Source organism: Eptesicus fuscus, chromosome 20 (genome assembly GCF_027574615.1).
Source record: "Eptesicus fuscus isolate TK198812 chromosome 20, DD_ASM_mEF_20220401, whole genome shotgun sequence".
Lineage (NCBI taxonomy): Eukaryota > Metazoa > Chordata > Mammalia > Chiroptera > Vespertilionidae > Eptesicus > Eptesicus fuscus.
The window spans coordinates 6,416,261-6,488,061 of record NC_072492.1 but is presented as its reverse complement, the minus strand read 5'-3'; the positions used below and the strand labels follow the sequence as shown (position 1 = coordinate 6,488,061).

At 44.7% G+C, this 71,801-nt stretch overlaps 1 protein-coding gene and 2 long non-coding RNA genes across 3 annotated transcripts; all 3 read left to right on the top strand.

The window, feature by feature from the left end:
• The first annotated feature begins 23,825 nt into the window (after positions 1–23,825).
• On the top strand, positions 23,826–27,967 carry LOC129147328 (uncharacterized). The gene is made up of 3 exons (XR_008554697.1): positions 23,826–23,958; positions 25,705–25,947; positions 27,334–27,967. It is a non-coding gene; the product is annotated as an uncharacterized LOC129147328 (long non-coding RNA).
• A 12,236-nt stretch (positions 27,968–40,203) lies between these two features.
• Positions 40,204–50,401, top strand: LOC129147390 (leucine-rich repeat-containing protein 37B-like). The gene is made up of 6 exons (XM_054709340.1): positions 40,204–40,462; positions 44,005–44,076; positions 44,683–44,757; positions 47,982–48,097; positions 50,111–50,274; positions 50,390–50,401. The coding sequence occupies exons 1-6, from the start codon at positions 40,314–40,316 to the stop codon at positions 50,399–50,401; spliced, it is 588 nt and encodes a 195-aa protein (XP_054565315.1). The 5' UTR covers positions 40,204–40,313.
• A 104-nt stretch (positions 50,402–50,505) lies between these two features.
• On the top strand, positions 50,506–57,090 carry LOC129147326 (uncharacterized). The gene is made up of 6 exons (XR_008554695.1): positions 50,506–50,627; positions 51,057–51,162; positions 55,280–55,317; positions 56,615–56,669; positions 56,746–56,833; positions 56,959–57,090. It is a non-coding gene; the product is annotated as an uncharacterized LOC129147326 (long non-coding RNA).
• The last annotated feature ends 14,711 nt before the right edge of the window (positions 57,091–71,801 follow it).

Sequence of the window (71,801 nt, the reverse complement as noted above, 5' to 3'; positions counted from 1 at the left end):
CACAGAGCCCAGGCATGGTAGGATGTGGGGAGGGGGTGTAAAAGAAGGTGGGGAGCTGGGGCGTATTGAAGAGCTTTCCAAGAAAGCCACAGGGCCTGGCATCTCAGGAAATTCAGAAGAGCTAGTCCAGTCTGGCAATCTGAGCTCCTATTCAAAGCTGAAATTTGAGAGTCTTCCTCCCAATGACCATAAGAGTAGCTGACCTACAAAATAAACCAGTTAGAGTGGTGTGGTATGGGACACACTTTACAGTTCAAAAATGTTGCCATTTCCTTGAAATTCTCAATTTTTTTTTAATTCTCACCCAAAGATATGTTTATTGATTTTAAAGAGAGACAGGGGGTAGGGCTTAACACTCATGATATCATCTAACCCTAAGTATTTGACAAAAGAAATAATACTATTGCATTGTGGTTGGGTTTCAACATATGAGTTTAGGTGGGGGGGACATAAATATTGGACAGTAACATTTAAATTTTGGACTTCTATACACCCAAACTGTAAGAGAATACATTTATGCTGTTTAATCTAAGTTTGTGGTTCTTTGTTACAGTAGACTGATGAAACTAACACAGACTCCAACTACCCTTCAGGAATGGTTTTGAACTTCAGTGATTAGTGGTTTAAGACATCTTCTCAGGTCTCTTCATTAATATAAAGCTAACTGAAAATGGCATATACCTATATAACTTTCCTTAGTCTTCAGAGAATGAAAGAATTATTACCTTTTTTAAAGTATATTTTTATTGGCTTCAGAGAGGAAAGAAGAGGGAGAGAGAGAAACATCCATGATGAGTGAGAAGCATTGATTGACTGCCTCTTGCATGCAACCTACTGGGTTTGAGCCCACAACCTAGGCATGTGCCCTTGACTGGAATAGAACCTGGGACCCTTCACTCCTCAGGCCATCACTCTATCCACTAAGCCAAAACGCTAGGGCTAACTTGTTTATTGATTGGCATTTTTTAATGAATGGGAATACTTACACTAGCATGAAATAATTAGCTTACAGTGTATTTCACAGTAGGAGTAATGAATGACCTAATCTATTGAGCAGTTAGTTATCTCATTTGTCTTCCTCCAAACTGTTTGTAAGGCTTAGAACACAAATGGCAGAGGTACCCAAGAAATCAATACAATAGTGGTTGTCCCTTGAAAGGTTCAGTAATTCAAAGGGCTATTTTTAATGTCATGTGAGGCTCTTTATAATCACTTCCTTTAAGCCAAAAAGAATCCATTTGCTATAGAGCACCATTAATTAGCTTAATAAGGATTAATGACATACAAGGCTCTAGGTGCCATGGACAAAGGATCATAACTGAATTTTTATAGAAATTAACATCTCCTTATATCTCAATAAATAGAATTATTAGGCAAGCATTTCATCTTTGACAGGGAGGATGAAGAGATTTTTATTTTGTAACTAGTACACGAAATTCGTGCACAGAGGGGGGTGGGTTCCCTCCACCCAGCCTGCAGCCTCTCCAATGAGGTACCCCTTGGGGATTTCTGATTGTCGGTTTAGGCCCAGTCCCTGTGGAATCGGGCCTAAACCAGCAGTCAGACACCCCTCTTGCAATCTTGGACCACTGGCTCCTAACGGCTCACCTGCCTGTCTGCCTGATTGCCCCTATCTCTGCCTGCCTGCCTAATCGCCCCTAACTGCCCTCCCCTGCCCACCTGATCTCATCCCCAACTGCCCTACCCTGCCGGCCTGGTTGCCCTCAACTGCCCTCCCTGGCTGGCCTGATCTCTCCCCTAACTGCCCTCCCCTGCTGCCTGGTTGCCCTCAACTTCCCTCCCCTGCCAGCCTGATCTTGTCCACAACTGCAGTCTCCTGCAGGCCTGATCTTGCCCCCAACTGCCCTACTCTGCTGGCCAATTTGGTTCTGATTGGTCAGTTTCTATGCCAGTCAGCATCAAAAGCTCCGCCTCCTAGGCAGCCATTGATTCCTCAAACTTCACCCAGAATTGGTTCTGATTGGTCAGTTTCTATGCCAGTCAGCATCTCTGGGCCTGATCAGAAAGGTGGGGCTGATCAGCAGCCCCAGTGGAGTCCTGAAGAGAAATGGAGGCGCAGCTTCTGGCCACACTGGGAGAGAAAGAGAGAGGCAAGTGCTGGTCAAAAGCTGCCACAGAGGCAACGTCCCTGATTCTCTCTTCAGGCCTCTCCTCTCTCTGGCCCTGATTCACAGCCCCCTCAGCAGGTAGTGCTGGAGCACCATGCTTGTAGCCGAAGCAGTCAGTGCTGGGTTCACTGACTTCCTGTCTGGTCAAGCTTCGAGCTTTGGTGGTAACGGTCATTACACCCTGCTTCTTTATTATAGACTAGAGGCCCGGTGCACAAAATTCATGCACAGGGGTCCCTCAGCCCAACTTGCACCCTCTACAATCCAGGAGCTCTCAGGGGATGTCCTACTGATGGCTTAGGCCCACTCCACATGGTTCTCCGTTCTCTGCAGGGCCTGGAGGTTTCCCTGCAGCCATGGAGATGAAGCACCCATGCCCTGCTGTCCACTCTCTGCCTGCTGCTGCCATGCGCCATGCAAAGGAAGCCCCAATGCCCTGCAGTGTGCTCTGTCTGCCAGGCCTGGGGGCTTCGCCGACAGGGACACACTAAGGAAGCCCCCATGCTCTGTTGTCTGGGCTTTATCTGCGGGGTCTGGGGGTGTTCCCGCCGCCACCTTGCTAAGGAATCCCCCAAGCCCTGCTGTCTGGGCTCTGTCTGCCATGTCTGGGGACTTCCCTGCCACTGCCACACTAAGGAAGTCCCCAAGCCCTGCTGTCTGGGCTCTGACTGCCATGTCTGGGGACTTCCCTGCCACTGCCCCACTAAGGAAGCCCCCAAGCCCTGCTGTCTGGGCTCTGACTGCTGGGCCTGGGGGTGTTCCCAATGCCTCTGCTCTAAGGAAGCCGCCATGCCCTTCTGTCCGGGCTCTGTTTTCAGGGCCTGGGGATTCTCTGCTACCATACAAGCCTCCAAGCCCTGCTGTCTGGGCTCTGTTTGCCGGGCCTGGGGATTCCCCGCTACCATAGAAGCCTCCAAGCCCTGCTGTCCGGGCTCTGTCTGAAGGGCCTGGGGCTTCCCCGCTGCCACAGTGCTAAGGAAGCCACCATGCCCTGTTCTCTGGGCTCTGTCTGCAGGGCCTGGGGCTTCCCCACTGCCATGCTAAAGAAGTTGCCATGCCCTGCTCTCCGAGCTCTGTTTGTTGGTCGAACAGGCCAGAAACTCCAGCAGTGGGGCTGAGGGGACTGGGCGCCGCCATCTTGTGGCTATGGGGGCTGCCATTTTTGTTGTGGAGTGATGGTTAATTTGCATATTACTCTATTATTAGATAGGATATTAGTAAAGTTAGGGGCATTTTTGATATATTTACTTATGTAGACATTTCTAACTATACCCCTTAGCCATCATTTTTTTCATTGTTTTAGTGATTTCAGAGAGAGAAAGGGAGAGGGAGAGGGAGATAGAAACATAATGAGAGAGAATCGCCCCCAGGATTGAGCCTGAAACCTGGGCAAGTGCCCTGACCAGGAAGCAAATCATGACCCCTGGTTCATGGGTCAATGCTCAACCACTAAGCCATATTGACTGGGCTTAACCATCATTTTATTTTTTTTTTTAACTATGTTTTTAAATTGATTTCAGAGAGGAAGGGAAAGGGAGAGAGAGATAGAAACATCAATGATGAGAGAGAATCATTGATTGGCTGACTCCTGCATGCCCCCTACTGGGGATCAAACCTGTAACCTGGGCTTGTGCCCTTGACCGAAATCAAAACTGGGACCCTTCAATCCACAGACCAATGATCTATCCACTGAGCCTAACCAGCTAGGGCTTAACCTTTTTAAACATTTATTTTTAATATTGGTATAACAATTCCTACATTGAAATCCTTAACACAAGTCGGCTCTCTTGGTAACTTAATATGTTCTTAATAATTCTCTTTATATAACTCATCTGATTAAACATTTAATGTATATATGTTCACCTAATTTAGATTACTGGTATATTATAAAAAAAAATTCTGAGTTAACAGCATTTAAATTAATGCAAGTGTTCTATATTTCCTGTCCTATAGAAGACAATATGAGGTTAAGTTTAATTCCTCTCTTCTTTTACAGCCCTTCAAAAGTGTAAAAATCATTATGGGTTGTAAAAACACACACCATAGGCCCAAGTTGATCCATGGGCCCTAAATATAAATATAAGCAGCTGGTGTATGAACACATATAACACCAGGCTCCTATGGATGTGTATAATAATTCAGACCTCATTACCACTTTTCCGCTATAACTAAAACGTTTTTCCTATCTATATTTTGTCTATCCTATATAATAAAGAGGTAATATACAAATAGACCATCATGCCCTCACACAAGATGGCCGCCCCATGTGGTCACAAATGGGTGCCCCCATGTTGTCAGAAGATGGCCCCCTCATGTCTTCGCAAGATGGCTGCCCCCATATCGTCACAAGATGTCCACCACAAGATGGCTGGCAGGGCAGGGCAGTTGTGGGAGATCAGGCCATCAGGGGAGGGCAGTTGGGGGCAACCAGGTCCGCAAGGGAGGGCAGTTGGGGGCGAGCGGGTCAGCAGGAGAGGGCATTTGGGGGCAATCAGGCTGGCAGGGGAGCAGTTAGGCATCAATCAGGCTGGCCGTGGAGTGGTTAGGGGGTGGTCAGGCTGGCAGGCAGAAACAGTTAAGGGCAATCAGGCAGTCAGGTGAGCGGTTGGGAATCAGCAGTCCCAATTGTGATATGCATGTCCAACTGATTGGGCCTAAATCAGCAGTCGGACATCCCCTGAGAGGTCCCAGATTAAAGAGGGTGCAGGCTGGGCTGAGGGACACCACCAACCCCCAGTGCATGGATTTCTGTGCACCGGGCCTCGAGTATGATTATAAAATTAAAAATGCATCGCAGATATTAAATGCTAGAGATGGGCTGGAACACTACACAATTTACAGAATTGTACAATTTTATTGCTGGGAGAAATTGTAGAGATTATTTGATTTGAACCCCTTCTTTATTTTATATATAATTATAAACTCATAAATAAATATAATTTATAATTAACTTACAAATACTTGAGGAATAGCAGGCCTTCAAATGAGTCCTTGTGTAATTCTTTCAAATGTTTTTCGCTGAAAATTCTGAAAAATATGTTATTTCTGTTTTTAAATATATTTGTATTGATCTCAGAAAGGAGGGGAGAAAGAGAGAGAGATAGCAACATCAATGATGAGAGAGAATCATTGATTAGCGACCTCCTGCATGCCCCACACTGGGGATCTAGCCCACAACCCGGGCATGTGCTCTGACCAGAAATCGAACTGGTGATCTCCTGGTTCACAGGTCAACGCTTAACCACTGAGCCACGCCGGCTGGGTTGTAAAGGTTATTTCTGAAACAAAATCCAAAATAACTACAACTATTTACTGCACAGAAATATATATATGGGAAACCTGGGTAAATGTGCCATGAAAATACCCTAATTTTTATTTAAGGATGGTGATCTCTGCTCTTCTTTCATTCAAACCTTTCTTCTCCTGTCCTCCTTTGTATCCATCTGTCTCCATCACTCACACATCCAAACACACACACACACACACACACACACACACACACACACACACACCTGTCCACTGTTCCCACCATATCATATATTTAATGTCTACTCTCTAGATCACAAAGTCTGTTAGAACCCAACTCTGAGTGGTACTAACATTGGCATACCTGCCATTTCCTCCTCTCCATGCATTTCTCTGATAATACAACCACATATTTAATACAAAGCAACAATTGTGTGGTTAAAAAAAATATGCATCTCAGCATCAGGTTAGAGAAGCTTCCTGATGAGAAAACTGGAGAGTCACCACATATAAATTCAATACAGATCCAGGAAAAACTTTTATCCTTTGAAATGGGATAAAAAGAAAAAGTCATTTTCTACTAAATCCCCCTATACTTTTGCTGTGTGACTTAGAACTTGGTCCACAAGTTCATCTTCAGTAATTACATCTGCATGATCGATTGTACATCTCCTGTAACAGGTGACATGAAACTGTTTCTCAGGCAAAGCAAAGGAATCAAATTAGCAAGGCACTTATACCTGTGATTTCTTACTTCAATTCTGGATTTTACCAAAATGACTGAATCTGATGAATTATCACATTTGTTTTTGCTTGGAATTCTGCTTCATTTTTTTTTTCTGCTTTGCTTTTTAATCAGCCATTCACCAGCAACTGTAAGAGGAGCTCACTAGCACTTAAGAATGAAAACAAAACCAAATAAATCCCCTAATAACTGTGGGCAAAACGGGGCCACCTGCTAAACCTGACAAGTTCAGGGGAGGCCTGTATAGCAGCCTTACAATCTCAGAGACTAAAAACCACAAAGCATGGTCTGAAATTAAAACTTTTTAAAAATATACTTTTATTGATTTCAGAGAGGAAGGGAGAGGGAGAGAGAGAGAAAACTTCAATGATGAGAGACAATCATTGATCAGTTGCCCAAACCTGGGCATGTGCCCTGACCGGGAATCAAACCCGGACCCTTCAGTCCACAGGCCGGCCCTCTATCCACCGAGCCAAACTGGCGAGGCTGAAATTAAAACCTCTTAACCAAAAGCAGTATCATATCCTAGGCTAGAATCTTACCTGACAAAGGTCAGTTTTCACCTTTTTCTAAGCCTGTGTGTTGTCTTTTTGCATCTGTCATAGCATTCCTTTGGAATGTCAAAGTAATTTCCTTTTTCTAGACCCTCAAAGCACAGGTACCACAGCAGAGGGGAGACCACAAATCCCCTCATTGTTATTGGATTAATTGCTGACTGTTAACTGTCCTGTACCCACCTATGTAAAAGAAATATGTGTCCATCACTTTACTTTTTATTCAGTCCCAGGGGTTTCCAGCTTTGCTGGCTGTATCCCACCTCGCTAATCTACCATCAATGGATTTAATCCATGTAAGTCTTATTTTGATTGTAATGTATAAAATACGGTGAAAAACTGCCATTCTCTGGAGCATTTTCTCAATCCTTTGAGATTTTGTTTTCCAGCAATTGTCAGTTTGGCTTAAATAATATTACAAAAATTCTCTACAGGTTCTTAGGTTAACATAACGCAAACTGATCCATTTCCTCAACATAATTTTAAAACCACACAGATAGGGGTGCAAACAGGAGAGAGAGAGAGAGAGAGAGAGAGAGAGAGAGAGAGAGAGAGAGAGAGAGAGAGAGGAGGGAGGGAGACAACCTGTCTAAATCCTCAAGTCCCTTTTAAAGAACAGACACACAATAAAAATCTAAAAGAAACTACATTAGAAATACAGAGAGGTCTGCAAAACAAGAGGCTTCATTCCAAAAAAAAAAAAAAAAAAAAAAAAAAAGAAAGGAAGGAAGGAAAAAGGAAAGAAAAGAAAAACAATCCAACACCAGGGGAGAAAAAATGAATGCATCGGATCCACGTGCCAAAGTTTTGATCCTGCCTCAGGAGACACTGCACTGGGCAAATTTTGAAGAGGAAAAAGGGAGGGTTGGGGGCAGAGAAAGTGCGAGCCAGTATGTGGCCTGCAAACTGCAGCAAAGCAATCTCCATTGAGCATGCGCCTCTTTCCGCTGGTAAATCTAGGTGTGCTGTTTTGTTGTGTGTGTGTGTGTGTGACTTGATGTGCCCTGGCATTTGCCCTCTGTTGGGGGGAAGTGGAGGTTAGGGTTCCGGTTGGGTAAGGTGACCAGATTTTAACATTGGTAAAGCGGGACACCATTGACCTGGGCGGGGGGGGGGGGGGGGTGGGGGGTTCTTGATTAAAAATTGGGTCTGTATGGAGCAACAAAAATTTTCATAGAACGCAAAAATAGTATTGTAATATATTTTTTAAAATTTCAATGTAAGTACAATTTACAAATATAATAAATAAAAAATTATGTATGGTATTATTTTATTCTTTGGCATATTTCTCATTTGAGTGAATTTTCTTTAGTAGATTGCTGTCGTTATTTAAAAGGTCATGAATTTGCAGTAACGTAAGTCATAAGTGTCACTTTCAAGGCCGGCGCTAGACTTTTTGCCACCACTATAAAATATAAATAATACGAGTACTGTCGGCTAAATTCAAGAAAATTTATGTATTTATGAAATAAATAAATTACTTACCTAAATTATCTGAATAGCTGATTTGTAATGACATCACTTGTTGAACTAGCTTACTAGCACGCAGTACGATGTGTATCGTCTGAGAGACAGTTACAAAATGTTTTCGTCGTTGCCAAGCCCAAAAAATGCCATTGTTCATTAAGTCCAAACAATGGTGGTCGAATTCTAACAACTGATCAACAATGCGAATTTTGATAAGCAGTTCTTGATAATCAGTTCTCAACAATTATTTGTTATTATTAAAGTTTAACATTATAAAATTAACAAAAATAATATAAAACTCATATCCTGGCTAAATAGCCACATGGCTGCCAAAAACCGTATATTCCCTTCCCGTTCTCCCGCTGTTCCCTAGCTTGTCGTGCATTCTTTCCAAAAATCGGGACTTTTTTAAAACGCCGCGGGACGCAGGACAAATTGTTAAAAATCGGGACTGTCCCGCCAAATGCGGGACATCTGGTCACCTTAGGTTAGGGAGACCGCAGGGGCGAGGGCAGAGGAGGTGGGGAGGGAGCCCGCAGCCAGGGGCTGGGTGGGCACCTGGAGAGCTGCTGTAGGTGCTGAGCCTCCTGAGGCTGCTTTCCCTGCAGTCACTGGCCGGGTCCTCCTCTTCCCTCTCCTCCAGATAATGGCAGTCCTCCTCGTCCTCTCCCCCTCCTCTTCCTCAGTGTCCTCAGAATCCAGGGTCTCCTCTGCGTCGCTGTCCTCCTCATCCTCCTCCCCCACTTCTCCTTCAGGGTCAATGTACACCACACACCACGTGGGTCTGAGCCAGGTACCCCTTATGGCCCCAGGCGCTGGGGGTCAGGTGAGGGTGAGGGTGGGAAGGAGCTGGCAGCTGCTACCTCGGTTACTGCTGCCCCCGCCACTGCTGCATCTAGGTCTCCATCAGGCTTATATATTACTTGAGTGATAATAAAATGAACCCTAGAAAACTCCTTGAACCCCCATACAGTTTTATATATTTACATTTCATACTCTGCTAAAATTTGCAGAAATGATTTTTTAAAAATACATTTCTTTATTGATTTCAAAGAGGAAGGGAGAAGGAGAGAGAGATAGAAACATCAATGATGAGCCAAAACCGGTTTGGCTCAGTGGATAGAGCGTCGGCCTGCGGACTGAAAGGTCCCAGGTTTGATTCCGGTCAAGGGCATGTACCTTGGTTGCGGGCACATCCTCGGTAGGGGGTCTGCAGGAAGCCAATGTTTCTCTCTCATCGATGTTTCTAGCTTTCTATTCCTCTCCCTTCCTCTCTGTAAAAAATCAATAAAATATATTTTTTAAAAAAAGAAACATCAATGATGAGAGAGAATCATTGATCAGCTGCTTCCTGCACACCCCCCACTGGGTTTCGAGCCCAAAACCCAGGAATGTGCACTTGTCTGGAATGGAACCTGGGACCCTTCAGTCTGCACGCCGATGCTCTATCCACTGAGCCAAGCCGCAGGGCTTGCAGAAATGACTTTGCAATATAGCAACTAAAGAATCTGTGTCAGATACTTTTGTTTCTCAAGTCTCTTGGCCATTTTCTCAGAACGGGCTCCAGCTTTGTAGCAAATACCTTTTGTTACAGTCAGGGCACATACCCAGGTTGCAGGCTCAATCCCCAGTAGGAGGTGTGCAGGAGGCAGCCGATCAGGACTTTTTCTCATTGATGTTTTCTCTCTCTCTCTCTCTCTCTCTCTCTCTCTCTCTCTCTCTCTCTCTCTCTCTCTCCCCCTTCATTCCTCTCTGAAATCAATAAAAATATTTTTTAAAGGTTAAGATGGTAAATTTTATGGTATGTGCCTTTTACCACAATTTTTAAAACAGGAATCTATAATAATAAAAGCATAATATGCTAATTACACTGGACAGCCAAACAAGCTACAGGATGAAGCCAGGGCTGCGAGGGCCCAGGCAAGCTGCTGCAGCTGCAGAGGCCTAGGCAAGCCACAGTGGCTGCAAAGACCAAGCCCCTCGCACGAATTTCGTGCATTGGGCTTCATAGTAAAAACATAAAAAGTACACAAATCACTCCTCCACTTCTGTCTTAACAGCCATCCAATTCCTTCACCCAAAACACCCAACATCAATAGTCTCTGTGTATCTTTCCAGAATCTATGCATATACAATCAAATCCATGCATACATGTGGACAGGTTCATATGGGGAGGAACTGAGGCCTAATACACCGTGATACAGGGGTTCAGTGAGACAGACTTCAGACCTTGTGAACTCGTATATAAACGAATGATGACCTTGTAATGGTTGTGGTCTTCACTCCAGGCTCCAAGTCTTCCTCTGTATAATATTAGCAACACTAACTACCTATAGATTTTTGTGGGCACAAAATTCCTTCAACCCAGCATGTAAAGAGGACGCCTAATGTGTCAATATAGTGTTTTGTTGTTTTGGGGAAATTCCAATCAGAATAACAACAGAGCCCTGTCTGGTGTAGCTCTGTGACTTGTGTATCTTCCCATGCACCAAAAGGTTGTTGGTTTGATTCCTGGTCAGGGCACATGCCTGGGTTGCAGGCTTGATCCCCAGTAGGGGGCATGCGATCCATGTTTTGCTCTCATATCTATGTTTCTCTCTCTCCCTCTCCTTTCCCCTCTCTCAAATTAAAAAAAAAAAAAAAGTAAAAGAACAATAACAGAGTTTACTCAATCCCCAGGCTTCCATAGAAGGGGATTAGGCAAGACTTAGTTGGACCATGGGTCCCTTGGCGAGAGCTCCTGTAGGGAGGGAGCCTGCATGGAATGCATCACACTTATAGGGATGGTGAGGCAGGGATCACCTATACCACCAGCGTGGAAGCTGCTTGATGAACGAAATGATCTCATCAGAAAAGGGGACTCTATTTTTCCATTACTCGTTGGTACCTGCTGAGCTAGCTGTCTGCTGAGCTACTGAAAGGGGACAGGAAATGAGTCTCCAGGACTATCCCATTTGTTTCTCCTCACGCCTGGATTCCCCTCACCTCACTGATCCCCATTCCCAGACTGTGCCTTAAACACACTATATATTTGCTGGCTCACTGGTCAACACAGAGAAAAACACTTGTTTTCATTCTCAGTAAGGAACTTTGGGAGGCAACTTGGGCAGGCACTAAGAGAAGAGCATCAGCAAGCTAGTTAACCACATAGGAACTGAGGCCCTTCACTCTGCCTAGAACCCTACCTAACCATTTTAGATAAGAATCCAAATTGTCCCCATTTACCCTTCATTCGTATTGAAAATCTCATCCTCATCAGCCAATCCTTGTCATGTAGCTTCTGTGCCATGTTTTGCTTGTATATGGCATTGAGAGGTCTAAACGTATCCCTTAGCCAAAGGCTGCTTTCTCCAGCAAAAGCCCTCCTAGAAAACAGATATGAATTCTGTATTTCCCCTGCTGTCTCCTGCCACAAAACGTGCTGGGCTGCTTCCCAGTCCCACTGCTCCACTGGGGGACGCTGTGCTATTGTCCTGTGTGCGGTTGGCACCATTCTGCATCTCATATTGCTAAGCCACCAGCATTTATCTGTGGTGATTTAGGTCAATTATTAAATCTTGATCACTCAGAATTTCTTTTACTCACTCAGGCATTTAAGTCTCACTGATTTAATGTGATTTAGTAGTGAGTCTTTTTACAGGAGTGGAGGAACCAGTACATTCACTTGGAATCATGCGTCGAAGGATCTGTGTTGGACACAGAAGGAAGTAGGTAGGTTTGGTGCTGGGCTGAGCTGGAGGGAGCCGAGGAGCACACACGTGACCCTCAGTGGGGGCCACAGAGCCTGAGGCAGGACAAGTGAATGGAGAAGTGGCCCCACCAGTACGTTTCCTGAAATAAAGTCCTGAGGAGGGAAGTCTTGGGCAGTTACTGCTCACACATTCTTCTTTACTCCATCTCTCCAGCAACTCCTTGATAGCTATCCAACAGTTGGGAGGGGTTTTTTGTTGTTTTTTATAAAGATGCTTGATTCTTTATTATTTTATTGATTTCAGAGAGAGGATGGAAAGGGAGAGAGAGAGAAAGAGAGAGAGGGAGAAAGAGAGAGAGAGGCTGCCTACCACCTGCCCTCCTACTGGGATCGAATTCCAAACCAGCCATTTGCTCTCCTCACCTCCTGGTGCATGGGACAAAGTTTAAACAACTGAGCCATGCTGACCTGAAGTAACCACGAAGGATGGTCTGAAATTAAAACTTAACTAAAAGCAGTTTATGGCAGATAGTCATGTCCTAGGCTAGACTCTTTCCTGCCAAAAGTCAATCAATCTTTACCATAACTGAGCCTGCCTGTTGTCTTTTGCATCCACCATAACATATCCTGAGAAAGTCAGAATAACTTCCCTTGACAGTACAGCAGGATTCAAATCCACCTCTCATATTTCCTTATGTGCTTTTGGAATTCTTAAACCACCCCAAGAAAGTTTTTACTTCCAAAGCATATGCACATATACACATTTACCTGATGGTGGCTGGGGTGGGGGTGGGGGTGGCGGGCTTTCTCTGGCTACCACCCGCCTTGGGCACGCTCAGCCCCATACTCAGCACCACCTCAGCCTGGGCAATAGCCCACTTGCCACGGCTGTTGCCTAGGTGCCTGGAGCAAAGCATCCCTATCCGTGGGTCCAGCACCTGGGCACCTACCATGTGGGCACAGAGCTGGAGCTGGGAGCTGCTTGAAGGGTCTGCCCCTGCTGGCCCCTCAGATGGGAGTGCAGGCAAGGGAGAAGGGAGAGCTGAGTGGGGAGGTGCTGGGGCAGGCTGGAGGTGCAGGCCTGTGGAAATGGGTGCAGGGAGAAGGTCCATCGGAATTGCTGAGGCCCACTCTGGATCGCCTTCAGCCTTTTCTTCCCTCTGGCTGTGTGACCAGAACCAGCAATGGGTGGCGCATGGTCACAGTCACGGGAGCTGTGTCTCCAAGGAGCCTAGAAGAGAGTGAGCCCATGAAGGGGCTGCTGTGGGGAGCACAGTGGGGTTGGGATAGGATGGGGTGTGGAGGGGGCGGTCCTGTAGGTAGCCCAGGCACCTCTGTACTGTGGCATCCATCTCATCAGGGCCTCCCTCCATGTCTCCCTTTCCAGCTTGGAGAGGAAGGCAGGGGAGCCCCCAAAGGTGCCCCCCTCTGCCCCTTTGATGCCAAAAGATCCAGAGGGTATTGCGGGGGAGGGGAGAGGACAACTTGTGCAACCCAAGCAGGCCAGGACAACTTGTGCAACCCAACCAGGCCAGAAGATGAGTTTTATCCACTCCATCCACAAACAGCACTGCCTCTGACTTAAAAGCCTAAGCCAAAGTGCTATAGATTTTAGGACAAAACTCAGTACTAATCGGAATATCCTATTTACATTTGACTTCTCTTTAAGCCCTTTTATAAGAGGCAAAGAACTGAATATTTACATGAGAGTTTATTTAAATCTTTGGAAGATAATTTTTACTGAAGGCTACAGGAGATCAGTATCTGAAGCAAAATCTTAACCAAAATTTTCCTTTTCCTAAGCATCCTAGCAAGAAGTCATCTCTAAAATTTTAAAGTTAAAGGTTCTGTCAGGTATTGCCTAAAATTAAAAAACAAAAGCAAAAGACCTGTATTGTAAGGCAGAAAATTCTGCTCAGAGAATTAGTAGTTTAACAAAGGGAGGGCTTGATGATGTATCTGAGAAGATGAGTTTTAAAACGAAAGAAAAAGAGAGAGGTCCCCACTACCCCCTAACACACCCCGGAAACAGACCTTCCTCCAGCTTTTCCAAAGGCTCCTCAGCCTTCGGACTCCAAGACTCCTGCACTCAGGATGCCGCCACCACCTCTAAAGCACAGAACTTCCGGCTTTGCTTCTGAAGTGGTGCAACCACAGTATCTTCATTTTCCCTTTCTTCAAGGTCAGAAGGATCCTAAGCTGTAAGGATTTTGAAGTAAAGGTCCTTCCTAGAGTCTCAATATACACTTCAAAATGTTTTGCTTTGGAAATAAAAACTAAATCCCAGCAATCCCAGCTGTCAGTTGAAGTATCCTGTAGCTTCAAAAATCAAAACTTGCAGATGAATTACTAGATATAAACTACTATTTTTATATTGTATCATACAAATACTGGAGAAAATTATGGACACCATCACCCAAGTCTATGAAATTATTACTAATTCTAGGTGGCTGGCCAATACTCAGATACTTCCACTTACAGGTCTCTCACATCTCCCCAAACCCAGATCTATTCCTGTCTCTAAAGTTAAGAATTTCAATGTTGAAAGGAGTCTAGTTAGTCAAAGAAAATCCACGAAGTTTACCTTGATGATTCTTTCTGACCAATCATTGCAAACAAAGTAGTAAATTGCCAGTTCTTAGCATTGGGAGCTGTTTAGGGCAAGAGCCTCATGTTGAACTGCCCTATGTCTGATGCCAAGATGAACCAAAAGACAAAAGAGATAGACCTAAGAATATCACACATCTGACACAGAGACTTATTTTTAATACACCTGAAATTTATCAATATCAATTACATAGGATGTTTGTGAATATTACATTGGATACAACATTTTAAGCAATAAGTTCATAGTAAACTGTAAGTAAGTATTATTTTCCAAGCCACAGTACTTTTCTGCATCATTTCCAGGAGCCCAGACTAATTGAAAAGTTTCATTGAACTCTGGTGGTGAAAGTGATGATGGAAATGACTTAGAAAGCCCTGCATATGCCAATTATAGGGTTATGGGTACCCACAGGAAGTAAATTGTTTTAGTCATCCCATCCTGTAGCTCCTGTTTGAGATGATAACCTGAAGAACAGAAAAAATGGACCTGCCACCAAGGTAGGATCTTACTTTGCAGGGCTCCCCTCTCCAAGTTAATAACCCCTGTTAGAAGATACCTCTGCATAAATTTTATAAGCAACTAAAACAAAATTTGTCTTCATCTAAGGTTCAAAGCTGCTTCAGAATGCAAATCTTCAGTGTTAACTCGCTAAATAACTTACACATTAATGTGGATTTCTCATATCACTAGCCCTTTCTTAAAGGTGTATTATAATTTTTAATGATGTAGTACCACAGGTCCTCAAATTCAACATCATTTTGTTATGTAATAATGTCCACAGGAACTTAACTCTTGTCTTATTAATTAACCTATATGGTACAATTGGTTTTGATTTACATCATTTCCCTTAAAATTTGCAGAACATACCAGCACGGTTATGTGAGCACTTAGTGTATATGAAAATATTTATAAAATTCCAATAATACAAATAAAGTCAAAGCATTATTCTTTATTGAGTTACTAGTGACCTGGTGCATGAAATTCATGCACTTTAAAAGGGGATCAGAGGAAATAAGTTAATATTGCTATTTGCCCTTTCTCTATAATAGAAGTGTCAGAGATGAAAGAAAATTAGTAAAATGTATATGAAAACTTCCTCCTGTCAGAGTCTGGGGCTCACCACGAGACCCAGAGTCAAGTGCCCTCCCACCCACATGCAACTCAAAATCGCGTGAGACCCAGACCTGGTCACCCCTACCCCCATTTGGCTAGATCTAGACCTGGACAGTCCCACCCTTGTCAAGCCCTGCTGGCAGGGGGCGTAGCCTCAGGTCCCCTGGCCTGGCGCCAGGATGGGGGGCATGGCCTGAGGTCCTCCAGCCCAAACCAGGACAGGGGGCATGCCTTGAGGTCCTCCGTCAAGCCCCGCCAGGTGGGCATCACGGCCTGAGATCCCTCGGCCTAGTGCTGAAGCAGCGGGAGCAGCCTGAGGTCACCTAGCCAAGCACCAGGATGGGAAGCACACTGTGAGGTCCCCTGTCAAGCCCTGCTGGGTGGGAGACATAGCCTGTGGGTCCCCTGTTAAGCCCCAGCTGGTGGGGGGCCTGGTCTGAGGTCTCCCGACCTGGTGCTGAGGCGGGGGGAGCAGCCTGAGGTCCCCTAGCCCAGCACCAGGACAGGAAGCACACCTTGAGGTCCCCTATCAAGCCCCATGGGGGCGGGGGAGGGCTTAGCCTCAGGTCCCTGCTGATTGCTCAATAAGGCCTTATGGGAACTTGGCCTCAGCTATGGGTGCAGCCATCTTTGTGATGGAGTGATGGGCAATTAGCATATTCCCTCTTTATTAGATAGGATTGGTGCATCTTCCTCTATCACTACTTTATAAGCTCTTCAAGTGCTAGAAGGAACCATATCTTATCTTATCATCCCCAGAACCAAACACAGTTCTTGGCATATGATAGGAAGTTGATGGTCTGTTGATTGCGTGAATGAATGAAATGAGCAAATATGAAAATAAAATTACTTTTTCCAACGGAAGCTGCCTGCTAACAGGGAGCACTGAAGACAAATTTTTACACACTGACTGCTGCAGGGAAGGCTAGCCTGTACAGAGAATCCGTGAGGCAGTTCTGGACAACAAGGAAGATTCAGAAGCTCTCTAGCCCTGGGGAGTAGAGACAGTTGTCACCTTGGATAACCTGGCCACATTTCTTGCTGGCAAACATTTTCCTTCATGCTACTGAAAAAAAAACAAAAAAAACACAAACAAACAAACAAAAACACACAGTCTCTCTGATGCCTTAGGCCTTTCCTTGATTTTAAGACATTATTTTCTGAATTTATAAAAGACATTCATCATGTGTACTTGCCAAAATATAAAGGTACACATAATCACTAACAATTAAGGCCCTGAATTAAATAAATCTAATACAAATGCCTTCTTTTCTCTACTATATATTAACTTGTGGGACATTTCCTTCATTACTCTGTCAATGATGGGCTTCATGCTGTGAAAATCTCAAAACCTAAAGCTTATGAAATGGTCTTAATGTCCAATTGAGAGGGGAAAAAACATATTACTCACAACGGGTACCAAGTAATTGTTTCCTAATCTTTCCAGTACCTATAATATCTGAGAGGCTGTGGGAAATGGTTACAGGCTAGAATGAGGTAGATCAGAGTCTGCAAATTAATGTCTACCAATCATCTTTTCAATGACAGGATTGAAGAAGCTGTTGAACAGGGTACACAAATGAAGGTGGTCTACCTGAGTCACATCTGAGGAGAATTCTCAGGAATATGGGTAAGAATAGCTATCTATTCTTACCCATATTCCTTTAAGTCAATGAGGAAAGGAATATGGGTAAGAATAGGTAGCAAGGTCAGTAAAAAGACAGATCATGAAGTCAATCAGAGAGGCTTATGAAGACATAATTATAAAGTGAAAAGTTTGGGAAATCTAAACCTCACTCATTCAGAGGCATTAAAATGGTCCATGAGAGGTTGGGTGAGTGGGAAGAGATCAACCAAAGAACTGGCATGCATATATGCATAACCCATGGACAGAGACAATAGCGAGATGAAGGCCTGGGGTGGGGGGTGGGGGAGGGGTAGAAGGGGTCAATGGAGGGGAAAAGGAGGATATATATAATACTTTCAACAATAAATATTTTAAAAAATAGTCATTGCTAAAAATCCTATATAATAAAGAGGTAATATGCAAATTGACCATCACTCTAATACACAACATGGCCACCCCCATGTGGACACGAGATAGCCAGCAGGGGAGGGCAGTTGTGGGCAATCAGACCAGCAGGGGATGACAGTTGGGAGGGACCAAGCCTGCAGAGGAGGACAGTTGAAGGGGACTCAGGCCTGCAGGGGAGGGCAGTTGGGGGGGACCAGGCCTGCAGGGATGGGCAGTTAGGGGTGACCAGGCCTGCAGGGGAGGGCAGTCAGGGGCAACCAGGCCAGCAGTGGAGGGCATTTGGGGGCAACCAGGCCAGCAGGGGAGGATAGTTGGGAGAGACCAGGCCTGCAGGGGAGGGCTGTTGGGGGGGGGGACCAGGGTAGCAAGGAAGGACAGTTATGGGGGACCAGGCCTTCAGGGGAGGGCAGTTGGGGGTGACTAGGTCTGTAGGGGAGGGCAGTTAGGAGCAATCAGGCAGGCAGTGGAGCAATTAGGCTTTGATCAGGCTGGCAGGGGAGTGATTAGGGGGTCATCAGGCTGGTAGGCAGAAGCAGTTAGGAGCAATCAAGGCAGGCAGGCCAGCAAGTGGTTTGGATCCAGCAGTCCTGGATTGTGAGAGGGATGTCTGACTGCCTGTTTAGGCCCAATCCCATGGGCAGTCGGACATCCCTCGAGGGGTCCCAGTTTAGAGAGGGTGCAGGCAGGACAGAGGGACACACTCCCCCCTTGTGCATGAACTTCGTGCACCAGGCCTCTAATAGTAATAATAATAATAATACTATCTAATAAAAGAGTAATATGCAAATTAACCACCACTCCATTACGCCCACAAGCCATGCCTACCAGCCAATCAGGAGCGAGTATGCAAATTAACCCAACCAAGATGGCTGCGGCCACAGAGAGAGGAAGGAGGCTTGGGTTTCCCCGGTGATGGAGGAAGCCAAGCTTTCCACACACCCTGGCTGGCCAAGGCCTCCACTCAAGGCTACAAAGTTTCAATTATAGAAGATAAATAAATCCCAGATACCAGGGCCTCCACTTGGGTCGCCGGGGGGCGTGGCTGGACTGCAAACCACTACAGGCCCCTCACCCAGGCTGCCCATGCCCTAAGGGAACCCCAATCCTTATCCAGGACACCCTTCAGAGCAAACAAGCTGGCCCCCACCCATGAACCAGGCCTCTAGCCTATCTAATAAAAGAGTAATATGAGGATTGACCATCACTCCAACACACAAGATGGCTGCCCCTATGTGGTCAAAGATCCTACCCCCATGTGGACACAAGATGGCCACCACAAGATGCCTAGCAGGGAAGGGCAGTTGGGAGGGACCAGGCCTGCAAGGGAGGGCAGTTGGGGGCGATCAAGCCTGCAGGGGAGGGCAGTTAGGAGTGACCAGACCGGCAGAGGAAGGAAGTTGGGGATGCCCGGACCTGCAGGGAAGGGCAGTTGAGGGGGACCCAGGCCTGCAGGGGAGAGCAGTTAGGGGGGACCATGCCTGCAGGGGAGGGCAGTTAGGGGCAAACAGGCTGGCAGGGGAGCAGTTAGACATCAATCAGGTTGGCAGGGGAGTGGTCAGGGGGTGATCAGGCTGGCAGGCAGAAATGGTTAGGGGCAATCAGGGAGGCAGGCAGGTGAACAGTTGGGAGCCAGCAGTCCTGGATTGTGAGAGGGATCGCTGATTGGAGAGGGTGCAGGCTAGGCTGAGAGACACTACCCCCCACCTCCTCTGCACGAATTTCATGCACTGGGCCTCTAGTAATAATAATAATCCTATATAATAAAGATGCAATATGCAAATGACCATCAATCCAACACACAAGATGGCCACTCCCATGTGGTCAAAGATGGCCGCCCCCATGTGGACACAAGATGGCCACCACAAGATGGCCGGCAGGGGAGGGCAGTTGTGGGCAATCAGGCAAGCAGAGGAGGGACCAGGCCTGCAAGGGAGGGCAGTTAGGGGTGACTGGGCCAGCAGAGGAGGGTGGTTGGGGGCAACCAGGCCTGCAAAGGAAGAAAGTTGGTGGGGACTAGCCCTAAAGGGGAGGGCATTTGGGGGGACCCATGCCTGCTGGGCAGGGCAGTTGGGGGGAACCAGGCCTGCAGGGTAGGGCAGTTAAGAGCAACCAGGGCTGCAGTGGAGGGCAGTTGGGAGACAACAGGCCTGCATGGGAGGGCAGTTAGGGTGACCAGGCCTGCAGGGGAGGGCAGTTGCGGGGGACCAGGCCTGTAGGAGAGGGCAGTTGCGGGGGGGATCAGGCTAGTAATGGAGGGCAGTTGGGGGGAACAATGCCAGCAGGGGAGGTCAGTTGGGGGCAACCAGACTGGTAGGAGAGGGCAGTTAGGGGCAATCAGGGCTGCAGTGGAGGGAAGTTGGGAGTGAACAGGCCTGCAGGGGAGGGCAGTTATGGGTGACCAGGCCAGCAGGGGAGGTCAGTTTTTGGTGACAAGGCCTGCAGGGGAGGGCAGTTGGTGGTGACCAGGCTTCTAGGGGAGGGCAGTTGGGGGCAAACAGGGCAGCAGGGGAGGGCATTTGGGGGTGACCAGGCCTGCAGGGGAGGGCAGTTTTTGATGACCAGGCTTGTAGGGGAGGGCAGTTGGGGGCAAACGGGGCAGCAGGGAAAGGCAGTTAGGGTTGGCCAGGCCTGCAGGGGAGGGCAGTTGGGGGTGACCAGGGTAGGAGGGGAGGGCAGTTGGGGGCGACCAGGCCTGCAGGAGAAGACAGTTAGGGGTGAGCAGGCCTGCAGAGGGAGGCAGTTAGGGGCAACCAGGCTGGCAGGGGAGGGCAGTTAGGAGCAATTGGGCTGGCTGGGGAGCAGTTAGGCATCGATAAGGCTGATAGGGGAATGGTTAGAGGGTGATCAGGCTGGCAAGCAGAAGCAGTTAGGGGCAATCAGGCAGGCAGGCAAGTGAGTGGTTGGGAGCCAGTAATCCTGGATTATGAGAGGGATCCCAGATTGGAGAGGGTGCAGGCTGGGCTTAGGAACACACACACACACACACACACACACACACACACACACACCCTGTGCACAAATTTCGTGCACAGGGCCTCTAGTAATAATAATAAAATGGTCCATGAAAAAAGAATGATGGTTGAATATCAGGCACATATCTGGTAATTAACTATACTTCTGGGGCTCTGAGAAAGTAAAATTAGACAGCATTTTAGATGAAATAAAGTTTCTACAATGCATTAAAGAATGTTTAAACATTTTTCTGAGAACTGAAGGGGGTTCTGAATAGACAGTTTGAGAGTGATGATGATGATAAAGCATCCTTTAGGTTATAACTCATGAAAGATTTTCTCAAGCACACATATTTTAAAACCACATAATAGTAAATGCAAGCAAAATTCTTCCTGTGAACATGTCTTAAATTAAGGGGCAGCATAACATGACATGAGCTTTAACATCATTAAATTTGGGTTTGGCCTGGAGCTTCCACAGGTATTGTCATGAACCTTAAGTCCCTTCACCCTCCTGAGTTGTTTAAGTTTCTTTATCTAAAACACAAATAATAATAATTAACAAATGGGAACCAGCGGATGGGTGTAGTGACGCATCTGTATGCATTCTGTGAGCCAGAGTGCCCTGCAAATGCCAGCCTGTTCTTCCTGATTCAGTGCTTCATCTGGTGGAGCCGGGAGTGGTACACCTGCACCCACATTCCCTGGAGATTTCGGGAAAAGCTGCTCTGGTTTCAGGCCTTTTGGGCTCCGTGGCATCCCTGGCTGATAGCGTAACCCTCCATGATGGCACAGGAGTGGGCGGCCCTGCAGCCTTGGGAAGGCCAGGCTGGAGAACCCTGAGGACGCTGAGGGTGGTCCCCTGACCTTTAAGTGAAATGTCACCCCGGAAAACAAAACCGCCCATTCCCTTCTATTCCCCAAGGCAACTGCGGAGGGGGTTCATTTCACGAACGAGTTTCTCTGAAATCCTAACATTTGAGAAGCAGGAGGAGGCAACCTGTGCTGGCTGAGGGGCGTTCTCTCCAAAAAGCAGTTGGGCTGGCTGACTGCCCAGGCCCCCTGTGAGCACAGGCCCCGCTCAGGCTGGACTCCGGGCCTCCCCGTCTCCAGAAGCCGTTTCTCCATCCCTCCCTCCACCCTGGCCAGGCCCCGGCCCTGTGTCCAGGGCTCAGCTCCCACACCGGCATGGTTTTGTTACTGTCCATAGGATTCCATGCTACAGTTGCTGACAGTTGAGTAGCAAGGCTAGAGCGAGGGGCGGGGCCAGCCTGACCTCTCCTTGGCCCCGCCCACTCTGGGATTCCTTGCATCTCTATTCATTTCTGCCGCCCACCATCCCAAAAACAGATTATGGAGTTCTAAGCAGGAAGCACTAAATACTGAATTTTTAGTAACCTTTAGATTTCCTGACTCTGAGAAAGGACCACTAAAGATGTAATCTGTTGGCCTTGCGTCAGGCATTGGTCAGCACGGGGGGGATCCTGCTGCGGGTCCCCTCCTCAGCGCTCCCACCTCCCGCCTACTCCCCACCTCACTCACCCCCACCCCCGCCGCAGAGCAGAGCCCGTACAGAAATCGGGTAATACACACCGACAAGGTAACCGTGGATTATAAATTAGGAGAAGACATGACAGAGTGAGGTGAGGCGGGCGGGTGGTGACTGCAGTCCTGGGTGTGCGGTAGGGAAGGGTCTCCAACAAGATGACATCTGAGAAGGCACCAGCCATGGAAAGCACGACAGGCCTAGTGCCCAGCAAGTGCCAAGGTGCTGGGGTGGGACAGCGCCCGGGGCAGTGGAGGAGCAGAAGGCGCTTCTTTAGCTGGAGAACTGAAATGTTCAGTGGGGTGAGGTGGAGAGGGGAGTGGACCGGGTAGAAGAGGAAGCCGGCATCCAGACTATGAAAGCCTAATAGACACTTGGATAAATTCTACAGTGAGATGCATTGAAAGGTGTTAAGAAGGTGACCTGATGCTTTGTGATTGATGTTATAACAAGAGCACTGGGTAAAGGTGGAATATCTATCAGCCTTGACTCATGTGGGAGGTAAAACTGTCAGAAGCAATTGTGGGAAGCCTTGGTTTCTGTTCCAAACCTCTTTCCCTCCAACCCTGGGGCTGTTTGGAGCAGAGGAAGCAAAGGAGTTTCTAACTCAGAAAACCAGCAGCTGCAGGGCTCCAGGGCAAGGCCAGGCATTCCCGGGTTCCCTGGGCCTTAAGTCACGGGCAGTGCAGCAGGCAGCACAGGGATGTGTCCAGGCCAATGGTGTGGCAGGGCGTGGGCAGCAGGCAGGCAAGGACAATGCGGCACTGGACCCTCCCTGCAGGCCCCTTGGGGTCCCCAGCTGTTACCCTACAGGGGTGTGGTGTGGGGGAGACACACACCCTTTTTGTCCTTCCAGACTCCATCCTCACCCCCAAGTAAAATGATCCTTTGGAGGCTCAAGGGCTGCCTTGTGGGTTTGAAGAGGATGTGGGAGAAAAAAAATACAACTTTCATTCCTATTGATTTGTATTTTATTCTTTGGACTTTTAATTTATTGTTTTTTCAAATAAGCAGCACATTCATATGCTTTAAAAATGTAAAGATACAAGGATCTCAAAGAGATATTTGTACCCCCATATTCATGGCAACATTCTTCACAACAGCAAAAGGTGGAAGCAAAGATAACAAGGGAGGACAGCATAAACAAAATATGGTATATACACTGGAATATTATTCAGTGCCCCCACTTGCTGAAATACGAGCTTTGAGGACACTATGCTATGTGAAAAAAGTCAGACAAAAAAGGCAAATACCCTATGATCCCATTTATATGTGTCACAGTGGTCAAATTCACAGGACTGGAAAGTAGAGTGGTGGTTGCCAGGGCCTGGAGAGCAGGAATGGGTAGGGTTTCAGTTTTGCAAGATGGAAATGTTCTGGAGTGATCACTGCACAACACTGTGGATGTACTTAACGTCAGAGACCTGTACACTAACAAAATGTTAAGATGGGTTCGGCCAGTGTGGCTCAGTGGTTGGACATCAATCTATGAATGAGGAGGTCACAGTTCAATGCCCAGTAAGGGCACATGCCTATATCCATTGGGCAGTCGGGAAAGCCGCAAATCATTTTCCCCACAACTTCCTCTTGCATTCCCAGGCTTGTTCCCTTTTTTAGAAATATCATGTTGCTGATTGTATAGCCAAAGAATAGCATTCTTCTGCCCTGTGACTTCCTGATCCTCCTCTTATAAATACAAGGGCAGAGCGGGGTCCAGGGAATCAGGGAGCAAAGAGCCCAGGATCCTCAGGCCAGCGCTGTCTGCACACTGGGGTGATAAAGGTCTCTGCACCTGCTCTCTCCGTCCTCATCCTTGCTGCTACCCTTGGATCCCCTGCCCATGGATCCCTGGCCCATGAATCCTGGGATGCTGGTGAGTTCAACGAGCCTTCTCACTGGGGACAATTGAACAGTAACTTGCAGTTAGGGAGGAAACACGGAGGGACACTCTCCTGCAACATAGCGGTGAATTTGGCACTTGTTTAAAAGCAGTAGCAGTAGGTATAGACCTTTTTCTGCAGCTTTTGGTCCATGGAAGAAACCATATACAGAAGACTTGTACCACTTGGGGAGACAATTCTCTCCCGTTTCATGGCCAGAATTACTTGATACTTTCTCTTAGCTGATATAGGACTATATGTACAAGATCAAAAGAACTGTACTAAAATTATAAATCTGGAGAAAGAAGCATAGAACCCTATGTTAGAACTATTATATACCATGTAGTATGAAACTATCATTTTGAAGAAGAAATGGGACAAGCTGGACAAGTGACTCACCTAAGACCACCTAATCATTCTATTTATTTTTAAAAATAAAGACGTAGCACTGTCTATGTGCAAGCCGGCACTGCTCTAATTGTCTTATAGATATTAACACATATAGATATAAATCATCCTAACAACCCTGTGGAATAAACTATCAGCAACTTATATAGTTTTGCATATTGAATAGTTATTATTCTCATTTTATAAATGAGAAAACTAAAGCTCAGAAGACTTTGATAACTTGCTCAAGATCACACAGACAATAAGTAGAGACTTTAGGATATGAGATAGTTAGGAAGCTGTTACAGAAAAACAAGGTCACTTAAGGCTTTATTTTCAAGCCCACACACATCATATCTTATACCTCATAAGTATAATTCATAGGTAACTATAGAAGAAATGAGCTAAAAGTTTAGTTGTGTTTATCTAATTAGCGTAATGCAGGTCTACAGTCCCTTACCCAAAACATTGGGTCTAGATCAGTGGTTCCCAACGTGGGACACATACCCCACAGGGGGGCAATTTGATTTTAAGGGGGACAATTTGAGAATGAGTTATTAACAGTGAATTTTTTTGCATTTCTTATGGTCTAGGGACCTCTTATACAGTATATAAATATATATTGTGACATATTTATGCCTTTCAGTACTCTATTATGTTTTGAAACTTTATTTGCTATTTTTTCATATCACTTCATATTATTATTTTTTAAACAATTTTTTAGTGATTTCTTCTTCAGTACTTCAACTGTCCTTTCATTCTTTTACTTTTTTCTTTCATGGATGCCATGTTCCCTGGAAGCTGGTTTAGACCAAGTTAATGGGCTTTTAGGCTTCCTCCATGTGAATAGGAGTTCGCTTTTTGTATAAGAATTTTATGTCTCAGGGGGTCATCAGGATTTTAGAGATGCTTAGGTGTGGCATGGCCAAAAATAAGGTTGAGAACCACTGGTCTAGATGAATTTTGGAATGCAGAATCTTTCAGGTTTTACGAAGGAAATATAGCCCTGGCTGGTTTTCTCACTGGTTAGAGCAGAGGTCGGCAAACTCATTAGTCTACAGAGCCAAATATCAACAATACAACGATTGAAATTTCTTTTGAGAGCCAAATTTTTTAAACTTAAACTTCTTCTAACGCCACTTCTTCAAAATAGTCTCGCCCAGGCTGTGGTATTTTGTGGAAGAGCCACACTCAAGGGGCCAAAGAGCCGCATGTGGCTCGCGAGCCGTGGTTTGCGGATCACTGACCTAAGGCATGAGAGAGAATATTTTTTTCAGTAGCATGAAGGAAAATGGTTGCCAGCAAGAAGTGTGGTCAGGTTATCCAAGGTGACAACTGTCTCTACTCCCCAGGGCCAGAGAGCTTCTGAAGCTTCCTTGTTGTCCAGAACTGCGTCACGGATTCTCTGTACAGGCTAGCCTTCCCTGCAGCAGTCAGCGTGTAAAAATTTGTCTTCAGTGCTCCCTGTTAGCAGGCAGCTTCCGTTGGAAAAAGTAATTTCATTTTCATATTTGCTCATTTCATTGATTCACTCAATCAACAGACCATCAACTTCCTATCGTATGCCAAGAACTGTGTTTGCTTCTGGGGATAAGGTAAGATATGGTTCCTTCTAGCACTTGAAGAGCTTATAAACTAGTGATAGAGGAAGATGCACCAATAACTCAAAGAAAATGCTTTGACTTTATTTCTATTATTAGAATTTTATAAATACATTCATATACACTAAGTACTCGCATAACCGTGCTGGTATGTTCTGCAACTTTTAAGTGAAATGATGTAAATCAAAACCAATTGTACCATATAGGTTAATTAATAAGACAAGAGTTAAGTTCCTGTGAACATTATAACATAACAAAATGATATTGAATTTGAGAACTTGTGGTACTACATCATTAAAAATAGAAATACACCTTTAAGAAAGGGCTAGTGATATGAGAAATCCACATTAATGTGTAAGTTACTTAGAGAGTTAACACTGAAGATTTGCATTCTGAAAGCAGCTTTGAACCTTAGATGCAGATTAACTTTGTTTTGGTTGCTTATAAAATTTATGCAGAGGTATCTTCTAATGTGTGCCACGCCGGTACGGCCAAGGGTGAACCTGAGTGGGGGTGGTGAAAGTCTTAGGAAAGGCAGACAAGAGAATGAAAGCTGGGTCTCGGTGGGACACTGCTCCCTGAGAGACAGCACCAACGCCCACAAGCCGTGTCTTTATTTTATAGCAGATGCCACGAGGCAGAGTAAAGGCATGATCAAGATGTTTACAACATTCTCGTGGGTTTCAATCCTACTCCACTACATGCACCTGAACTCTATCAAGCCTACATCACTCAGACATATGGGGCTGCATATTCAGACCATAGGTTCAAGCTTACAACTACAGCTGTTGGCTATAATTGTGCTGGGAGGGCTCTGCACTCCAAGTTGCGACTTGCACGTGGCCACGAGAGGACTGTACCCTCTCATTAACCTGAGGTTTGAACCTGTCCAAAACACTGTAGCCGCACCCCACACTAACGGGTTAGTAACTTGGGGAGGAGAGTGCTGTAAATTAAGATCCTACCTTGGTGGCAGGTCCATTTTTTCTGTTCTTCAGGTTATTATCTCAAGCAGGAGCTACAGGATGGGATGACTAAAACAATTTACTTCCTGTGGGTACCCATAACCCTATAATTGGCATATGCAGGGCTTTCTAAGTCGTTTCCATCATCACTTTCACTACCAGAGTTCAATGAAACTTTTCAATTAGTGAGGGCCCCTGGAAATGATGCAGTAAAGTACTGTGGCTTAGAAAATAATACTTACTTACAGTTTACTATGAACTTATTGCTTAAAACGTTGTATCCAATGTAATATTCACAAACATTCTATGTAATTAATACCGATAAATTTCAGGTGTATTAAAAATAAGTCTCTGTGTCAGATGTGTGATATTCTTAGGTCTATCTCTTTTGTCTTTTGGTTCATCTTGGCATCAGACATAGGGCAGTTCAACATGAGGCTCTTGCCCTAAACAGCTCCCAATGCTAAGAACTGGCAATTTACTACTTTGTTTGCAATGACTGGTCAGAAAGAATCATCAAGGTAAACTTCGTGGATTTTCTTTGACTACCTAGACTCCTTTCAACATTGAAATTCTAGACTTTCGAGACAAGAATAGACCTGGGGTGTGGTGAGGAGACGTGAGAGACCTGTAAGTGGAAGTATCTGAGTATTGGCCCACCACCTAGCATTAATAGCAATTTCATAGACTTGGGTGATGGTGTTCATAATTTTCTACAGTATTTGTATGGTACATATAAAAATAGTAGTTTATATCTAGTAATTCACCTGCAAGTCTTACTTGATTTGGAAGCTACAGGACACTTCAACTGACAGCTGGGATTGCTGGAATTTAGTTTTTATATCTAAAGCAAAACATTTTGAAGTGTATATTGAGACTCTAGGAAGGACCTTTACTACAAAATCCTTACAGCTTAGGATCCTTCTGACCTTGAAGAAAGGGAAAATGAAGATACTGTGGTTGCACCACTTCAGAAGCAAAGCCGGAAGTTCTGTGCTTTAGAGGTGGCGGCGGCATCCTGAGTGCAGGAGTCTTGGAGTCCGAAGGCTGAGGAGCCTTTAAATAAGCTGGAGGAAGGTCTGTTTCCGGGGTGTGTTGGGGGGTAGTGGGGACCTCTCTTTTTTTCTTTTGTTTTAAAATATCTTTTCAGATACATCAAGCCTTTCCCTTGTTAAACTATTAACTCTCTGAGCAGAATTTTTCTGCCTTACAATACAGGTTTTTGTTTGTTTGTTTGTGTTTTTAATTTTAGGCAATACCTGACAGAACCTTTAAGTTTAAAATTTTAGAGATGACTTCTTGCTAGGATGCTTAGGAGGAGGAAAATTTTGGTTACAATTTTGCTTCAGATACTGATCTCGCTCATGTAGCCTTCAGTTAAAATTATCTTCCAAAGATTTAAATAAACTCTCATGTAAATATTCAGTTCTTTGCCTCTTATAGAAGGGCTTGAGGAGAAAGTCAAATGTAAATAGGATATTCCGATTAGTACTGAGTTTTGTCCTAAAATCTATAGCACTTTGGCTTAGGGTTTTAAGTCAGAGGCAGTGCTGTTTGTGGATGGAGTGGATTAACTGCTGCCCTGGCCTGCTTGGGTTGCACAAGTTGTCCCCTCCCCTCCCCCGCAATACCCTCTGGATCTTTTGGCATCAAAGGGGCAGGAGGGGGGCACCTTTGGGGGCTCCCCTGCCTTCCTCTCCAAGCTGGAAAGGGAGACATGGAGGGAGGCCCTGATGAGATAGATGCCACAGTACAGAGGTGCCTGGGCTCCCTACAGGACCGCCTCCCCCCCCACACACCCCATCCTATCCCAATCCCACTGTGCTCCCCATAGCAGCCCCTTCAGGGGCTCACTCTCTTCTAGGCTCCTTGGAGACATAGCTCCCGTGACTGTGACCATGCGCCACCCATTGCTGGTTCTGGTCACACAGCCAGAGGGAAGAAAAGGCTGAAGGCGATCCAGAGTGGGGCCTCAGCAATTCCGATGGACCTTCTCCCTGCACCCATTTCCACAGGCCTGCACCTCCAGCCTGCCCCAGCACCTCCCCACTCAGCTCTCCCTTCTTCCTTGCCTGCACTCCCATCTGAGGGGCCAGCAGGGGCAGACCCTTCAAGCAGCTCCCAGCTCCAGCTCTGTGCCCACATGGTAGGTGCCCAGGTGCTGGACCCACGGATAGGGATGCTTTGCTCCAGGCACCTAGGCAACAGCAGTGGCAAGTGGGCTATTGCCCTGGCTGAGGTGGTGCTGAGTATGGGGCTGAGTGTGCCCAAGGCGGGTGGTAGCCAGAGGAAGCCCGCCACCCCCACCCCCACCCCAGCCACCATCAGGGAAATGTGTATATGTGCATATGCTTTGGAAGTAAAAACTTTCTAGGGGTGGTTTAAGAATTCCAAAAGCACATAAGGAAATATGAGAGGTGGATTTGAGTCCTGCTGTACTGTCAAGGGAAGTTATTCTGACTTTCTCAGGATATGTTATGGTGGATGCAAAAGACAACAGGCAGGCTCAGTTATGGTAAAGATTGATTGACTTTTGGCAGGAAAGAGTCTAGCCTAGGACATGACTACCTGCCATAAACTGCTTTTAGTTAAAAAGTTTTAATTTCAGACCATCCTTTGTGGTTACTTCAGGTCAGCGTGGCTCAGTTGTTTAAACTTTGTCCCATGCACCAGGAGGTGAGGAGAGCAAATGGCTGGTTTGGAATTCGATCCCAGTAGGAGGGCAGGTGGTAGGCAGTCTCTCTCTCTCTCTCTCTCTCCCTCTCTCTCTTTCTCTCTCTCCCCCTTTCCATCCTCTCTCTGAAATCAATAAAATAATAAAGAATCAAGCATCTTTATAAAAAACCCCTCCCAACTGTTGGATAGCTATCAAGGAGTTGCTGGAGAGATGGAGTAAAGAAGAATGTGTGAGCAGTAACTGCCCAAGACTTCCCTCCTCAGGACTTTATTTCAGGAAACGTACTGGGAGGTCCACTACTCAATTCACTGGTCCTGCCTCAGGCTCTGTGGCCCCCACTGAGGGTCACGTGTGTGCTCCTCGGCTCCCTCCAGCTCAGCCCAGCACCAAACCTGTCTACTTCCTTCTGTGTCCAACACAGATCCTTCGACGCATGATTCCAAGTGAATGTACTGGTTCCTCCACTCCTGTAAAAAGACTCACTACTAAATCACATTAAATCAGTGAGACTTAAATGCCTGAGTGAGTAAAAGAAATTCTGAGTGAACAAGATTTAATAATTGACCTAAATCACCACAGATAAATGCTGGTGGCTTAGCAATATGAGATGCAGAATGGTGCCAACCGCACACAGGACAATAGCACAGCGTCCCCCAGTGGAGCAGTGGGACTGGGAAACAGCCCAGCACGTTTTGTGGCAGGAGACAGCAGGGGAAATACAGAATTCATATCTGTTTTCTAGGAGGGCTTTAGTTGGAGAAAGCAGCCTTTGGCTAAGGGATACGTTTAGACCTCTCAATGCCACATACAAGCGAAACATGGCACAGAAGCTACATGACAAGGATTGGCTGATGAGGATGAGATTTTCAATACGAATGAAGGGTAAATGGGGACAATTTGGATTCTTATCTAAAATGGTTAGGGAGGGTTCTAGGCAGACTGAAAGGGCCTCAGTTCCTATGTGGTTAATTAGCTTGCTGATGCTGTTCTCTTGGTGCCTGCCCAAGTTGCCTCCCAAAGTTCCTTACTGAGAATGAAAACAAGTGTTTTTCTCTGTGTTAACCAGGTAGCCAGCAAATATATAGTGTGTTTAAGGCACAGCCTGGGAATGGGGATCAGTGAGGTGAGGGGAATCCAGGCGTGAGGAGAAACAAATGGGATAGTCCTGGAGACTCATTTCCTGTCCCCTTTCAGTAGCTCAGCAGACAGCTAGCTCAGCAGGTACCAGCGAGTAATGGAAATATAGAGTCCCCTTGTCTGATGAGATAATTTTGTTCATCAAGCAGCTTCCACGCTGGTGGTATAGGTGATCCCAGCCTCACCATCCCTATAAGTGTGATGCATTCCCTGCAGGCTCCCTCCCTACAGGAGCTCTGGCCAAGGGACCTATGGTCCAACTAAGTCTTGCCTAATCCCCTTCTATGGAAGCCTGGGGATTGAGTAAACTCTGTTATTGTTCTTTTACATTTTTTTTTTTAATTTGAGAGAGGGGAAAGGAGAGGGAGAGAGAGAGAAACATAGATATGAGAGCAAAACATGGATCGCATGCCCCTTACCAGGGATCAAGCCTGCAACCCAGGCATGTGCCCTGACCAGGAATCAAACCAACAACCTTTTGGTGCATGGGAAGATACACAAGTCACAGAGCTACACCAGACAGGGCTCTAATGTTATTCTGATTGGAATTTTCCCCAAATAACAAAACACTATATTGACACTTTAGGCGTCCTCTTTACATGCTGGGTTGAAGGAATTTTGTGCCCACAAAAATCTATAGGTAGTTAGTGTTGCTAATATTATACAGAGGAAGACTTGGAGCCTGGAGTGAAGACCACAACCATTACAAGGTCATCATTCGTTTATATACGAGTTCACAAGGTCTGAAGTCTGTCTCACTGAACCCCTGTATCACGGTGTGTTAGGCCTCAGTTCTTCCCCATAAAAAAAAACTGACCTTTGTCAGGTATGATATTGCTTTTGGTTAAGAGGTTTTAATTTCAGCCTCCCCAGTTTGGCTGGGTGGATAGAGGGCCGGCCTGTGGACTGAAGGTCCGGGTTTGATTCCCGGTCAGGGCACATGCCCAGGTTTGGGCAACTGATCAATGATGGTCTCTCATCCTTGATGTTTTCACTCTCTCTCCCTCTCCCTTCCTCTCTGAAATCAATAAAAATATATTTTTAAAAAGTTTTCATGTCAGACCACACTTTGTGGTTTTTAGTCTCTGAGATTGTAAGGCTGCCAGACAGGCCTCCCCTGAACTCGTCAGGTTTAGCACGTGGCCCCTTTTGCCCACAGTTATTAGGGGACTTATTTGGTTTTGTTTTCATTCTTAAGTGCTAGTGAGCTCCTCTTACAGTTGCTGGTGAATGGCTGATTAAAAAGCAAAGCAGAAAAAAAAAAAGTGAAGCAGAAATCCAAGCAAAAACAAATGTGACAATTCATGCGATTCAGTCATGTTGGTAAAATCCAGAATTGAAGTAAGAAATTACAGGTATGAGTGTCTTACTAATTTGATCCCTTTGCTTTGCCTGAGAAACAGTTTCATGTCACCTGTTGCAGGAGATGTACAATCGATCATGCAGATGTACCAAGTTCTAAGTCACACAGCAAAAGTATAGGGGGATTTAGTAGAAAATGACTTTTTCTTTTTATCCCATTTCAAAGGATAAAAGATTTTCCTGGATCTGTAATCAATTTATACGTGGTGACTCCTCTCCAGTTTTCTCATCAGGAAGCTTCTCTAGCCTGATGCTGAGATGCATTTTTTGTGAAACCACACAATTGTTGCTTTGTATTAAATATGTGGTTGTAGCCGAAACCGGTTTGGCTCAGGGGATAGAGCATCGGCCTGCGGACTGAAGGGTCCCGGGTTCGATTCCGGTCAAGGGCATGTACATTGGTTGCGGGCACATCCCCGGTGGGGGGTGTGCAGGAGGCAGCTGGTCGATGTTTCTCTCTCATCGATGTTTCTAGCTCTCTATCCCTCTCCCTTCCTCTCTGTAAGAAATCAATAAAAAAATATTAAAAAAATAAATAAATATGTGGTTGTATTATCAGAGAAATGCATGGAGAGGAGGAAATGGCAGGTCTGCCAATGTTAGTACCACTCAGAGTTGGGTTCTAACAGACTTTGTGATCTAGAGAGTAGACATTAAATATATGATTTGGTGGGAAGAGTCGACAGGTGTGTATGTGTGTGTGCGTGCGCTGCGCGTGTGTTTTGATGTGTGAGTGTTGGAGACAGATGGATACAAAGGAGGACAGGAGAAGAAAGGTTTGAATGAAAGAAGAGCAGAGATCACCATCCTTAAATAAAAATTAGGGTATTTTCATGGCACATTTACCCAGGTTTCCCATATATATATTTCTGTGTAGTAAATAGTTGTAGTTATTTTGGATTTTGATTCAGAAATAACCTTTACAACCCAGCCGGCGTGGTTCAGTGGTTGAGCGTTGACCTGTGAACCAGGAGATCACCAGTTTGATTCCTGGTCAGAGCACATGCCTGGGTTGTGGGCTAGATCCCCAGTGTGGGGCATGCAGGAGGTCGCTGATCAATAATTCTCTCTCATCATTGATGTTTCTATCTCTCTCTCTTTCTCCCCTCCTCTCTGAGGTCAATGCAAATATATTTAAAAACAGAAAGAAATAACTTATATTTTTCAGAATTCTCAGCGAAAAACACTTGAAAGAATTACAAAAGGATTCATTTGAAGGCCTGCTATTCCTCAAGTATTTGTAAGTTAATTATAAATTATATTTATTTATGAGTTTATAATTATATATAAAATAAAGAAGGGGTTCAAATCAAATAATCTCTACAATTTCTCCCAGGAACAAAATTGTATAATTCTATAAGTTGTATAGCGCTCCAGCCCATCTCTAGCATTTAATATCTGCGATGCATTTTTAATTTTATAATCATACTCGAGGCCCGATGCACAGAAATCCGTGCACTGGGGGTTGGTGGTGTCCCTCAGCCCAGCCTGCACCCTCTTTATCTGGGATCCCTCGGGGGATGTCCAACTGCTGATTTAGGCCCAATCAGTTAGACATGCATATCACAATTGGGACTGCTGATTCCCAACCGCTCACCTGACTGCCTGATTGCCCTTAACTGTTTCTGCCTGCCAGCCTGATTACACCCTAACCACTCCATTTCCAGTCTGATTGATGCCTAACTGTTCCCCTTCCAGCCTGATTGCCGCCAAATGCCCTCTCCTGGTGACCCGCTCACCCCCAACTGCCCTCCCCTGCAGACCTGGTTGCCCCAACTGCCCTCCCTTGCTGGCCTGATCTCCCACAACTGCCCTGCCAGCCATCTTGTTGTGGACATCTTGTGACAATATGGGGGCAGCCATCTTGCGAAGACATGAGGGGGCCATCTTCTGACAACATGGGGGCACCCATTTGTGACCACATGAGGCGGCCATCTTGTGTGAGGGCATGATGGTCTATTTGCATATTACCTCTTTATTATATAGGACTAGAGGCCCAGTGCATGAAATTTGTGCATGGAGTGGGGGGTGTCCCTCAGCCCAGCCTGTACCCTTTCCAATCTGGGACCCAGTGGGATTGGGCCTAAATGGGCAGTTGGACATCCCTCTCACAATCCAGGACTGCTGGCTCCCAACTGCTCGCCTGCCTGCCTTCCTGATTTCCCCTAAGCGCTTCTGCCTGCCAGCCTGATCACCCCCTAACCACTCCAATGCCAGCCTGATTGATGCCTAACTGCTCCCCTGCCAGTCTGTTTGCCCCCAACTTCCCACCTTTGCCGGCCCAGTCACCCCTAACTGCCCTCCACTGCAGGGTTGATCTGCTCCAACTGCCCTCACTTGCAGGCCGGGTGCCTCCCAACTACCCTCCCCTGCTGGCCATCTTGTGGTGGCCATCTCGTGTCCACATGGTAGCAGGACCTTTGACCACATGGGAAGCCATATTGTGTGTTGGAGTGATGGTCAATCTGCATATTACTCTTTTATTAGATAGGATAGAGGCCTGGTGCAGGAGTGGGGACCAGCTGGTTTGTCCTGAAAGGTGTCCCGGATCAGGGTGGGGGTTCCCTTGGGGCATGGGGCGGCCTGAGCAAGGTGCCTGTGGTGGTTTGCAGGCTGGCCACGCCCCCTGGCAACCCAAGTGGAGGCCCTGGTATCTGGAATTTATTTACCTTCTACAATTGAAACTTTGTAGCCTGGAGCAGAGCCAAGCCTCCTGCATGCTCCATGGCCAGCAGCCATTTCTGTTTGGGTTAATTCACCTTCTATAATTGAAACTTTGTAGCCTTAAGTGGAGGCCTGGGCCCGGCCAGGGTGTGCAGAAAGCTTTGCTTTCTCCGTTGCTGCGGGCAACCCTGGACTGGTCTCTCCAGCTCCGTGGCTGCCGCCATTCTGTTTGAATTTGTTTACCTTCTATAATTGAAACTTTGTAGCTTGAGTGGAGGCTTAGGCCTGGCAAGGGCATGTGGAAAGCTTGGCTTCCTCTGTTGCCTGGGAAACCTTGCTCTCTGTGGCTGTAGCCATCTTGGTTGGGTTTTTTGCATACTCGCCCTGATTGGCTGGTAGGCATGGCTTGGGCTGGTGGGCGTGGCTTGGACGTAGCGAAGGTGCAGTCAATTTGCATATTACCCTTTTATTAGGTAGGATAGGCAAGATATAGATAGGAAAAACTTTTTAGTTATAGAGGAAAAGTGGTAATGAGATCTGAATTATTATACACATCCATATGAGCCTGGTGTTATAAGTGTTCATATACCAGCTGCTTATATTTATATTTAGGGCCCATGGATCAACTTGGGCCTATGGTGTGTGTTTTTGCAACCCATAATGATTTTTACACTTTTGAAGGGCTGTAAAAGAAGAGAGGAATTCAACTCATATTGTCTTCTGTAGGACAGGAAATATAGAACACTTGCATTAATTTAAATGCCATTAACTCAGAATTTTTTTTAATAATATACCAGTAATCTAAATTAGGTGAGCATATATACAATAAATGTTTAATCAGATGAGTTATATAAACAGTATTATTAAGAACATATGAAGTTACCAAGAGAGCCGACTTGTGTTAAGGATTTCAATGTAGGAATTGTTATACCAATATTAAAAATAAATGTTTAAAAAGGTTAAGCCCTAGCTGGTTAGGCTCAGTGGATAGATCATTGGTCTGTGGACTGAAGGGTCCTAGTTTTTATTTTGGTCAAGGGCACATGCCCAGGTTACAGGTTTGATCCCCAGTAGGGGGCATGCAGGAGTCAGCCAATCAATGATTCTCTCTCATCATTGATGTTTCTATCTCTCTCTCCCTCTCCCTTCCTCTCTGAAATCAATAAAAAAAATAGTTAAAGAAATAAAAAATAAAAAATAAAATGATGGTTAAGCCCAGTCAATATGGCTTAGTGTTTGAGCATCGACCCATGAACCAGGGGGTCATGATTCGCTTCCTGGTCAGGGTACTTGCCCAGGTTTCAGGCTCAATCCTGGGGTCGATTCTCTCTCATTATGTTTCTATCTCCCTCTCCCTCTCCCTTTCTCTCTCTGAAATCATTAAAAACAATGAAAAAATGATGGCTAAGTGGTATAGTTAGAAATGTCTACATAAGTAAATATATCAAAAATGCCCCTAACTTTACTAATATCTGTAATAAAGAGGCAGGGAGTAATGACTGCTACCACCAAAGCTCCAAGCTTGACCTGACAGGAAGTCAGTGCTGGATTGCCATGGCAACCCAGCGCTGACTGCTTCCCCTACAAGCATGGTGCCCAAGCACTACCTGCTGAGGGGGCTGTGAATCAGGGCCAGAGAGAGGAGAGGCCTGAAGAGAGAAGCAGGGACGTTGCCTCTGTGGCAGCTTTTGAGCAGCACTTGCCTCTCTCTTTCTCTCCCAGTGTGGCCAGCAGCTGCGCCTCCATTTCTCTTCAGGACTCCACTGGGGCTGCTGATCAGCCCCACAGATGCTGACTGGCATAGAAACTGACCAATCAGAACCAAATCTGGGTGAAGTGTGAGGATCCAATAGCTGCCTAGGAGGCGGAGCTTTTGACGCTGACTGGCATAGAAACTGACCAATCAGAACCAAATTGTGTTGGGGGCAAGATCAGGCCTGCAGGAGACTGCAGTTGTGGGCAAGATCAGGCTGCCAGGGGATGGAAGTTGGGGGCAACCAGACCAGCAGGGGAGGGCAGTTAGGGGAGAGATCAGGCCACCAGGTGAGGGCAGATGGGGACGAGATCAGGCCGGCCAGGAAGGGCAGTTGAGGGCAACCAGACTGGCAGGGGAGAGCAGTTGGGGATGAGATCAGGTGGGCAGGGGAGGGCAGTTAGGGGTGATTAGGCAGGCAGGCAGAGATAGGGGCAATCAGCCAGGCTGGCAGGTGAGCCGTTAGGAGCCAGTGGTCCAAGATTGCAAGAGGGATGCTGACTGCTGGTTTAGGCTTGATTCCACAGGGATTGGGCCTAAACCGGCAATCAGAAATCCCCAAGGGGTACCTCATTGGAGGGGCTGCAGGCTGGGTGGAGGGAATCCCCCCTCTGTGCACAATTTTTGTGTACTAGTTACAAAATAAAAATCTCTTCATCCTCCTCCTTGTCAAAGATGAAATGCTTGCCTAATAATTCTATTTATTGAGATATAAGGAGATGTTAATTTCTATAAAAATTCAGTTGTGATCCTTTGTCAGTGGCACCTACAGCCTTGTATGTCATTAACCCTTATTAAGCTAATTAATGGTGCTCTTTAGCAAATGGATTCTTTTTTGGCTTAAAGGAAGTGATTATAATGAGCCTCACGTGACATTAAAAATAGCCCTTTGAATTACTGAACCTTTCAAGGGACAACCACGTTTGTATTGATTTCTTGGGTACCTCTGCCATTTGCGTTCTAAGCCTTACAAACAGTTTGGAGGAAGACAAATGAGATAACTAACTGCTCAATAGATTAGGTCATTCATTACTCCTACTGTGAAATACACTGTAAACTAATCATTTCATGCTATCATAAGTATTCCCATTCATTAAAAAATGCCAATCAATAAACAAGTTAGCCCTAACTGGTTTGGCCCAGTGGTAGAGCGATGGTCTGAGGAATGAAGCGTCCCAGGTTGGATTCTGGTCAAGGGCACATGCCCAAGTTGTGGACTCAATCCCCAGTAGGTTGTGTGCAAGAGGCAATCAATGATTCTCACTCATCATTGATGTTTCTCTCTCTCCCTCTTCCTTCCTCTCTGAAACCAATAAAAATATACTTTAAAAAAGGTAATTCTTTCATTCTCTGAAGATTAAGGAAAGTTATATGTATGTGCCATTTTCAGTTAGCTTTATTTTAATGAAGAGACCTGAGAAGATGTCTTAACCCACTAATCACTGAAGTTCAAAACCATTCCTGAAGGGTAGTTGGAGTCTGTGTTAGTTTCATCAGTCTACTGTAACAAAGTACCACAAACTTAGATTAAACAGCATAAATGTATTCTCTTACAGTTTGGGTGTATAGAAGTCCAAAATTGAAATGTTACCGTCCAATATTTATGTCCCTCCCACCCAAACTCATATGTTGAAACCCAACCACCAATGCAATAGTATTATTTCTTTTGTCAAATACTTAGGGTTAGATGATATCCTGAGTGTTAAGCCCTACCCCCTGTCTCTCTTTAAAATCAATAAACATATCTTTGGGTGAGAATTTTAAAAAAATTGAGAATTTCAAAGAAATGGCAACATTTTTGAACTGTAAAGTGTGTCCCATACCACACCACTCTAACTGGTGTATTTTGTAGGTCAGCTACTCTTCCTGGAAGCAGTATGGCCATTCGGGAGAAGACTCTCTCAGATTTCAGCTTTGAAGAGGAGCTCAGATTGCCAGACTGGACTAGCTCTTCTGAATTTCCTGAGATGCCAGGCCCTGTGGCTTTCTTGGAAAGCTCTGCAATACGCCCCAGCTCCCCACCTTCTTTTACACCCCCTCCCCACATCCTACCATGCCTGGGCTCTGTGACCACCCAAGTGTGAAGGTCAAATCATTCCTCACTGTGAGTGGTGAGGGGAGACCCAGAGGAAGATAGTTATCTTTTGTGCAGGTGAAAGGAACCACATGATCCCTGATGATTCTGGGGGAAAGTCTCACATTTCTATAGTCATTTCGGCCCAAAAATAATAAGGTTAGAACCTGAGGTGGGGGAGGGGTGCTTGGTTGCTAAGGGGCACATGCATGACAGGGCTGCCAATTGTGACATGGCTGCCAATTGTTGGGCTCCTGCTCAGCGCATGGTACTTGCATCCCACTTGTCTGGGTCGCTTGTATGTGCCCCAGTATTTTGGATTGCTCGTTGTGCTCCAGTGTCCTGGGTCTCTCATTGTGCCCCAGTATTTTGGATCGCTCATTGTGCCCCAGTATTCTGGGTCACTCTCCTTGCCCCATTCGCCTTGGTGGCTCACTGTGCCCCGGACCTCTGCCTGTCATGTCCGGGCTGCACATGGCCCCACGGTTTCTGTTCCTGTGGCAGCTGTTGTGGCTGCAGGTCCAGGCAGCTCCGATTCGGGAGTTGGCCATGGACTCGATCCTGCTGACCTCCATCCGCCTGGGGCCCTCCAAGCCCTGGTCTTGGGATCAGCAAAATCCTGGAACTATTGAACTTCCTTCTCTCAACCATGATGCCTCAGCTGTACTTGCAGAGGCCCCTTCTCCGAACCCTCAGGAGGCGTTAGCTCAGCTTCCACCCCAACAAGAAGCCTCAACTCAGTCTACAGTGTCCTCTGAGCCAATGAAATTTTTGTTCGACCACCAATCTTCAAAGAGCTCAGCTCTACCTCCCGTGCCTGTTGCCGATATACAAACTTCAAGAATCCATGGGAAGCGTCGACGTCAACCTCCAAAGTCTTCTATGGATGTTGAAGTTCAGCCTTCACATCACAGGGCAACAGACTCACTTCCAGATCGGGGTGAAGTTCAACATCGACTCTTGCCTATCGGTGTTAAAGATGTGGACCTGGGGGTTTTGATAACTTCTGAGCCCCCTAAGAAGATTGCACCATCAGCTACTAGCAAGGTCTCAGCTCATCATGCTACATTCCCGCAGGAGTCCCCTGCTCTGTCTACTTCGGAGGCTGATGCTACAGCCCGGAAGCAGACTGCAGCTCCTCCAAAGCACCCTGAGGTGGCATTTCCACTTCAAGAGCCTGTTCAGGCTCAGTGGCCAACCATTCCACCTGTGGACCTGGGACTCACCATCACTCCTGAACATACTTTGGGGGCTGCTGCTACAGCCCTGCAGCAGACTGCAGCTCCTCCACTAAACCCTGGGGTGACATTTCCACTTCCAGAGCCTAATCAGGCTCAGCAGCCAACCTTTCCACCGTTGGAACTGGAAGTCCCCATCATTCCAGAACCTACTTTGGAGGCTGGTGCTACAGCCCTGCAGCCAAATGCAGCTCCTGCAAAGCACCCTGAGGTGACACTTCCACCACCAGAGACTGTTCAGGCTCATCAGCCAACCTTCACACCATTTGACCTGGAGCTCACCATCACTCCAGAACCGACTTTGGAGGCTGATGCTACTGCCCTGCAGCAGATTATTGCTCCTCCAAAGCACCCTGAAGTGACATTTCAACATCCAGAACTTGTTCAGGTTCAGCAGCCATCTTTTTCTGAAGTCACAGCCACAGTTCTATCGTTTGACCTGGAAGTTACAATAACTCAGCAACCAGAGTCATCAGAGACAGTTCCTCCAATGACTGAACAGAATGCCACCATGAACATATGTGAGCTCTGTTCCTGCAATAATGGGACACTGTCTTATATTGGTTTTGGCTCAAACCAGAGGGTCCACAGAGTGCCAGTACCAGAGCCCAGCACCTACAATGGCACCTTCACCATCTTGTAAGCATTGCCTCTCCTCATTTATTTCTGCATCTTGGCTGACATGGCAGCCTTTTCCTTGAGGTCTTCCTGGGCCTTCCTCATCTCCCCCTAACCATGTTGAATGACTTTGTTTTTATCTTTGTTTGACAACTATTCCTTATCTTCATTCTTCTTAATACTATTGTTTCCCCTAAACCAGTCTTTTGCTTGTAATTGCCCATATTATTTGTCCATATTTTTAGCCCTAGCATTTCATTCCTTAACCTCTACTGTCCTCCCACTTTTGCTCCATTTTCTTTAAGAAACATGACCCTCTCCCAGACTCATTGGTTGTGGTGCAACAAAGTGGTTAAGAGTAGAGATTCTACAGCCAGAGTGACTGGGTTTGAACCTAGTATGCCATTTATTAGTGTTGAGACTCAATTTCCTCATGTGTAAAATGAACATTATGTAGTTACCATTACATAGGATTGTAGTGAGTTTTATAAGTACTATATACTGTACATACTAGAGGCCCAGGGCACAAGATTCGCGCACGGGGGGGTGGGGGTGGCGGGGGTCCCCTCAGCCCAACCTGCGCCCTCTCACAGTCAAGACCCCTCGGGGGACATCCCTCTTGCAGTCTGGAGCTCTCACAGTCTGGGATCCCTTGCTCCTTACCACCTGCCTGCAGCAGAGGTTGGGGAGGCTCCCGCCACCGTTGCTGTGCTCCACAGCTGTGAGCCTGGCTTCTGACTGAGCAGTGCTCACCCTGTGGGAGCGCACTGACCACCAGGGTCAGCTTCTGCATTGAGCATCTGCCTCTGGTAGTCAGTGCGTGTCATAGCAACCTGTTGTTCCACTGTTCAGTCAATTGGCATGTTATGCTTTTATGATATAGGGTAGTATTATACAACTTCTTACCATATGTATGTGTTGGCTATTATTATTTGGCTAGAGGCCCAGTACACGAAATTCGGGGGGGGGGTGTCCCTCAGCCCAACCTACACCCTCTCCAATCTGGGACCCCAGTGGGATCGGGCCTAAACGGGCAGTCGGACATCCCTCTCACAATCCAGGACTGCTGGCTCCCAACTGCTCACCTGCCTGCCTTCCTGATTTCCGCTAACCGCTTCTGCCTGCCAGCCTGATCACCCCCTAACCACTCCAATGCCAGCCTGATTGATGTCTAACTGTTCCCCTGCCAGCCTCTTTGCCCCCAACTTTCCTCCTCTGCTGACCTGGTCACCCCTAACTGCCCTCCCCTGCAGGCTTGATCGCCTCCAACTGCCCTCACTTGCAGGCCTGGTCCCTCTCAACTGCCCTCCCTTGCAGGCGTGGTACCTCCCAATTGCCCTCCTCTGCTGGCCATCTTGTGGTGGCCATCTTGTGTCCACATGGGGGCAGCCATCTTGTGTGTTGGAGGGATGGTCAATCTGCATATTACTCTTTTATTAGATAGGATAGAGGCCTGGTGTAGGAGTGGGGGCCAGCTGGTTTGCCCTGAAGGGTGTCTCAGATCAGGGTGGGGGTTCCCTTGGGGCATGGGGCGGCCTGAGCAAGGTGCCTGTGGTGGTTTGCAGGCCGGCCACGCCCCCTGGTGACCCAAGCGGAGTCCCTGGTATCTGGAATTTATTTACCTTCTACAATTGAAATTGTAGCCTGGAGTGGAGTGAAGCCTCCTGCTCGATCCGTGGCCAGCAGCCGTTTCTTTTGGGGTTTGTGTATATCTTCTATAATGGAAACTTTGTAGCCTAAAACAGAGGCCTGGGCCGGCCAGGGTGTGCGGAAAGCGGGGGGCAACCCTAGCTTCCTGCTCTTTCTAGCTCCGTGGCTGCCGCCATTTCTGTTTGGGTTTCTTTACCTTCTATAATTGAAACTTTGTAGCCTTGAGTAGAGGCTTAGGCTGGGAAGGGCAGGCGGAAAGCTTGGCTTTATCCATTGCCTGGGAAACCCAAGCCTCCCTCCTGCTCTCTGTGGCTGTAGCCATCTTGGTTGGGTTTATTTGCATACTCGCTCTGATTGGCTGGTGGGCGAAACTTGTGCATGTGGCAGAGTGATATTTAATTTGCATATTACATTTTTATTATGTAGGATCCCTCATTTCTATCTAGAACTTATCTTTGGCCCCTGGCTTTCTATATAAATCACCCATTTTGTGCCCAACCCAGGTCTTAGTACTGTGGGAGGCACAGAAGTGTGATATTGTCTATGGAACATGACAATGGAGGTGGGAAGAAAGGGAATATGCATTAAAAAAAGGGAGGTGATATATAATTAAGTACTAAAAGAGATACAGGCCAGAGGGGCTCTAATTCAGCAGAATCTGTAGTTATTGGGGTATGGAAGTCAGGGAAAGCTGCATGGATAAGCCAGAACTTTAGCTGGGACTTAGAGGGTGGCTGTGGTTTGGTAAAAAAGTGAGGGCAAAGGCATGACTACAGGAATGATCAGGACTTAATTGAACTGACTGGTTATAAGGAATTAGTTTAGGAAGCAGTGAAAAATATGATTATGAAAAACTTTGACTATCGAATCTAGGGGTTTGATGTTAAACTGAGATAAGGAGACCCACTGAAAGTTTTCAACTGAGAGAGACAGATGAGTAAAATAAGAGTATTACTTTAGATTCCATAGGTAGAGCGATCTAGAGAGGAAGTCTTGACTCAGGGAGACCAAATAGAATACTCTAGGAGTCAAGTGAGAAGGCGCTGAATCAGAGTGGTTGTGACAGGAGTAGAAAGAAAATCCAGCAACGCTATAAAGGAAGAACTGACAAGGTTTGGTAACTGACTGGAGTGAGGGGTGGGATGTACAGGAAAGAGAAAGATCAAATATGACCCTGGAAAATTTCTGTCCTGGATGATGAGGAGAATGATGGTGGTATGACAGGTGGACATACAGCAGTTGGGAAAGAGAGCCCGTTTGAGGAGGTGAGCTCAGTTTGGGCATCTTTCATTGGTGAGCATAAAGCAACAGGAAGGCTTCTGCTTGAGTGGAAATGTCCGCTGGGCAGAGGGGCAGACAGCTATCTGACTTTTTCTGACCTTCCTGAAAAATGTGTAAACTGAATAGGTAAGTTGAGGGAAGAGGACAAAGCTAAAGATTCAAAGTCATCCACAGAGTTAGTGTTTGAAACCGAATCTCAGGAATTTAACAGCTTCTTTTAAACACTTGTAATTCATGGAGACATTCTTACTGTTTGCGGTTTTCTTTCTTTAACACATTTTTATTGATTTTGGAGAGGAAGGGAGAGAGAGAGAGAGAGATAGAAACGTCAATGTTCTATCCCTGGCCCTGGTTGGGTCATGTGGTGGAGGCAACCAATAGATGTGTCTCTCTCACATTGATTTTCTTCTTTTCTCTCTCTCACTCTCTCTAAAAAAAGCAGTGGAAAAAATATTCTCAGGTGAGATTAACATCAACAAAAGAGAATGCTTTACAGACTCTAAGGGTGATCTCTGGGAATAGACAGAAAATGATTTTTTTCAACCTTCACGTTTTGAACCAACAAAATGAATATAAACTTTCATGGCAGTTATTAAAAATGCAGACAATTTTAATTCTATTGCATTTTTCAGAATTCTCCATCATAATCCCCTGATGACTGTTCAAGATCCATATCTTTTTAATTTGCCAGCATTGAAATATTTGTAAGTATTGCAACAATTTCATGGCTCATGAGATGATTTCTGCTCTTTCTTACTTTTGTCAAAGATGAACTATTTTGCATTTTAACAAAAAACTCATAATTTAACTTTTCACTGGGTTATTGAAAATGATTTATTGACACAGAAAAGTGATAAAGAAAGACTGTACAAGGGCAAGGCAGCCAGCAGAGGAAGGGAGCAGTGTTGAAGAACACACTCAGACATGAAACATGTGGATGCATGTAGAAATACCTTGGATCTCAGAAGGAAAAAAGGAATAAGTTGTACATTATGTGCTTTTTTAAAGAGTGATCAAATAGTGGCTGCAACAGAGAATGAAAAGTAAGATGATGGTAACACAAAAACAAAATAACAGATTGTACCTTTCACCAAAGTGACTAATTTGATGATTCAAATAAATTTAAATTATTTCAAGAAGAGCTCTCTAAAATGATTATCTATGGAAAGGAAAGAAAAGCACCTTGAATTATGGAGCTGGCTTGACATAGAAGCCAGAATTTAAGTAAACAGAAGTTGTTAAGTGTTTTCTTAAAAATAGAATTTTTTTCTTTGGGTTCATATCATGCATGTTTGGTCTTTCTCCTTCAGAGACATGGGAATAACACAAGTGACATTTACAACACTTGATAACATTCTCATGACGACTCCTGAATTAGAAAAACTGTAAGTTGATTTTTCTTATATTTATTTTCACTTAGTTCTTTTAGGTTTGTTTTCTTATTTTCTTAAATCAGGTTTATTGAGGTATAATTTTTATTTAATATAAGTCAATCTTTTAAAGTGTGCAGTTAGTGAGTTTTGATAAATGTGTAGTTTGATAAATGTACATCTACATTAATATAATGTACATCACATTAGAGATGCAGACCACTTTTTTCATCCCCAAAAGGCCCCTCATGTTTGTTTGCAGTCAGTTCCTCCTCCTACCTCCAGCCCCTGACAAGCACAAGTCTGATTTTTGTTGTTATAGTCCTGCCTTTTACAGAGTGTCTTATAAATGAAATCATGGAGAGCAAGTATGTCAAACTCAAAGGCTAACACAGGCAAATAAATGAGGCATGTGGCCGTGGGCCGCGAGTTTGACGTGCTTGATGTAGGGTGTAGCTTTCTGTGTTTGGCTTCTTTCATGTAGCATAATCCTTTTGAGATCCATCTATGTTGTTGCATCTATCAGTAGTACATTTCTTTTTTATTGCTGCATAGTATTCCCATTGTGTGTATATGCCAGTTTGTTCATGCAGTAATCAGGTAATGGACATTTGAGTTGTTTCTAGTTTTTTTGGCTATTATGAATAAAGATGCTAAAAATACTCACATGCAGGTCTATGTGTGAACATATGTTTTCTTTGCTTTGGGGTAAAATACCTAAGGGTGCGGTTGCCGCATCATATACAGAGTGCATATCTAACTAGTAAAGAACCTGCTAAACTGTTTTTAAAGTGGTTATACCATCTTGCCTTCCCACCAGCAGTAGATGGGAGTTGCAATTACTCCATATTTTCCCCTGATCTTTATATTTCTGTTTGTTGTTGTTTTAAAATTAGCCTTTGTAGTAGGAATGTATTAGTATTGCAGTGTGGTTTGAACTTGCATTTCTCTAATAGCTCATGGTGTGGAATGTCTGTGTGAAAATATATTTTTCAATGGATTGTTCAAATACATTTTAATTGGATATTTATCTAATTATTGAATTTTAAGAGTGTGTGTGTTTGTTTTTAATAGTCACCAGGAGATATTTTTCCTATTTTTAGTGAGGGTGGAAGGGAGGAAGAGAGTGGAGTGAAGAGAGAGAGAGAGAGAGAGAGAGAGAGAAACATCAATGTGAGAGAGACAAATCAATTGGTTGATTGGTTGCCTCCTGCACACCACAAAGCCATCAAGAAAATCAAATTGTTTATAATCTCAAAAAGCTTTATCATGTCCCTTTTATAATTCTTCCTTCCCACTCCTCCTTGCCCTCCCTAATTTCCTTGCAACCATTGATCTGCTTTGTGTTGCTATAAGTTAGTTGACATTTTCTAGAATTTTATATAAATAAAATTATATACTATCTACTTTTTTCTAACTGGCTTCCTTTACTCAGATGATTATTTTAAGAATAGAGGTCTGGTGCATGAAATACGTGCACTGGAAGGGGGAATCTCTTAGTCCTGCTCTCGGGGGATGCCCAACTGACAGCTTAGGCCTGCTCCCTGTAGGGTGCGGGCCTATGCCAGTAATCAGACATCTTTGGCACAGCTGTGGAGGCAGTAGAGGCTGCCACCACCACTGCTGCACTTGCCAGTTGTGAGCCCAGCTTCTGGCTGAGAGGCTCTCTCCCTGTGGGAGCACACTGACCACCATCAGCTCCTTTTTTGAGTGTCTACCCCCTGGTGGTCAGTATGCATCATAGCAACCGGCTGTCCCGCTGTTCGGTTGATTTGCACATTAGCCTTTTATTATATAAAACTAGAGGCCCCGTGCACAAAATTCATGCATGGGCGAGGGTTGTGTCCTTCATCCCAGCCTGTACCCCCTCCAATCTGGGACACCTCAAGGGATGTCAGACTGCCTGTTTAGGCCCAACCCACCAGGATCAGGCCTAAACAGGCAGTCTGACATCCCTCTCACAATCCAGGATTGCTGGCTCCCAACTGCTTGCTTGCCTGCTTGCCTGATTGCCCCTAACCACTCCCCTGTCAGCCTGATTGACGCCTACCTGCTTTCCTGCCAGCCCGATTGCCACTAACTGCTCTCCCCTGCTGGCTTGGTCATCTCTGACTGCCCTCCCCTGCCAGCCTGGTTGCCACTAACTGTTCTCCCCTGTGTGCCTGGTCACCCCCAACTGCCCTCCGCTGCTGGCCTAGTCACCCTTAACTGCGCTCCCTTGCCAGCCTGGTTGCCTCTAACTTCCCTCCATTGCCAGCCTGGTTTCCTCTAACTGCCCTCCCCTTCTGGCCTGATCACCCACAACTTCCCTCCCCTGCTGGCCCTCTTGTAGCGGCCATCTTGTGTCCACATGGGGCGGCCAACTTTGAACACATGGGGGTGGCCATCTTGTGTGTTGGAGTGATGGTCAATTTGCATATTACCTTTTTATTATATAGGATTAGTACATGTTGTTTTGCATACCAATAATTCATTTCTTTTTATTGCTGAATAGTACTCCATTATATATAGATATATTAGTGTTTTTTAGCATTGATGGCTATTTGAGTTGTTCCAATTTTTGACTATTACAAATAAAGCTATTATGAATATTTATGTACAAGTCTGTTTATGGAAATATGCTTCTATTTCTCTTGATAAATACCTAAAGGTGGAATGGCTGTGTCATACAGTAGATGTATGTTTAAGTTTTTAAAAAACTATTTCCAAGTGTTGTATCATAAATCATCGAATGAGATACAAGACGCCTTAATGAGCCAATTAATTAGTAGTCATTTATTGCTAGCGGCCCAGAGCGAGGTGTCTTTTTCCAAATTTCTCAGTAACTCATACAGGAAGTTTTTCTGAATTTATACTCTTGGAGCCTCTTTGCTTGCAGATATTACAAAGGGCTCTATGAGAGTTATTGTTACCAACAGTTGTAACCTTGAATACATAATGAGTTTGTACTTGGCATAATTATTATCAGTATTAGTCTATGACATTGGATGGCTATCTTGCAAGGTCAGACAGTTAAGTTTACCTTTTTCTATTATTTGAACTAAAAACAAAGTCATTTTACAGAATAACAGACCATCTTAAAGTGACAAAGTTTATAATGACAGAGTTTACAGGACTAGAGACTATCTAACAATAGCAGAGAATTCAAACAGCAGTTTTTTTTATACAAAATGGAGGTTACTATGCTTCACAAGTAACTCCTTTGTGACTAATATGATTCTGTGTATTTCCTTTTATAGTATCTTACCTAACCATTTGGCCTGCTGCCTCTGCCAATTTAAAAATTATATTGAGGCTGTCGCCAAGACAGTGAAACGGCATTGTGATACCGAATGTCTGACCAACGCACCTTGTGGTGAGTCTGAATTGCCCAATGATAAACTTTTAATTTTTATTTTATGTTTTCGTTTTTTATTTGAAATCCATGACGATACGTTTTTAAGCAAATAAAGTAACTGTATTATTTTTATTCATTTACACAGAGTTCAACTCTTTAAACTTTTAAGCCCTAGTCCTTGCTAAAAGTCAGATGAAGGGGAGGGTATTAACAGTAATGGCCTCACAGTGTGTGCTGTGCTCTCTGCTGGTGCTTCACCTCCAAATGAGAACTGGTTCATTAGTGTGTCACAGCTGGTAAACGGTTTGTATGCGTTGGGTTTCATTGCCCTTTGCAGTGTAGCCACATATAGATACATTTTTATTTTGTTTGTCTTTGCAATTTTATGAAAATAGTACAAATGATGCTGTTTTACGTAAGTTTTATTTGGAACCTGAGAGTTTTTGGATCCATCACCAGAAGCTGCTACCCAGCCCTTGTAGGGCATGGAGGGCTCTTGATTCTGAGACTGTCCAACTCTGAACTGGCTCTGAAGCACAAGGCTTTCTATCCTCCGAACACTCGTGTGTTTTTATTGGCAGCTACTTGATCACTTCCAAAATGTGCTTTCATGCCCAGATAGCTTAAGTACGGGTTTCCATCAGTGATCTGTGCTACTTCTATAAACTCAGTGCTGCTTATTTTTCCAAACAATGTTTTGACTAATTATATTGCTCCCTTCTGCCCCAACAGTGGGCAGGACAGGCACCTCACTCTCCTTTTCCAGGTGAGTAAAACAAGAAAGAAAGGGCTGAGAGCTGTCACCTGGTGCCCAGGCCTCCAGCTCCTAGTTTTGGGCTCTCCGCAAGCCCGTGCACTTTCCCAGGACGTTCCCTCCTTCTCTGACCCTTATCACCACCAGCAATACTTTCACTTCTTCCGGAAGTTCTTGTGTACCAGCTGACAATGGTACACTTGAGCGTCACGCAATCAGAAGCTTTGGATGGTTCCCCAAGTAAAGCTGAAAATATAAGAAATGACATGAATGACATGAATGACATGAAAATACATGAAATGGTAGCAAAGTAGGCATCTGACAGAAGTTATTTTTTCCCTTCTGTATTTTAGACCCCCAAGTATTATTCCGTAGTTTATTGAACATTCCACAGTGATATACAACCTGGCAATTCTCTTAAGGTACATCCCAGATGCCTGCCTAAATCTTCAGCACAGAGCGCAGCTAGACATGCTGTTTTTCTGTATAGAGCCTTCCGTTATGGGGCTGGCTTATGTGGAAGCAGGGACCAAGTAAGGAGCCAGTGGGCTAGTGGAGAAGGGTGTGTCCAGATGAGGACCTGTTAGCAGCGGGTGTTAATCAGGGTCACCTGTGACGGTAGCCAGAACACAAGCACCCTGGAGAGTGGAGAGAGGAAGCCTCAGGCTCCCTCTGCATCTGAGGCAGGACAGGAGGGGGTGCTTGAATGTGAGGAGTCACAGGAGATCTGCAGAGAGTCTAACTGAGTGGGGCTTCGAGCCTTGGCTTTCCTCCAGTAACCGGCAATTGGTCCTGGGGACCAATGGAATAATCCTAAATATGGTGACCATATGTCATGCTATGGAATGTGTTTTTTTAATTTATTTTTATTGGTTTCAGTGAGCAAGGGGGAGGTAGAGACAGATAGAAACTTCAATGATGAGAGAATCATTGATTGGCTGCCCTACTGGGGATCAAGCCTGCAACCCGGGCATGTGCATTGACTGGAATCAAATCGGGGACCCTTCAGTCCACAGGCTGATGCTCTATCCACTGAGCCAAACCAGCTAGGGCTGGAATGTTTTAAGTAAATAACCACTTTTAAAAAAGATACATTTTCTCCTTTTGTTGCATCAACAATCATAGATTTAAGTTGGGGTTTATTTTTCTCCTCTCTTAATAGCACTCAAATATTTGCTGATTCCCTCTATATTTGACTGGGATGTATGGCTGTGGACTGACAAATAGCGGTCCTATGAGTCTTTCAATATCAAATGTGATTTCTTCTTTTTTGACAGATGAAGAACTCCTAGTACAAGGACCGCTCATGAAAGTATTACCAGGCTGGCAGAACACAAGCACTGAGCTGACAGTTGAGCCAGAGAGGGCATCCTCAAACAAAAATAGCGACACTTCCTCATCCCCTATGAGTGAGCAGCCAGACTTTAATGATAAAAGTGATGTTATTAGTGCACTAAATTTCCTGTTGCCTTATTTCTCAGACGGAAATCTAGAAGATATAGAATCAACTTTATTACCATTCATTAAACTCCCTCTTTCAAATGTACATGATGCAGATAAGCCCCTGAATCATTTGAAAAACAATAGAGGGAATCCTTCTCTCAAACCTGAACTTAACCATTCAAGTTTCAAAAATTAACCAAGGAAACTCTATTTTCTGGAATAGGCCTTCTGATGAGACTGCTCACTGAGCAGCAGGAAGTAAAGATATCCAACGCAGAGTGGGATGCGGAACGATGGAAAAATGAGAGGATGCAAGCCCGCGGGGAGCAGGCAGAGAAGGAATCAAATGAGGTGAGGACAGGTCCTGAACACTGGTCCTGACTTTTGGTCGTTTAGGACATGCCATGAAAGTACTCAGGCAAGAAGACCAGGGGCACCTCATCTGAATTTTGTCTTGACCATGTGACTTTGGCTAAAATAGTGATCTCCCATTTTGCTCATTTGGGAATTATGCCATGTTCTAGGGTAGAGGAGAAGAGGACCTAACACCCAAAATAAGTAAATTGTACAAGACAATGCTGATTCTCAGATTACATAACACATGAGATTTGGTATGTTCATGAAGACCTATACGCTAGCTATTCATCTGGAAGAGTGGGATTTTAGAATAATAGTTACGAATAGTTAGCTATTCTCTAGAATAGGCTAGATAATAGTTATTTTTATCCCATCCATCTCTTTGGTTTTGTGTTTTTTTTAATGTTCTTTTTTTTTTTTCAGTTCACAAAAGAAGTGGCAGGATATGCGAACTACAACAAAGTCATCATAGCATCACCTGTGATTGCAGTAGTAGCTTTTTTTTTTTGTAGTTTTCTGTCTCATTGTGGTAAGACAACAGTTAATTCAGATTTCCACTGTATATTCCATCTTTAGAGAAGGTTCAGAACCCACAACCTGAAAATCAAAGCCACTGTCCCACCTACTCCTACTAGATGCTCCTCTTTATTCACGAGCACTGAGATATGATTTGTTCTTTTATTACACATTTATATTCTGTGGATTTTAAAATGAATCTGATTCCCAGAGATCTCTCTGGAATTGAAATCAAGATAAGTTACTAGACTCTTTTGAAACTTAAGTCTGATAGGCCAGAATTGACATGATAGCAAAATCTCTTCAACTCAGAATGAACGATGTCGAGTGATGCACTCATTACTCTCTTTCTAGCATGGATTTCTTTCCTTGTTGGCTGAAATGCGAAGAGATGTAGAATCTCCACCCTCATGGAGCTATGTCACCTTAGCAGATAGGACATGGCAAAAGGATAAAAGTGTGATCTTGTCAATTCATAAGGTTTACTTAGCAGCTTTCTTCTCCAGGGTGTAAGGCATGGTGTAAGGAGGTTCAGTTAAAACACTGCAGCCTAAATCCTGCATCAGGCTCCTCTAAAGCATCTCATGTTAGAGTCACCTGTTCCTAGAGCTTGTCTGTGTCCCTTTTGTTCAATTACATATGGTGTACTTTCCCTACAGGCAGGCTACTGACATTAAAAGAGTGATTTAATAAGCTGACCATCTGGACTCTACCCCACTAATCCACCCTAATATATTTTATTTACTGTTTCAACTGTCATGGCAGCCCTCCATTCCAGCCAAAGCCACCCCTCACCATAACCTAGCACACCAAGCTCATTCCCACTTTTTTTTTATGCCTTTGTCCGTCTAAAATTCCCTTATTTTGCTCTCCTTGGGGAAGTCCTGTGAGTATCTCAAAAGCCAGCTCAAGTTCGTCTTTCTTCATGAAGCTTTCCCGGAGTCTTCCAGCCATGCTGTTCCTAGTTCTTTTGTGAACTGTGTCACCATTTTTTTTTTTTTTTTTTTTGAGGCAATAGAAAGGTATTCCCCACCTGTGAGAACTTAAAAATATGGTAAACAATTTTTTTAAATGTGCGTCCCCAAGAGATAAATACCTAGGTGAACACATCATGGAGCAGAGCAGAGATGTGTAAAGACCAAGTGACTTCAGATCTGTGTGTTCCTAAGTCTTTTGAAATGTCACATTTTAACATTCTAATCTGTGGAAGGAAATGAAAAAATGAGAATAGAACAGCTACCTATTTGAGTGAGCAAATAATAGCAGATCGATACTTCTCATCTTAAGCAAACATATTTATGTAAATGTAAAAAAATAGAACCTGTATAAGTACTGGAAGAAAATAGAAGCAATATATTTATAATCTGGTGGTGGGAAATAGCTTTTTGAGCCTGATACCAGAGGCAGAATCTTTGATAGATTTGACCACCTTGTCTGTGACATCATTAGCAAACTTAGCACTGGTTGATGCCAAGCACAGGGTGAAGAATTTTCCATATACATATTGAGTGATTCAATCCCCACAATCCTGTGAGGAAGATAGTACTACCTTCTTCCATAGATGAAGGAGATCGACTTAAGTTCCCAGTGGCAAAGTCAAAAGCAGGACCCTGTTTTTCCTGACTGCGAAGTCTGTGCTTCTTACTCCACTATTCTATCTCCTTTAAGACAAAAACACTTGGACCGTGGCTGCTGTTGCTCAGTAGTTAGAGCATCAGTCTGAGAACCAAAAGGTCACAGGTTTGATTCCATGTCAAGGGCACGTACCTGGGTTGCAGGGCGGCTGCCATGCAGGAGCCAACCAGTTGATGTGTCTCTCTCACATTCCTATTTCTCTCTCTCTCTCTTTCTTCCCTCCTGCTCCCTCCCTTCCACTCTCTCTGAAAAAAAAAAAAATGCTTAGGTGAGGATTAACAACAAAAAAGAACACTGGGGAATATTTGAAATATAAGCATCGCTTCTCGGCCTTTTGGCTAAGATCAAGTGTAGAAATATAAGCGACCATCCCATCCGAAACAACCGAATGGATGAACTACCAGGCTGTGTAGGGCGACCAGGCTGGCAGGGGGGTCAGTGAGGGGCCACTAAATGACCCAGCAGCAGGGTGTGTGAGGTGACCAGGCCAGCAGGGGGATTAGTGAGGGGCGACCAAATGACTGAACAGCAGGCTGTGTTCATCTACCAGGCCCACAAGGGGGGACAGTTGGGGGCGATCAGGCCAGCAGAGAGGGGCAGTGTGAAGTGACCAGGTTGCCGGGGGGGAGGGGTGGGGGGCAGTTGGGTTCGAACACACCAGCAGGGGGTGCAGTAAGGGGCGACCAGGCCAGCAGGGAGCAGTTGGGGGTGACCAGGCCAGGAGGTGGGGGCAGTTGGGGACAACTATGCCTGCAGAGAGGGCAGTTGGGGGTGACCAGGCCAGTATGGGGGGCAGTTAGGTGCGATCAGGCAGGCATGTGAGCAGTTAGGAGCCAGTGGTCCAGGATTGTGAGAGGGATGTCTGCCTGGGCCTAAACTGGCAGTCAGACATCCCCCTAAGGGTCCTGGATTGGAGAGGGTGCAGGCTGGGCTGAGGGAACCCCTCACCCGAGCACAAATTTTATGCACCGGTTGTGTAGTTTAATATAAAAAGAGTTCCATAAATCAACAGGAAGAAGACAATCCAGGGTGGAAGAGGGCAAGGCTGTGAAGAGTAGGATGTATGTAGACAGTCTGTCACCCTATCTGTTGGTCTTCTCATGGCTTATAGGCTGTGGATGTTGTTAGCGAGGCCTTTGTCAGCTTACAGTATGAAGGTAGTCTGATATTTTCTTCTAGTCCTTTTTATAACTTTTTTTTTTCAAATTGAAAAAAAAAATCAATGGATTTGTTTTTCCTGTGGTTGTCTGTTTTTCTCCTATATGAAGATCCAATTGTTTTAAAATGTTTTATTGAATATCTCATTCTTTCTTCACTGATCTGAAACCTGTCTTTGTGTGGACTCTATTCTGTTGACCCAGTTATCTTTTTTTGTACCAGTAGGAGTATCACTATATATATATATATTTAATTGATTTCAGAGAGGAGGGGAGCGGGAGAGAAAGAGAAACATCAATGATGAGGGAATCACTGATCAGCTGCCTCTTGCACGCCCCCTACTAGGGATCGAGCCTCCCAACCGGGTATGTGCCCTTGACTAGAATGGAACCCAGAACCCTTCAGTCTGCAGGCCAATGCTCTATCCACTGAGCCAAACTGGCTAGGGCTAGTGTCACTATATAATTTCAGTTCCTTTTTAAACAACTTTTTGGAAGCTAAACTCCTCCTTTTGTATCTTTTTCATACATTTCATTCCATATTTTCTCTACCAAATGTCAGTTGGTCAGTTTTTGTTTAAAAATTACCTTGGAATTTGAATAGGACTACATTGCATTTGTAGATTAATTTAAGGAGAATTGGCATCTTTACTACCTTCTAGGAACATGGTACCTCACTTTGTGTATTCTTTCTAAAGTCCTTCAGAAGAGTTTTAATGGATCTTACACATTTTTTGTCAAGTTTATTCCTTTATACATTTTATTGATATTGCAAATAGGCTCTCTCATTTTTTAATTACTTTTTTTGTGGTATGTAGGAAAGCTATTGAGATTTGCATGTCTTGATTTAGCCATCTTACTGAATTGTCATATTACTGCCAATAAAGTTTTAATCTATGCTCTTGGGCTTTTTAGGTTGTGCATCATCTCATGTGCAAATATGTTTTGTCTCTTTCTTTCCAGTACTTCATCTTTCTTATTAAATTGATTAGGACCTCCTCGACAATGATGAATAGTAACAGTGATAAAGGGCAACCTACTCTTGTTCTTGACCTAACACAAAGGTGCTGTGTAGGTTTCTGGTAGATACTTTCATTTTCTTTTCTACTTCTAAGAGTTTTTATTGGGAATTATCTGCTGAATGTTATCTGAAACAGCCAATAAAATGCATTGCCGGCTGCATGCAAGGTCCTAAGTTGGGACTATGGAAGAGTCAAAGGACTAGGCAGAGTTTCTGTCCTCAAAAAGTTACCATCTCACTTAAAAGAGAAGGAATAAAGCTTTGGAGAGAGTGGTCATTGTGATGAATAATCATGATGTTGTTTTCTTCCAAAATAGATTTGGCAGAGGAAGGTACATAAAAGAGGACGCTCCAGGTAAATATGAGTCTGGTGATTTTTAAAGTAGAATTTTAGAAGTAGAGGAAATTCCTCTTCCTGTAAGCCACCAGAGGTGACCCCTGAAAAAGATTCAATATTCACTTGAGTCAGAAAACCCCACAAAATCATGAAAGTCAAGAGACTTAAACCTTTGGGTTCACTTGGAGGACATTCGTGAAACTACACAGGTCATCAGGGTATGCATATCCGAAAAAGCACCAAGCATCTGAAGGATGTCACTTTATAGAAGCCATCTGTGCCATTCTGTCATTACAATGGTGGGGTTGGTAGGTGTGCTCAGGCCAAAGAGAGGGGCTGGATGCAGGGTTGGGTGCAGGTTGGTGACTCCAAAAGAATGCTGAATTTTTGCTGCTGTTAACCTAAAAAACCATTGTAAAGAATTTTGTGAGCTTACTTGAGCCAAACTGTCGACATATGCTGGGAAGCAGAACCTCAACGAATTGAGTTAATGCTCCAAAGAATGGCAGGTTACATCTGTATTTACACATTGCAATCAAAGGAAAGGGATGTAGGTGGGTTACATGAAATCCATTGGTGGTAGATTAAGGAGGTGGGATAAAGCAAGGGGGAAACCCCTGGGATAGGGTGAAAAGTGAGATGATGGACATGTGCTTCTTTTTCTTGGGTGGATACAGGATTGTTTAATATAATTAACAGTTGACGATTAACTTGATAACATAACAATGGGGGAATGTTCTGGTGCCCTTTGTTGTGCCCTGTGGGTCTGGGAGGCAAAAAGTGGAAGTTACAAGTTACCCAGACTTTTTAGAGGCAAAAAGACAAATGGGCTCAGTAAAGATCTAAGTATAACTTTGCCAGGGAAGATACTAGCCTAGGACATGACTACCTACTATAACCTATTTGTAGTTCAAGATTTAATTTTCAGAGCATCTTTTGTGGTTACTTTAGGTCTCTGAGTCTGCAAGACTGCCATGCAGGCCTCCCCTGAGCTTGTCAGGTTAGCATGTGGCCCCTTTTGTCCACACTGCACATGCTTAAAAATGCAGTAAGCAACACTGAAAATCCTGCCTATACCCCATGCCAAGCCACATCATAGGTCTCCCAGAGACATCGCAGGGCCATTTTAAACAGTCACAGAGAACTGGAAGCCCGGCATGCAGGGAATCATTTTCAAGGTCCCAGGTCTGTCGTGATTTTGCTCGGGAATATGGACCCAGGTTCCCAAATAGTCTGAATAAGGCCAGAACTATATGTGTGAGAGACATGGAGAATGGCATGAATCACTAACTGTTGCTATGTATTTTCCTCCAAGTGGCTTTTACTCACAATTTCATAACAAGAAATCTTCATCTGACCACGACATTGAGGTAAATTTGAGGAGGACAAAGCACTGTGGCGGGAAAAGCAGGGGACACGCGGAGTTCACATTTCCCTGTTTTCCAGGATCTAGGTTTCTGGGGAAGGCGGCCTCTGTGGCTGAAGGATATGTATGGTGGCCAGAAACAAGAAGGGGGAGCCTACTGCTGAGGAGGTACTTTTCCTAAACATGTAAATGATGGGGAACACTTAGAATTCTCATCTAAAATGAGGAAATAATGAATGGTTTAATTGTTCCTTTCCAGAGTCAAAGCCTTGACCTTCTTCTTCTTACCCCAGGGAGCAGAGGAAATCCTCCCCTTCCTCAGTGAGGATTGATGCCTGGGACTCTGCAGCTGAGACTGGAGGGGAAAGTACTTCACAAGAGGGACTCCATCCTCAGGCTCATTAACATTGTTAATAAATATTTTTAAAGTATCAATTCAAAGCTAACTCTAGCCTTGAGGTAAGGAGTTAAAGTGTAAATAGTCAAGTATTTATGTGCTAATAGCAAGGGCCTTGGCAAGAAATGCAGGGCTGAAGCTGGAACCCTGGGGAAGCCAATACTTCCTCAGGCAGCAGTGTGGTCCAACCTGGGTGAGAGGTCCTCTCTCCCTTGTTTCCCCAACACACTCAGACCCTGAGAACTGGAAGACACCCCCTCTCCCAGGGGTATGGGCTATGCTGGTGCCCTGTCCCCTGGCTCACCAGTTATTTATAACATATTTGACCTCCTATCCATAGAGGATCATTCACTTCCACCCCTCTCAACAGGTCTTGGGGTTGTCAGAATATTTGGGTCCCTGAGTCTACTCGCGCGCCCAAGCTTTTAAGATCGTGCACAAATGCGGGCACTGTCCTGATGTAGCAGGTTCTTCACCCTTAAAAGCTAGTGTACAATTCACAGGTTTTTGGTGGTGTTTTTTTTTTTTTTTAATTAAAAAACCTCCAAGCATGGCCAGTGTGGCCAAGATGGTTAGACCTCGTCTCATGTACCAGGCGGTCCATGGTTGGATTTACAGCTCAGGGCACATGTGAGGGTAGTAGGGGAGCATCTGAACCGTGTTTTTCTTTCCCTTCCTCTCTGAAATCAAGAAAAAATAATAATCAAGTATTTTTAAAAGCAACAACAGAAACCCCTCTAAACTGTTGGATAATTACCAGGGAGTTGTTGGAGATACAGGGTAAAGAAAAATGTGTGAGCAGTAACTGCCCAAGACTTCCCTCCTCAGGACTTTATTTCAGGAAACGTACTGGTAGGTCCATTTCTCCATTCACTTGTCCTGCCTCAGGCTCTGTGGCCCCCACTGAGGGTCATGTGTGTGCTCCTCGGCTCCCTCCAGCTCAGCCCAGCACCAAACCTGCCTACCTCCTTCTGTGTCCAACACAGATCCTTGGCTGCACAATGCCAAGTGATAATGGTTCCTTCACTCCTGCAAAGAGAGGAGACTCATTACTAAATCACATTACGTCAGTGAGACTTACTAGAAAATGCCTGAGTGAGTAAAAGAAATTCTGAGTGATCAAGATTTAATAATTGACCTAAATCACCACAGATAAATGCTGGTGGCTTAGCAATATGAGATGCAGAATGGTGCCAACCGCACACAGGACAATAGCACAGCGTCCCCCAGTGGAGCAGTGGGACTGGGAAGCAGCCCAGCACGATTTGTGGCAGGAGACAGCAGGGGAAATATAGAATTCATATCTGTTTTCTAGGAGGGCTTTTGCTGGAGAAAGCAGCCTTTGGCTAAGGGATACGTTTAGACCTCTCAATGCCACATACAAGCGAAACATGGCACAGAAGCTACATGACAAGGATTGGCTGATGAGGATGAGATTTGCAATACGAATGAAGGGTAAATGGGGACAATTTGGATTCTTATCTAAAATGATTAGGGAGTGTTCTAGGCAGACTGAAAGGGCCTCACTTCCTATGTGGTTAATTAGCTTGCTGATGCTGTTCTCTTGGTGCCTGCCCAAGTTGCCTCCCAAAGTTCCTTACTGTGAATGAAAACAAGTGTTTCTCTCTGTGTTGACCAGTGAGCCAGCAAATATATAGTGTGTTTAAGGCACAGCCTGGGAATGGGGATCAGTGAGGTGAGGGGAATCCAGCAGGTGAGGAGAAACAAATGGGATAGTCCTGGAGACTCATTTCCTGTCCTCTTTCAGTAGCTAAGCAGACAGCTAGCTCAGTAGGTACCAGCGAGTAATGGAAATATAGAGTCCCCTTTTCTGATGAGATCATTTCGTTCATCAAGCAGCTTCCATGCTAGTGGTATAGGTGATCCCAGCCTCACCATCCCTATAAGTGTGATGCATTCCCTGCAGGCTCCCTCTCTACAGGAGCTCTCGCCATGGGACCCATGGTCCAACTAAGTTTAGCCTAATCCCCTTCTATGGAAGCTTGGGGATTGAGTAAACTCTGTTATTGTTCTTTTACATTTTTTTTTTTAATTTGAGAGAGGGTAGAGAGAGAAACATAGATATGAGAGCAAGCCTGCAACTCAGGCATGTGCCCTGACTAGGAATCAAACAAACAACCTTTTGGTGCATGAGAAGATACACAAGTTACAGAGCTACACCAGACAGGGCTCTGTTGTTATTCTGATTGGAATCCCCCCGCCCCCCTACACAAAAAACAACAAAACACTATATTGACACATTAGTCGTCCTCTTTACATGCTGGGTTGAAGGAATTTTGTGCCCACAAAAATCTATAGGTTGTTAATGTGGCTAATATTATACAGAGGAAGACTTGGAGCCTGGAGTCAAGTACACAACCATTACAAGGTCATCATTCGTTTATATACGAGTTCACAAGGTCTGAAGTCTGTCTCACTGAACCCCTGTATCACGATGTATTAAGCCTCAGTTCCTCCCCATATGAACCTGTCCACATGTATGTATGGATTTGCTTGTATATGCATAGATTCTGGAAAGATACACAGAGACTGGTGATGTTGGGTGTTTTGGGTGAAGGAATTGGATGGCTTTTAAGATAGAAGTGGAAGAGTGACTTCTGTACTTTTTATGTTTTTACTAGAGTCCCAATGCACGAAATTCGTGCAAGGGACAGTCATTCGGCTATCCGGTATAATTAGCACATTATGCTTTTATTATTATTGATGCCTTTATTTTAATTGTAGTAAAACTCACATATCATAAAACTTACCATCTTAACCTTTTAAAAATATATTTTTATTGATTTCAGAGAGGGATGGAGAGGGAAAGAGAGAGAGGAAACATCAATGATGAGAGAAAAAAATCAATGATGAGAAAAAAAATCACTGATTGGCTGCCTCCTGCACACCTCCTACTGGGGACTGAGCCTGCAATCTGGGTATGTGCCCTGACTGTAACAAAAGGTATTTGCTACAAAGCTGGAGCACGTTCTGGGAAAATGGCCAAGAGACTTCAGAAACAAAAGTATCTGACACAGATTCTTTATTTGCTTGTGTTGCTATGTTGCAAAATCTTTCATTTCTGCAAATTTTAGCAGAGTATGAAATGTAAATAGCCCTAGCCAGCTTGGCTCGGTGGATAGACTGTCGGCCTTTGGACTGAAGGGTCACGGATTCGATTCCGATCAAGGGCATATACCTGGGTTGTGGGCTTGATCCCCTGTAGGAGGTGTGCAGGAGGCAGCTGATCAATGATTGTCATCATTGATGTTTCTATCTCTCCCTCTCCCGTCCTCTCTGAAATCAATACAAAAAAGTAAATATATAAAACTGAATGGGGGTTCAAGGTGTTTTCTCACATACATTTTATTATCACTCAAGTAATATATGAGCCTGATGGCTCAACTTAAGTAAAAGCACCATAAATAAAATGAAAAGAAACTTTCTAGACCAGAAGGAAATATTTGCTTTATACCTGGAAGAAAAAAATCACCCATACAATAAAAAGTATGCCCTAGCCAGTATTGTTCACTGGTTAGCTCGTTGGCCTGTGTACTGAAGGGTCCCGGGTTCGATTCCGGTCAAGGGCACATGCCTGGGTTGCGGGCTCGATCCCCAGTAGGGGCATGCTGACCAATGATTCTGTCATCATTGATGTTTCAATCTCTCTCTCCCTCTCCCTTCCTCTCTGAAATCAGTAAAAATATCTATCTCTCTATATATAAAAGCCTAAGCAATCTAATGACTGAACCACTGAATGACAGGTCATCGGTCAGTATGACATGGACTGACCACCAGGGGCAGATGGTCAATATAGGAGCTGCCCTCTGGTGGTCAGTGCACTCCCACAGCAGGAGCGCAGCTCAGCTGACCAACTTGTCCTGGTGGCCCACCGGCCTGGTGATAGCCACTCACCCTCTCAGTAGTCCTGCAGGTCCAATCTCCAGAGAATGGGCCAGGCATCGACAGACCTGCGCCACAGGAATGATCCCAACAGTGCAGCTGGCCTCCTGGAAGTCGGCCTTGGTCTCGACAGCTGCTTCCCTCCCGAGAGGCTCTGCAAGGAAGAAAGTATATAAAAACAGCCAACAGGTGGCTCCCAACAACCAGTGCAAACTTCAACGGGATGGATCTGGATCCCGGGCCAGGAAGGTCACCCCACCACCTGCCTGAAGGGCCAATTGAGTCCCCCCCCTCCCCCCCCCCACACACACACCCTCCTTGAGATGGGCGCCAGACACAGGGCTCACGGCTGGTGAGCACCACTGCAGCGGCGCGAGCCTCTTCGGACTGCGACTGACTGTACAAGAGATTGTGTCAGGCCCAGTGGGGCCGGGATGAGCATTAGCGGCACACAGGAGAGGCAGGTGGCATTGGACTGCCCCTTTCAGCCCAATCCCCACAGGCCACCCAGAGGGACCCCACCCATATATGAATTAGTGCACCAGGCCTCTAGTCTATCTATATATAAGGCCAATATGCAAAGTGTCCCCTCAGGAGTTTGACTGAGAGAAGAAGAGTTCAATGGCTCCCTATGATGTGCGCTGACCACCAAGGGGCAGCTTAGAACAAAGGAAGGCCCTGGCCTGCAGTGAGGGAAGGAAGGCCCCCACGGGAGCTGCTTGAGACCCTACCTGTGCACTAATTTTGAGTACTGAGCCTCTCGTATAAAAAATAAAAAGTATGTTTACAAATTAATATTAAAAGTCAAACGCCCATAACAGCTATGGGGAGGCATCAGTCTAGCAGCATGCACATTTCCCGCTAGTGCATCTCTGAGGCTCATTCCGTTCCAGGCTCCTCAGAGGTGCAGCTCACATGACCACGCTGGCTGCTCCAGGCCTGTGGTACCTGTTGTTTGGCAACCATTGGTTCCAGCAGTCACCTAGCAACAGGGAGGAAAGGAGTTGGTGCTTCAAGGGGGTCCAGAGTGAGGCCCCAGCAATTCCTATGGGCCTTATTCCTCCCTGCCTCCCACACAGTCCCAGGAGCTTCAACTTGAAGGGTCCCTGGGGGGCATGGACGAGGGGCGGGGGGGGGGGGGGGGCGGAAATAGGCCGTCCAAGCAGCCCTGGCCCCGCCCATGCCCACATATGGACCCATCTGGGGCTTTGCTCCAGACCTCTGGGCACCTGGGCACCGCGAGGAGGAGGAGGCTGAGACCTAGATGCAGCAGTGGCGGGGGCAGCAGTAACCTGAGGTAGCAGCTGCCAGCTCCTTCCCACCCTCACCCAGACCCGACCCTGAGCGCCTGGGGCCATAAGGGGAACATGGCTTAGACCCATGTGCGGTGTGTTGTACCTTAACCCTGAAAGAGAAGTGGAGGAGGAGAAGGATGGCTATGCAGAGAAGACCCTGGATTCTGAGGACGCTGAGGAAGAGGAGGGGGAGAGGACAAGGAGGACTCCCATTATCTGGAGGAGATGGAAAGCAGCTTCAGGAGGCTCAGCACCTACAGCAGCTCTCCAGGTGCCCACCCAGCCCCTGGCTGCCGGCTCCCTCCCCACCTCCTCTGCCCTCGCCCAGCTGTCTCCCAAACCCTAACCCTAACCTCCATTTCCCCCCAACAGAGGGCAAATGCCAGGGCACATCAAGTGACATACACACACACACACACACACACACACACACACACACACACACACACAAACACAACAAAACAGCACACCTAGATTTACCAGCGGAAAGAGGCGCATGGTCAATGGAGATTGCTTTGTTGCAGTTTGCAGGCCACATACTGGCTTGCTCTTTCTCTGCCCCCAACCCTCCCATTTTCCTCTTCAAAATTTGCCCAGTGCAGTGTCTCCTGAGGCAGAATCAAAACTTTGGCACGTGGATCCATTGCATTCATTTGTTCTCCCCTTGTGTTGGATTGTTTTTCTTTTTTTCTTTTTTTTTTTTTGAATGAAGCCTCTTGTTTTGCAGACCTCTCTGTATTTCTAATGTGGTTTCTTTTAGATTTTTATTGTGTGTCTGTTCTTTAAAAGGGATTTGAGGATTTGGACAGGTTGTCTCCCTCCCTCCCTCTCTCTCTTCTCTCTCTCTCTCTCTCTCTCTCTCTCTCTCTCTCTCCCCTCGCCCCCCCTCTTTGCACCCCTATCTATGTGGTTTTAAACTTATGTTGAGGAAATGGATCAGTTTGCGTTATGTCAACCTAAGAAATATTCAAACCTGTAGAGAATTTTTGTAATATTATTTAAGCCAAACTGACAATTGCTGGAAAGCAAAATCTCAAAGGATTGAGAAAATGCTCCAGAGAATGGCAGTTTTGCACCTTATTTTATACATTACAATCAAAATAAGACTTACATGGATTAAATCCATTGGTGATAGATTAGCGAGGTGGGAGACAGCCAGCAAAGCAGGGAAACCCCTGGGACTGAATAAAAAGTAAAGTGATGGACACATATTTCTTTTACATAGGTGGGTACAAGATAGTTAACAGTCAGCAATTAATCCAATAACAATGAGGGGATTTGTGGTCTCCCCTCTGCTGTGGTACCTGTGCTTTGAGGGTCTAGAAAAAGGAAATTACTTTGACATTCCAAAGGAATGCTATGACAGATGCAAAAAGACAACACACAGGCTTGGAAAAGGTGAAAACTGACCTTTGTCAGGTAAGATTCTAGCCTAGGATATGATACTGCTTTTGGTTAAGAGGTTTTAATTTCAGCCTCGCCAGTTTGGCTCGGTGGATAGAGGGCCGGCCTGTGGACTGAAGGGTCCGGGTTTGATTCCCGGTCAGGGCACATGCCCAGGTTTGGGCAACTGATCAATGTTTCTCTCTCATCCTTGATGTTTTTCTCTCTCTCTCCCTCTCCCTTCCTCTCTGAAATCAATAAAAGTATATTTTTAAAAAAGTTTTAATTTCAGACCATGCTTTGTGGTTTTTTAGTCTCTGAGATTGTAAGGCTGCCATACAGGCCTCCCCTGAACTTGTCAGGTTTAGCAGGTGGCCCCTTTTTGCCCACAGTTATTAGGGGACTTATTTGGTTTTGTTTTCATTCTTAAGTGCTAGTGAGCTCCTGTTACAGTTGCTGGTGAATGGCTGATTAAAAAGCAAAGCAGAAAAAAAAAAGTGAAGCAGAAATCCAAGCAAAAACAAATGTGACAATTCATGCGATTCAGTCATGTTGGTAAAATCCAGAATTGAAGTAAGAAATCACAGGTATGAGTGTCTTACTAATTTGATCCCTTTGCTTTGCCTGAGAAACAGTTTCATGTCACCTGTTGCAGGAGATGTACAATCGATCATGCAGATGTCATTACTGAAGATGAACTTTTAGACCAACTTCTAAGTCATGCAGCAAAAGTATAGGGGGATTTAGTAGAAAATGACTTTTTCTTTTTATCCCATTTCAAAGGATAAAAGATTTTCCTGGATCTGTAATGAATTTATACGTGGTGACTCCTCTCCAGTTTTCTCATCAGGAAGCTTCTCTAACCTGATGCTGAGATGCATTTTTTTGTTAAACCACACAATTGTTGCTTTGTATTAAATATGTGGTTGTATTATCAGAGAAATGCATGGAGAGGAGGAAATGGCAGGTCTGCCAATGTTAGTACCACTCAGAGTTGGGTTCTAACAGACTTTGTGATCTAGAGAGTAGACATTAAATATATGATTTGGTAGGAAGAGTCGACAGATGTGTATGTGTGTGCATGTGCGCTGCGAGTGTGTTTTGATGTGTGAGTGTTGGAGACAGATGAATACAAAGGAGGACATGAGAAGAAAGGTTTGAATGAAAAAAGAGTAGAGATCACCACACTTAAATAAAAATTAGGGTATTTTCATGGCACATTTACCCAGGTTTCCCATATATATATTTCTGTGCAGTAAATAGTTGTAGTTATTTTGGATTTTGTTTCAGAAATAACCTTTACAACCCAGCTGGTGTGGTTCAGTGGTTGAGCGTTGACCTGTGAACCAGGAGATCACCAGTTCGATTCCTGGTCAGAGCACATGCCCGGGTTGTGGGCTAGATCCCCAGTGTGGGGCATGCAGGAGGTCGCTGATCAATGATTCTCTCTCATCATTGACGTTTCTATCTCTCTCTTTCTTTCTTCCTCTCTGAGATCAATAAAAATATATTAAAAAACAGAAATGACTTATAGTTTTCAGAATTCTCAGCGAAAAAAATTTGAAAGAATTATACAAGGATTCATTTGAAGGCCTGCTATTCCTCAAGTATTTGTAAGTTAATTATAAATTATATTTATTTGTGAGTTTTTAGTTATATATAAAACAAAGAAGGGGTTCAAATCAGATAATCTCTACAATTTCTCCCAGCAATAAAATGCTACAATTCAGTAAGTTGTGTAGGGCTCCAGCCCATCTCTAGCATTTAATATCTGCGATGCATTTTCTAATCATTTTATAACCATACTAGAGGCCCGGTGCACGAAAATTCTTGCAAGAATAGGCCTTCCTTCCCTGTGGCATCTGGGACCTGGGCTTCCCTCCTCCGGCTGCCCACAGGCACCCAGGACCTGGGCTGGCTTCCCTCTGGCCCTGGCTTCGTCAGGAAGAACGTCTCGAATGACGTCCAATCTAAGTGGCGTATTACCCTTTTCTTATTATAGAGAGACAAGATATAGATAGGAAAAACTTTTTAGTTATAGAGGAAAAGTGGTAATGAGGTCTGAATTATTATACACATCCATATGAACCTTGTGTTATAAGTATTCATATACCATCTGCTTATATTTATATTTATGTTTAGGGCCCATGGATCAACTTGGGCCTATGGTGTGTGTTTTTACAACCCATAATGATTTTTACACTTTTGAAGGGCTGTAAAAGAAGAGAGGAATTCAGCTTAACCTCTAATTGTCTTCTATAGGACAAGAAAATATAGAACACTTGCATTAATTTAAATGCCATTAACTCAGATTTTTTTGACAATATAATCTAAATTAGATGAACATTTATACATTAAATGTTTAACTAATCAGATGAGTTATGCAAACAGTATTATTAAGGATGTATTAAGTTACCAGGAGAGCAGACTGGTGTTAAAGATGTCAATGAAGGAATTGTTATATCAATATTAAAAATAAATGTTTAAAATGATGGTTAAGCCCTAGTTGTTTTGGCTCAGTGGATAGAGCATTGGTCTGTGGACTGAACCATCCCAGTTTTGATTTCAGTCAAGGGCACATGCCCAGGTTATGGGTTTGATCCCCAGTAGGGGGCATGTCATTGATGTGTCCATCTCTCTCTCCCTCTCCCATCCTCTCTGAAATCAATAAAAAATATTAAAAAAATAAAATGATGGTTAAGCCCAGTCAATATGGCTCAGTGGTTGAGCGTTGACCCATGGACCAGGGGGTCATGATTTGCTTCCTGGTCAGGGCACTTGCCCATGTTTCAGGCTCAATCCTGGGGGCAATTCTCTCTCATCATTATGTTTCTGTCTCCCTCTCCTTTCTCTCTGAAATCACTACAAACATATTTTAAAAATGATGGTTAAGTGGTGTAGTTAGAAAAATCTATGTAAGTAAATATATCAGAAATGCCCCTAACTTTACTAATTACAAAATAAATATCACTTCATCCAACTTGTCAAAAATAAAAAGCTTGAAAAAATAGAAACTATAGAGAAACCAAGATGGCAGCATAGGTAAACACCTAAACTGTCGCCTCGCACAATAATATCAAAACTACAACTAAAAGACAAAACGGACACCATCCAGAACCATAGGAAAGCTGGCTGAGTGGAAATTATACAACTAGAAGGAAAGAGGAAAGCACATTGAGAATCAGAGGAGCTGAAAAAGGCTGAGGTACGAGACACGCGAGCGCGCAGAGAGGATGAGCGGCTGAGTGCACAGGCAGCTGAGTGTGCAGCTGGCTTTCCAAAGCGGGAGGAAGACAGAAGCTCCCCACTGTGCTGAACTCTAGTTCCGGGCAAGACTCTGGGAACCCAGACTCCTTTGGGGAGAAACTGGACTGTCTGGCAGCAGGCGAAACTCCAGGGCGCCTTTCTCTCAGAGATGCTTACAGTGATTACTGAGGGACACTGAGACCCAGGGGCCTCATAGGGCAGGGCTGATGGGAAGCCAAGGCTGTCTGCTCTGCCCTGAGACTCCACCCCATCCAAGCTGAGCACAGAGGCTTTTGCAATTTTGCAAGTCTTGTCTCATAAGGGTGTCTCCAGCACAGAAGTTCTCCTGGCGTAGACACAGCCGATCCTCACAGCCAATTGGCCTAGAAGTCAACTCTGCCCAGTGATACCAACAACAATCAAGACTTAATTACAACAAGGCTGTACACACAGTCCACAAAGGGGTGCACCAAGAGTGTCCACCTTAGGTAACTGGGGAGGCTGAGCCACTGGACCATATAGGACACCTAGCACACAAATCTACTCTACCAACTCAGGGAAGCAGTGAAAATACGGAGACAGAGAAACAGATCACAAATGAAAGAAATGGAGGAAAGCAAATGACTGGATATAGAGTTCAAAAGCATGGTTATAAGGTTTTTCAAGAATTTCCTAGAAAAGGCCAATAAATTTAGTGAGACCCTCGAGGATATGAAAAAGGACCAACTAGAAATTAAACATACACTGACTGAAATAAAAAATATTATACAGAGACCTAATAGCAGACTAGAGGATTGCAAGAATCAAGTCAAAGATTTGAAATACAAAGAGGCAAAAAACACTCAACTGGAAAAGAAAAAAGAATCCAAAAATTTGAAGATAGTGTAAGGAGCCTCTGGGACAACTTCAAGTGTACCAACATCAGAATTATGGGGGTGCCAGAAGAAGAGAGAGAGCAAGATACTGAAAACCTATTTGAAGAAATAGTGACTGAAAACTTCCCCCACCTGGTGAAAGAAATAGACTTACAAGTCCAGGAAGCACACAGAACTCCAAACAAAAGGAATCCAGAGAGGACCACACCAAGACACATCATAATTAAAATGCCAAGAGCAAAAGACAAAGAGAGAATATTAAAAGCAGCAAGAGAAAAACAGTTAATTACCTACAAAGGAGTACCCATATGATTGTCAACTGATTTCTCAACAGAAACTATGCAGGCCAGACAGAAGTGGCAAGAAATATTCAAAGTGATGAATAGCAAGAACCTACAACCAAGATTACTCTACCCAGCAAAGCTATCATTCAGAATGGAAGGTCAGATAAAGAGCTTCACAGATAAGAAAAAGCTAAAGGAGTTCATCACCGCCAAACCAGAATTATATGAAATGCTGAAAGGTATTCTTTAAGAAAGGAAGAAGAAAAAAGTAAAGATAAAAATTATGAACAACAAATACATGTCTATCAACAAGTGAATCTAAAAATCAAGTGAATTAAAAATCTGATGTACAGAATAAACTGGTGAATATAATAGAAACAGGGACATAGAAAGGGAGTGGACTGACAATTCTCAGGGGGAAAGGGGTGTGGGGGGTGCGGGAAGAGACTGGACAAAAATTGTACACCTATGGATGAGGACAGTGGCGGGGAGGTAAGGGCAGAGGGTGGGGTGGGAACCGGTGGAGGGGAGATATGAGGGGAAAAAGAGGAATGATTGTAATAATCTGAACAATAAAGATTTATGAAACTAAAAAACTGAAATGCTTGCCTAATAATTCTATTTATTGAGATATAAGGAGATGTTCTTTTCTATAAAAACTCAATTATAATCCTTTGTCCATGGCACCTAGAGCCTTGTATATCATTAATCCTTATTAAGCTAATTAATGGTGCTCTTTAGCAAATGGATTCTTTTTGGCTTAAGAGAAGTGATTATAATGAGCCTCACATGACACTAAAAATAGCCCTTGAATTATGGAACCTTTCAAGGGACAACCACTTTTGTATTGATCTTCTTGGGTACCTCTGCCATCTGGGTTCTAAGCCTTACAAACAGTTTGGAGCAGTGGTCAGCAAACTCATTAGTCAACAGAGCCAAATATCAACAGTACAACAAGTGAAATTTCTTTTGAGGGTCAAATTTTTTAAACTTAAACTATATAAGTAGGTACATTGCTAATAACTTAATTAGGGTACTCCTAAGCTGGCCTTTGCTAAAAACTCAAGGGGCCAAAGAGCCGCATGTGGCTCGAGAGCCGAAGTTTGCCGACCAGGGGAGTAGGTCATTCATTTCTTCTACTGTGAAATACACTGTAAGCTAATTATTTCATGCTAGCATAAGTATTCCCATTCATTAAAAAATGCCAATCAATAAACAAATTAGCCCTAGTTGGTTTGGCTCAGTGGATAGAGGGATGGCCTGAGGACTGAAAGGCCCCAGGTTCGATTCAGGTCAAGGGTACATGCCCAGGTTGTGGGCTCGATTCCCAGTTGGTTGTGTGCAGGAGACAGTCAATCAATGATTCTCATCATTGATGTTTCTCTCTCTCCCTCTCCCTTCCTCTCTGTAATCAATAAAAATATATGATAAAAAATAAACTAGTTAAAAAAGAATGTACCAGGTGCTGTACCTAGTGCTGTAGACACAAAGATGGGTAAGACAAGGTTCCTATCCTTCTAGCAACTCATAATCTCATGGAGAAAATAAACATAAGCTCAAAGGATAGTGCACAAGTCCTTACGTTTAGTACACTGAGTTTGGTGGCAAATGTCCTCTCTCCAGCAGGAATATTTTCTCTATATGATTGTCTATCTCTGTATTGCCTAAGTCACACAGAACTCAGATTTTTGGCTGAGTTTGCCTGTGTGCTTTTTGTTTTTCTAGAGACTGATCCTCATATCCTCTTGGTTTTTCAAGCCTATAAAACAGGAAGCTCAGGCAAAATCTATCTACTTCAAACCATTAATCCATGCCGCTTTTCTGATAAATGCATAGAAAAGCTTTGTTGTTTAGAATTCGGTGCTTTCTCCTGAGTTTCATGAGACCATTGACCAAGATTTACTAATTATAAATATAAATGTATAGGCCTCAAAAGTATGGATGTAAAATTGATATTAACTTCAACTTGAAATGTTTTCCTTAAGGTCCTTTAACTTTAAAGAAGACATCTTTTAGGAAGTACGTCTATTAAGGAAAAACATTCCAGATGGAAATAAGGCCAACAGGATGGCTGCATGCCTTTCAGTTCCATTGGGAAATTGTCTAAAAGGCCCACCCCAGGACTCCTTTCATCTGGGGGGTGGGGGGAATGAACTTTTGATTGATGCTCTATTTACTATTGATCAGGCCCCAAACTTTGAGCACTTACATGTTAACTTGTAAATTTCTGTTCAGCACAGATGCAAATGTGAGTGTGTGGGTCCCCCCCACCCCCCCTCCGTAGAAAATATAATTGCAAAAGTTACAGTTATATTGCAATATTGAATATTACTTTATTTTTCCCCAAGTTAACCAAATTTCAGAATGCCACCCCCAACTAACTGTATAAATCTCTGTTCCTCAGATGATAATAGTAATGTTGGTGTACTTGTCCCAGCGTTACAAAGGGTTCAGCATTCTGGAGAAAGGAGCTGCGCGTAGATGATTAAAGAGTCCATGGACGAAAGATAGTTTAGAAAGGCATTGGGGGTCAGAGGAGCTTCAGCTGAAGGAGCTGCAAGACTCTCCTTGTCTCAAGACCCCGTGCTTAGGTGGAAATACACACTTCAAAGGGTAAGGTATCAAAGGGTAGAATACAGAAGCATTTTCAGTTTGGGGAATAGCCTACAGCTGTTCAGGTGTTTGGCCAACAGGAGGCAATAAAATGCCCTGAGCTATCTGGCAGTTAACAGTCCCATTCAGATTTGGGGGAAGTGCCTTAGCCGTTTCCAACAGGTAAACTACATGTGTGGCTCACACGTGTTGAGCCGCCCAAGCTTCACCAACCTTTGGGTAAAACTCTTGTAATTATTACATGCTGGAACTGGTTCTCAGCATCACAGTATCAGTTTTATCGTTCCCTCATTAATAGGTTAAGTACATCTTTGACATATATGCAATCTGTCAAATTTGAATGAGTCATGTTTTTTAAATTTTTATTTATTTTTAAAATTCTTACTCGCTATTTTTTCACATTGACAGTAGAAAGGAGGTGGGGAGGGCAGAGAGAGAGAGAGAGAGAGAGAGAGAGAGAGAGAGAGAGAGAGAGAGAGAGAGAAACGTCGATGTGAGAGAGATGCATTGACTCATTGCCTCCCATATGCGCCCCATGAGGGTTGCGATCAAACCTGCAACCCAGGTACCTGCTCTTGACTGGAAGTTAAAAATAAGACCCTTCAGTGTGAGGGCCTACATTCTAACCATTGAGCCATGCTGGCTAGGGCTGAATGAGTCATGTTTTTAGCTTCTTAAAAATGATACTCTGATGTCTCATTTTGAAAAAAACACAAATCCAAAGCTCAGCAATTCCTGCATTGCTTTTTCCTCTCAAAGTTCAAGTCAACTTAAATTGGATATGTTTAATTAATGCACAGCTTTTATAACCAGAACAGAGCAGTAATTGTTGCTTTTGAAAAAGTAATTCAGGCCAAGAAGCTCCCAGGAGGTGAGTTGAGAGAGACTAGAGATGGGTGGCTGGGACCTAGTATTCCTTCTTATCACTCAACAATTTGCTCAGTATATCGAATGACTCCTGCTCAGGTTCTCCACAGAGTCCTGCTTCAGGTTCATTACACAATCCTGAACTTCCGCATTATTGGGGTTGGTACAGACACGCTGCCCCCTTTTGGTGATGAAGCTGGGGAATAAAGGGGAGAAAGATTACACATTGAGGAGGGTTCTGCAAATAAAGATGGGGAGCCCCATCCTCCTGGC

Bases quoted from the DNA above. Each gene is read 5' to 3' on its own strand.
- LOC129147390 (XM_054709340.1), top strand. From the start codon at position 40,314: ATGACTGAACAGAATGCCACCATGAACATATGTGAGCTCTGTTCCTGC. The intron at 40,463-44,004 runs GTAAGCATTGCC...TGCATTTTTCAG, and splicing joins AATGGCACCTTCACCATCTT to AATTCTCCATCATAATCCCC. The intron at 48,098-50,110 runs GTGAGTCTGAAT...CTTTTTTGACAG, and splicing joins TCTGACCAACGCACCTTGTG to ATGAAGAACTCCTAGTACAA.